The 65,004-nt window shown below is 33.3% G+C and overlaps 2 protein-coding genes across 4 annotated transcripts; one reads left to right on the plus strand and one right to left on the minus strand.

Annotated features, from left to right (window-relative positions):
• The first annotated feature begins 5,266 nt into the window (after positions 1-5,266).
• On the plus strand, positions 5,267-8,881 carry LOC132718114 (uncharacterized). The gene has a single exon (XM_060701743.1). It carries the CDS (start codon positions 5,267-5,269, stop codon positions 6,605-6,607), a length of 1,341 nt encoding a protein of 446 aa, XP_060557726.1. The 3' UTR covers positions 6,608-8,881.
• Positions 8,882-9,923: 1,042 nt separating this feature from the next.
• Positions 9,924-48,261, minus strand: LOC132718113 (crossover junction endonuclease MUS81-like). 3 transcript variants are annotated; one of them, XM_060701741.1, is made up of 20 exons: positions 48,103-48,261; positions 47,386-47,458; positions 46,909-47,082; positions 46,045-46,136; positions 45,690-45,791; positions 45,138-45,218; positions 42,296-42,384; positions 36,504-36,662; positions 36,381-36,467; positions 35,246-35,319; positions 34,499-34,583; positions 33,109-33,215; positions 19,504-20,062; positions 18,247-18,371; positions 17,642-17,754; positions 16,666-16,782; positions 15,982-16,077; positions 11,454-11,579; positions 10,800-10,903; positions 9,924-10,399 (listed from the first exon to the last, which is right to left on the minus strand). In XM_060701741.1, the coding sequence occupies exons 1-20, from the start codon at positions 48,238-48,240 to the stop codon at positions 10,249-10,251; spliced, it is 2,652 nt and encodes an 883-aa protein (XP_060557724.1). In that variant the 5' UTR covers positions 48,241-48,261; the 3' UTR covers positions 9,924-10,248. The 3 variants fall into 3 exon arrangements, with proteins under 3 accessions (XP_060557724.1, XP_060557723.1, XP_060557725.1); XM_060701740.1 differs by having other exon boundaries at positions 36,381-36,662; XM_060701742.1 differs by having other exon boundaries at positions 36,381-36,662; positions 48,096-48,218.
• Positions 48,262-65,004: the final 16,743 nt, after the last annotated feature.

A 65,004-nucleotide genomic window follows, 5' to 3' on the forward strand; every position in this document is an offset into this window, starting at 1 on the left:
CATCAAAAAGTGCGGCGAAAAGGCGAATCATCAGTGGGCAAATCATTATCAATTCAGCATTTTTCAGGTTTTCAATAAAACACAACGTCAAATACGGATCAATATCAATTTGTATATGTAAATTATTCAATTAAAATAATCCGCTAAGCATTGCAAGTTGTAGCTAATCCGCAATTTTCAGTGATAATCTCGAGTCATTAATTAGTGATTCTCGCGAAAACCAGTGACATTCCAAATAAACACTCGTAAGCGTTTAGCGGTTATGTTTTTCACTAAGAACAACACACAAACCTACATTTTACATTTTTCTGTGCACAAATATTTTCTTTACAAGTACTTACCAGCAAGAAACTGATGATCATTCTCCAGTTTGTGAAATGAGCGTCTCCTTTGCGTCTTCAGTTTTGCCGATTTAACTCCCTTGTTTTACTCACATTTATCGTGTGTATAAATTTCTTTGAACGAAATTATTATTGCTGTAATTATTGGCGTTGATTACCTCATGAAATATAATACCAGTTAAAAACGCAAGTTTTCAATCGAATCGACGATTTACCGTCCGCCATTTTTAAGATGATTTACTGCCAAGTTAAGAAATTTCTTAACTTTAAGATAGGGTAGTAGCTGACTTATATTTAAGACAAAAATTGTCCATCTTAAGACAAAACTTAAGATAAAAAACAGTTGTGAATACCACTTAAGTAAATTGCAGATTCTTATCTTAAATTTAAGATAATTTCTCAAAATATAAGAAAAATCTTATATTTAAGTCAAAAAATTAACTTAAGATCAGTTGTGAATACGGCCCCTGGGCTGCGTTTCATGGAGAGTCCTAAGTTAATCCTAAATCCTAGGACTTATGACCAACTTTAGGAGAAAAAGTTTTTGCACTTAAGACCGTTTCAAGTAACTGTCCTATCTTTTGTCTTAAACTTAATACTTATGACCAATTCGCTCTCCTAAAAAAAATTACAAAATAAAATGGCACGCGCATAATCCCGGATTGGATTTACTATGTAATTGATTATAGCAAGTGTGGTTTTGACTTAGGAAAATCTTAAGATACCTTTAAAACACTCCTAGACTTAGGACTGTTTTTGGTCATAAATATAGGAGTCATAAGTTAGGACCTTTTTTAAGACTTTCTTTGAAACGCAAAATTATCACAATTTTTGTCTTAAGACAAACTTAAGACTTAGGACTCTCCATGAAACGCAGCCCTGAACTATAACTATTACATAACATCACTGTTTGGCGTTCTATATTTAGACATGTGACGTAATCATATACACGTGACGTAACAACTAAAATGTGACGCGCTGACAATATGTGGCGCAATTAAGCTAATTATAATGTACGGCAGCATTTATTTGTTGATGTCGTGTTAGAATCGAAATAATATATCCAAATCGGTGATTTTATTGCTTGATAACATCACTGTTTGTCGTTCGGATACGCATCATTATATCACTCGGGCTACGCCCTCGTGATATAATTCCCGCATCCGAACTCCAACAGTGATGTTATTGAGCAATAAAATCACAGTTTGGGATATATTTAGGAAATAGATATCAATTCTGAGTGCATTGTTGTAAAATAATACACGGTTTGAGTTCAAATGCGTAGTAATATAATCACGAAGGCCGATAGGCCTGAGTGATTAATTACAACGCATTTCAAGAACGAAAAACGTGCATTATTATACATTCTAACACTCACGTGATTTTGTCAATATATATAGACAAAGAAGGAAAAAAACTGGTGTTAAATTGCCAATAAACACCGGTTAGGGACTACTTGTATATGCGCTGTTATGTTTTCACCCTCGATTGTATAGTTTACAAAGCATTTTAAGGCAACAATAAAAAGCATTTTTATTTATATTTTCAGTTCGTATATAATGCTTTCTTTTCATACAATACCGAAATAATATCTCACATACACTAACGCCACATATTAGATCCATATCAGTTAATAAATATTTTTACAAAACGGCGCCAATCTGTATAAGCAGCGTAATGACGTCATCCTAAGTAAACAACTCATTCATAAACAAGCTGACGTTATTTCATACATACAAGAATGATAAATGGGGCACTGACGTTTACACAATACAACGTAAGTTTTTATTGTTGAAAACTTGATAACATAGCGTTTTTTTCTTATTATTTCTTTTGTTTAACAATTTCTATATCTTCGCAACAGTAGGGTGCGAAAATCGAACAGCGTTATACGAAAATCGGCACCGGAAGTTATTTCCGCTTGAAAAATAACATTAGCGATTTTCCTTATTTTATATCGTGTTAGAATCGAAATAACATCGGCCTGAGAGGTGTATATCGGCTATTTAACACCGGTTTTGTCGTTTCGATGCGAGAAAATTAACCACTCAGGCCTACGGCCTTCGTGGTCAATTCCTACGCATCAAAACTCCAAACCGGTGTTAAATAGCCGATATACAGTGCACCTCTCAGGCCGATGTTATTTCTTAAATAATGCACGAAGAATTAATATCTATTTCCATTCTAACACGTCAAGAAAAAGTATAATTATTATTATAAAGTTGGACTTTATGTTTGGTGGTTAAATTTGTTTTCACCTCAGAGTTTCCAATAGAAACGTTCTTTAAAGGCTGTTCCAGTGGGTTGAAAAAAACTGTCGTTAAATCTACTGTGTGTAGAAACATTTTGAGAATAACGAATTTTGAAAACGTTGATAAAACTTTGTTTGTTCATTTTATTTCACTCTATAATTTTTCAAGCGAAATACAAATTATTAAAAGTGAAATAAATGTTAAACCCAACTCGTCTGCGATATTAAAATAACGTACTTGATTTGATTGTTTTGCACGTGCTGTTTGGCTCTACATTGTGACGTCACGTAAACAACACTTTAAACGTCTGTACAGCGTTAACGACTGAATTAAAGATATTGGTGTTCGGATTCATTTTCTTAGTTAGACCATTTTTTATAATTCTAGATAGTTTTTCAACAAAATTCGACAAAAAATTGTTTTTATTTATCAGATTTTTAAACAAAATGGCGCCCTCAATGTGAAAATATACAGGGAGATAATAAGAACGGCGAATGCATTGTTGTAGAATAATGCACGCTTCCGGCCTTCTTTGTCTATATAGGAAAATTTCCGAAAGTGTTAGAATATTTCTTAAATAACGTTAATAAAAAGGCGTATTAACGCGAATCAAAAGGCGTTATAACGCGAACCAAAACACGTGATAACGCAAACCAAACGGCATAAAAACGTAAAACAAAAGGTGTGCTAACGCCAATTTAGTACCCTATTAATGCTGATTAAGTGACCTAGACACGAAAGAAAGTAAGAACGATATTGATTTGAATTATTTCTCAGACATGTGCACGTTTTATTTTCAATAATCTAAGGATATGTTCCTATTCCACAGTATGACTTTTTCCTACTTTTTTCAAGATCTTTTCATCTTTAGCCTAATTAGGAGACACAATCGCGTAATAATAAGATACTATCAGGTTATTAGGTAAATATACAGGAAATATGTGTAGATAATTGAAAATATGACGCTCGTATAAGATAAGATTACAAGTTCATTTACTATAGTGACATCTGTACAATGAATGATATGATGCATGTGAGTTAAGAATAACTCTATTTGTAACCGGCCAATGGACCTATAAGGCACTTTATATTGATAAATACCAGAGTCATCATTAGTGAATGACAATATTATCCTTTGTTTTGCTTACTACGCCATTTGATTAACATAAATATACGGTGTTCCGTAAGGGCCAACGCGTTTTCTCTAAGAACGAAAAGCGCGAAGCATGACAGTACGATGGTGACAAAACGACAGTACGATGGCGAAAAACGACAGTACGATGGTGACAATCAATCGTAATGTCGAATTGTCACCATCGTACTGTTGTGCTGTCACCATCGTACTATCGTACTGACACCATCGTACTGTAGTATTATCACCATCATACTGTCGTACTGTTACCATCACATTGAAATCTTTATTTAGAATCTGTATTGCCGTCATAGTAATATTTAAAGAGTCAAATACTTTATGCATAAAGTTTACTTACGTTACACGTTTATGAGCAGTTTGAATATCAATTGAATTGTTTTAGCTTTAGGTTAGAGTGTGTATCGGATGTTTTTAAGCTAAAAGAGGCTTTGCGAAACTTAGAACTAATATCGGCGTTTAAAAAAAAACAACAAAAAAAACAACAAACAAACAACAACAACAACACCAAAACAACTTTTTGACACGGTCAATGTATTCCTCCATGTTTATATTTAATTATGCGCATGCCTAACAGGAAGGCGACAGTACGTTGACAGTACTATGGTGACAGTGCGACGTTACGATGGTGACAGTACGACAGTGACAGTACGATGGTGGCAGTACGATGGTAACAATACGAAAGTACGATGGACCGTCACCATCGTGCCGCCATCGTACTATCGCATTGTCACCACCGAACTGTCACAATGGAAAAGAGTCAACTCGGCCCTATACCAACTCGGCACGGGTCAACTCGGCACGGGTCAGCTCGGCCCACTTTACAAAAATATATAGGCCTATAACGTATTTACTTTGCTTTGCATGTTGTTAAGGTAAATGAATAATAAGAAAATAAAATTAATATAGACACAGGCACGATTATCGAACCTGGGAAGAGAAAACATGAACAGATTGATAAAATAACTTCATATTTTTTCTTCCCAGGTACGATACTTGTGCCTGTGAAAATAGATATAATAAAAATGTGTTTCCTTAGATGCATTTTGTTTGTAAAGTAATTTTAAAAAAAAAAAAAAAAAAAAAAAAAAAAAAAAAATGAAACAAAAACGTGTTTACTTAATAGCATAAGCTTCTAATTAATTGCACGTGGTCACTAATCAAATTTGAATGAATAAGTCAATCATAATTATCACCTAATTACTCGGTATCTTTAACATACACATTGATTGATAATAATAGCCCGTGACAATAGGAGTCCTTAATTTGATGTCCTTTACCCTTTTTTAAAAGTGGGCCGAGTTGACCCGTGCCGAGTTGGAATAGGGCCGAGCTGACTCGGGGGCCGAGTATGTTTTAGGGCCGAGCTGACCCGGATTCGTCACAATTGTACTGTCATCTTTCGCGCTTTTCGTTCAGGGAAAACAAACTGGCCTTAATGAAACACCTTATTGATATCAAAACAATAAATGAAATACAATAAAGTACAATATCCCGGTTCTGTAACCGTTACCTATATTTAGATGGAAAATTATCTTGTTTTTAGATCATGTCCGGCTATACATTCGATTCCTGAAGAAGTTGATACCCTGTACAAGCAGCCACTTTCAAATAAAATAATATCAGGACTTGTTGAAGAAAAGCAACAATTTACAGATATTAAACAAAGGAAACAGCATCTAATTACTGAGATTAAGAAAGAAAAGAAAATCGCTATTGATTCTATATTAGACTATAAGAAAGAACTTGAGGATGAATTGAAAAGACTCGAGCGTGAATCAGTCAAGTTAGTTGAAAAAGAATATGGAAGCATTGAACAAGAATTACAGAATGCCATCAAAGAATCAGATAAATGTATTGATGAATTTCAACAATCAGAAGACAAGTTACAAAAGTCTCAAGGGAATAAAGCTCAAGAGTTCGTGAGCATAAAAACTGCTCAGAGAATTATTCGCACGGCCAGTGAATCTAAAAAAATGCTGAATAAATCAGTTGTTGCTCATATAACATTTACCATGAACGCAAATATTAAACAGTTTTTGAAACAAACTGGTGTATTAGGGCATGTACCAAGGACAACAGTTTATAATGTGAAACAACATAGCAGTTTTAGCGCAAAGATGAAGTCAGATGGTTCATGTCGACTATATCATTCATGCCTTCTTGAGGATGGTTCTCTACTTGTCACAGATGTTAAAAATAAGAAACTGAAGCGTGTTGATACTACCAACTATACCATCACAGATCACCTTGACATGGAGGCTGGACCTATAGCTGTATGTCAAACAGATAAACAAGAAGTTGCAGTAAGTCTTCAGAAAAAAAGTATTGTGTTTGTTACAATTGATAACAAGATGGTAGTTACTAGAAAGCTAGATATGGATCACCACTGTTGCAGCATTGCTTACAATAAAAACAAATTGGTCATATCTGATGAAAAGAATGCAGTTTACATATATAATATGAACGGTAGTATGATACGTAAAATTACTTCCGACAATTCAGGCAAGTCAATTTTCTCAGATACTCGACATATATCCTTAAGCACAAACCGAGAATATGTATATGTGTGTGATAGTAAAAATGGTTTAATAACTCTAGATACGCAGGGAAATCACATATCCACATTTACTGATGATGATATGAGTGGTCCACAAGGCGTTTGTACCGATGGCAGAGGGAATATATTTGTAGGTGCATATACCTCATCAAATATTATACAGATTAGAGAGGATTCAATGACAAAAATTGGTGTCATCAAAACAGATACAAATCCACTTTCTGTTTGTTTTGATACAAATAAAAACATCATATTTGTTACTCATCATGACCAGAATTCGATAAAAATCTACACACTTGAATAACGCATACACATGCAAAAATGTGAAGTTAAACATCAGTGTATGGTATTTGTATTATTATATACAGAACATTTTATTAACATGGGCAGGTATCAAAAGGTTTCTCAATACCATAAGATTCAGTATCAACATTTTATTACCTGTAAATCATTATTAAAGTGACATGAACCATTCATTATTATATAATGTCTACTTTTAAGAGTTTCAGTTTATCAATAAGTATACAGATATGAAAATACTTACTTAAAACTACGATTTGAAATATTGTTTAATGAAGAGTTGATAGTACTACATACATGTATATGTTGGAATGAAACTACATATCAACCATTTCTGTTTCACTTGCTAGCAGTGCTTAATTTCAAAATGACAATGTACTGAGAATAAAAAATGTTCAAAATGAAAATTCTCAAAATTGCAATGTTACAAAACAAAAGTCAATGTTTTATACTGGTTATAGTAAATACACATTAGTACTGATTATATCATCATGTATACACAGGATCGTGTACGAGTTGTCATTTTCAACTTACAGGGCAATTAAACATGGAGAGGTTAACGTGTCAGACTAATGTCAGACTAGTAATCTAAAGGCAAGCCGGTGTTTCCTTAAGCAAGAAGTTTTACACACATTGCTTGGTACTGGTTGGTCCCAGGAACAGATGCGAGAGTGTTTCAACAAGCTTCCAACACAATTAAACTAAAATAAATTTGTATAAACTAAACAAGTTCAGCCTGTTGCAAGCTTTATAATATTTCGGACTTGTTGACTGTTTTTTAAGTGAGTATGTTAACTGACAAACGGAAAAAAATCAACAAACTCAAGCCTTTCCTAAAATAATGCCAAGAATTGACTGAAAACAGGGTTAACCTGGGATATAAAATAACTTGGACATAATTACACTATTTATTATAAATATATCATTATTATATAATGTTATAATATTTATTATACATATTATTTATTTGCCTGGTGAGGTTTGACGTTTTATATTAAACTCGTTTTTGCTTAGAATTCCGGTGAACTTGCTATACATAGTACCAAGGACAAGAGACAAACACTTATTAATTCATCTTTAGCTTGCTTGTGGCAACTCAATCTACAACCAGTACATACCTAGACCAGCCAGCACATTCTTGCCATTTGATCATGGTCTACACTGTTCCCTTTTCAGTCAGTTTATATTTAGAAAGTTACCCCAAAAATGAAGAACTGTCTAATCTAGTTTAAAGCTGGGCAAGTCCATTTAAAATATTTAAATCTGGAATGGAAATGGTGAAAAAAGATAACTTAATTTTATTTAATGAATACAATAATGGCCACCTATTTTAGTAGGAGAGTTATTTTTTCAAGTCCGAAATAATATCAAAAAGTCCCAAAAAAACATATACAGATGATTATTTTATGTAAATACAAATAAAATACTTGAAAAAGTTTTGTTTGTATTCATCTGATGGTGTTGTTAAAAACTTGTTTTATTTTCTTGTTTCCTGGCATTGAGATTGTTTCACACATATTTCTTTTGGAATATTTTTGCTGATATACATGTAAAAAGAAAAATTGAAATAAAACAATTATCACTTGATACTTATGTTTTAAGACATTTTTTAACATAAAAATAACAAATAACAGTAACATACATACCAATGAAATAATATCTGATGGTGACATTAACTAAACACAAAATAAACAGAGTGTACGTAAAGTTAAACATTAATAATTATATGTTTGAATAGGACAGCAAATTTAATTGGCTATAATATGTGCTCTGTATTCAAAATCATGATTGCATGTCATTAATATCTAAAAGGGTCCATGAAAAGGGTTCACTTATGCCAAGTATTGTAATGTAATATCAAAACAAAGCTATAGAATAGTATTTTAATGTAAAGTATATATGTGAAGTATTTAACATTAATAACCAATATTATAAATGTTACAAAAAATGATAAAAACAATCTCAAAAGGTAGTCGCATTAGCAGTGAACCATTTGTCTGAGTGACTTGCAATTTAAGGTTTTGGCACATTTAAATGTTCATACATCTTATATCATTGATAAATCACAAAGGTTAACAACAATTATACAAAACAATAACATATCAAACAAGAGGGCCATGATGGCCCTGAGGTCGCTCACCTGTATATAGACCCCCCAACCCCCCCCCCAACGTTGCAGGGCCAATTCAACCCAAGGGCTTTTATTTGCACAAACTTGGTAGACACCCATAAGAAGATGTTTCATGCTAAACATCTAAGCTCTAGCTCATTGGGCTTTTTAAAAGAAGATTTTTTTAAAGTTTTTACTATACACATATAGTTAAAAACAATGACACCCCTGGGGCCGGGCCAGTTTTGACCCCAGGGCTTTTATTTGAACAAACTTTGTAGACACTTACTAGAAGATGTTTCATGCTTAATATCTAAACTCTAGCTATTTGGGTTTTTTCAAAGAAGATTTTAAGTTTTTGCTAAACACATATAAAGAAAATCAATGACCCCCGGGGCGGGGCCAATTTTGACCCCAGGTCTTTTATTTGAACAAACTTTGTAGACACTCACTAAAAGATGTTTCATGCTTAATATCTTAACTCTAGCTATTTGGGTTTTTTCACAGAAGATTTTTTAAGTTTTTGCTATACACATATAAGGAAAATCAATGACCCCCGGGGCGGTGCCAATTTTGACCCCAGGGCTTTTATTTGAACAAACTTGGTAGACACCTATTAGAACATGTTTCATGCTAAATATCTTAGCCATAGCTCTTTGAGTTCTTTAAAAGAAGATTTTTCAAGTTTTTACTATATGCATATAGGGAAAATCAATGACCCCCCGGGGCGGGGCCAATTTTGACCCCAGGGCTTTTATTTGAACAAACTTGGTAGTCACTCATTAGAAGATGTTTCATGCTAAATATCTTAGCTCTAACTCTTTTGGTTCTTTAAAAGAAGATTTTTTAAGTTTTTACTATATGCATATAGGGAAAATCAATGACCCCCTGGGGCGGGGCCAATTTTGATCCCAGGGCTTTTATTTGAACAAACTTGGTAGACACCCATTAGAACATGTTTCATGCTAAATATCTTAGCTCTAGCTCTTTGGGTTCTTTAAAAGAAGATTTTTTAAGTTTTTACTATATGCATATAGGGAAAATCAATGACCCCCCGGGGCGGGGCCAATTTTGACCCCAGGGCTTTTATTTGAACAAACTTGGTAGACACTCACTAGAAGATGTTTCATGCCAAATATCTAAGCTCTAGCTCTTATGGTTTTTTTAAAAGAAGATATTTAAAGTATTTTCTTTCAGTTGCCATGGCAACCAGAGTTCTGCATGGAATTAAATTCTTTGAACAATTTTTAAAGGTGACCACCAAAGGAACATTCCTGTGAAGTTTAGATGAAATTGGCTTAGTGGTTTATGAGAAGATGTCATTTAAAGTAAAAGTTTACGGACGGACGCCGGACGGATGGACGCCGGACGAAAAGCGATCACAAAAGCTCACCCTGTCACTTTGTGACAGGTGAGCTAAAAACAGGCTACTATTCCAAAAGGGAGACTATCTGCACAATATCTGTCTGTTTTTACACTCAAGCTGATAAGGTTATCTTCCTGTGGTCCCATTTGTGAATCAGGTATTTGATTAGTTAAGATAAAGGTGTACTAGTGTTGTATAAATGATACAGTTGTTTACTCTGTGCCTGACCAAGACTTCGAGACGTCTTCCCACACTTTATAGATGACAGGAGATTTTCCTTCTCTTTCTCACTTGAACAGTTCTCATATGCTTGATATAAACTGAAACAAATAACATTAATAATTTACTATATTCATAGAAAATATGACTGCTAGCAATAAAACAGAACTTAGGCGACATGTTTGAAAATAATGTGCATTAAATAAACATAAAACATTATTTTCATCCCAGGCATTTAATTAGAACTCAAGCACAAATGACACTTTTCATGTTTGTTTTTGCCAAATCTCAAATAGATAAAGTCATAACGCTATTTGCATTGGTACATTCTAAATGAAACTAACCTATGAAACATACACCAAGTTGATTTTAAGAAAATGGGTCTTTTAAGTATTACTATAATTTGTCTAATTGTAAAATGTACTTTTTCCCTATTACTCTGGCTTCGTAAATTACTTAAGACAACATAAAGATTGAGTGAAACCAATGATGGCAACTTACTGTGAAGGAGTTGGATATTTGTCTATAATAGCTCGAGCTTTGACAGCAGACATACCATGTAGCTGTATCAACTGTTTTCCAAACATCTCATGTACAGTCAGTGCCTGTTAATATACACATTGAGTAAACGATGCAAAAAATATTCATTTCCTCAAAATGCCTGACACTTTATTGTACAACAGATCAAAGAAATTATTAGTTAAGAGTAATGGTTGTTTTTATTTATTGTGTTTTTTTTTTCATTTTTATATTTTTTGGGGGAGGGGGTGGGAGCCGTTTTTGCCATTTAATTCTGACCTCATTATGCCGTTACAAGGAATTTATTTGACATTTTGCTTTACAGAGAATTCCTGGGAAAATAAGATTGACCTTGATTTGGCTTAAAATCAAATATAAGTTTTGTAACCCCTAAAGCTCTTGCAGAAGTATTCATTTATAAATGGCTTATGACTGTGAAATATTAAAGAAAGATTCAGTTAAGAAGCAAACAAAATGCCTTCAGGTACTGATTCCTGTACACTTATAATGACAGTAGTACATGTGATTTTATTCCTGAATTATCTTTAGTTTAGGATTTTCAATATTATTACATAGAGTATAAGTGAACAGAGCACAATCAATATTAAATTAAAAATAATGCTGATTCTAACTCACCTTTGACTTTACTGATCCTTGATTGAATTCTTCAAATGTAGCAAGTTTCTGCCATTTATCAGTAACATGAGTTACCACCTTTGATTCCTTAATGTCATCTAGACCACAAGCATACAGTGTCTTATCCTGAAATAGAATATCTTTATATAATTATATCTGCTTAATTTAAGCTCATTTGTACAAGAGCCATGTCAACATGGCCATCCCCCGCCGAATATGTTTGCTCACTGGAAGAATGTATATGTAGTAGAGCAGAATAATTCCATTTTAAGAGGTCTTTTAGTAATGAAAACTGTTGGCTGAAGTGATTACAGATTTGAAACTTATGTGAATACTGATGGCTGAAAATAACAAAGGGCAATAACTGAAAAATAATGCAGGGTAGGTTATCATTCTTGTGTGCCAAATCCTCCTCAGTCAAATCTTTCCACCTATGAAGTTTCAAGTTGATACCTCAAATACTTTTTGAGATAAGCTCCGACAAAATAGTATGAAAAAGAACAAAGGGCAATAACTCAAAAATTATATAGGGAAGAGTTATCATTCTTGTGCACAGCATTCTTCCTGAATGAGATCTATCCATCTACGACATTTCATGTTGACATCTCAAATGCTTTTGAGTTATGCTCAGGTGGAAAATTAAGTATGAAAAATAACAAAGGGCAATAACTCAAAAATTATAACAAGAGCTGTCGGTAGGACAGCAACGCTCGACTATTCTTAGTGCTTGATAGTAAAAAAAATGCTTGATACAGTTACCTCCTCCTGTTTACAGGTTGGGGTCATGATGGTGAACAAGTGTGCAAAGTTTCAAAGCCATATGTCAATGGACTTTGAAAATATTTGAACTATTACAAAAACTTTAACGTAAATTCTAAGTCGAAAAAGGGGCTTAATTCTGTCAAAATGCTTGATAGAGTTACCTCCTACTGTTTACAGATTGGGGTCATGATGTTGAACAAGTGTGCAAAGTTTCAAAGCCATATGTCAATGGACTTTGAAAATATTTGAACTATTACAAAAACTTTAACGTAAATTCTAAGTCGAAAAAGGGGCATAATTCTGTCAAAATGCTTGATAGAGTTACCTCCTCCTGTCTAAAGGTTGGGGTCATGATGGTGAACAAGTGTGCAAAGTTTCAAAGCCATATGTCAATGGACTTTGAAAATATTTGAACTATTACAAAAACTTTAACATAAGTGGTTACGCCGACGCCGACGCTCGGGTGACTGCAATAGCTCTACTTATTCTTATCGAATAGTCGAGCTAAAAAGTAAAGTTATCATTCTTGTGCACTGCACACCTCCTGAGTGAGACCTATGCACCTATGAAGTTTCATGTTGATATCTCAAAGGCCTTTTGAGTTATGCTCTGGATAAAAATTAATTTTGAAAAAATAACAAATAGCAATAACTAGAATTATGCAGGGTAGAGTTATCATTCTTGTGCACTGCACTCCTCCTCAATCAGGAATATCCAGTTATGAAGTTTCAAGTTGATATCTCAAATACTTTTTGAGATAAGCTCCGACAAAATAGTATGAAAAAGAACAAAGTGCAATAACTCAAAAATTGTATAGGAAAGAGTTATCATTCTTGTGCACAGCATTCCTCCTAAATAAGATCTATCCATCTATGACATTTCATGTTGACATCTCAAACACTTTTGAGTTATGCTCCACTCAGGTGAAAAATTAGGTATGAAAAATAACAAAGGGCAATAATTCTAAAATTATGAAAGGTAGAGTTATCATTCTTAAGCACTGCACACCTCCTGAGTAAGATCTATGTACCTATGAAGTTTCATGTTGATATCTCAAAGGCTTTTTGAGTTATGCTCTGGACAAAAATTAATTTTGAAAAATAACAAAGGGAAATAACTCAAAAATTATGCAGGTTAGAGTTATCATTCTTGTGCACTGCACTCCTCCTCAATGAGATCCATCCACCTATGAAGTTTCAAGTTGATACCTCAAATACTTTTTGAGATAAGCTCCGGACAAGTAGAATGAAATAGAACAAAGGGCAATAACTCAAAAATTATATAGGGAAGAGTTATCATTCTTGTGCACAGCATTCCTCCTCAATATGATCTATCCACTTATGACATTTCATGTTGACATCTCAAATACATTTTGAGTTATGCTCAACTCAGGTGAAAAATTAGGTATGAAGTTTCATGTTGATATCTCAGAGGCTTTTTGAGTTATGCTCTGGACAAAAATTAATTTTGAAAAATAACAAAGGGAAATAACTCAAAAATTATGCAGGGTAGAGTTATCATTCTTGTGCACTGCACTCCTCCTCAATGAGGTCTATCCACCTATGAAGTTTCAAGTTGATACCTCAAATACTTTTTGAGATATGCTCCGGACAAAAATGTAGGACAGAAGGACGGAGACTATTTCTATATCCCCCCCTGCCTTTTCGGCGGGGGATAATAATGTACTAGTCATGCTTCAAATTTGAAACAGTCCAATGATACAGAAAGGGACTTTAATACATAATTTTGATATCAAGCAGCAAAGAGTATATTGTCATCTTAGTGCAATAATGGATTAACTCCAATTCAGGGTTCCCACAAAGAAAAGAAATCAAAATTCCCTGAATTTTCCATGACTTTTCCCTGACCAAGACCACTTTACCCTGACTAATAACAGCGTCAAATTTTCACAATTTTTAGAGCATAAACATACTTTTTATATGCTGGCCTCCTCTTCTCTACCCAACTCCTTTCCTCCTTTTCTTTATTTTTAATTATTTCAGATAAAGAAAACATGTATCATGTATATGAATATAAGCAACAATTGCCTTTAGCTTTTGTATAATTTCTGCTATATACTAGTATTATAAGCTTTGCATACACTTTGCTTTTCATGAAGCCACTTCATTACCTGTCTCCTTATTGTTTCTTGTTAAAACAAAAGTTTTTAATTGATTACTAACATTAATTCAAGTAAAATGCATGCCTATTTTAGTCAATCCTCCATTGATTACACTGCTTTGTAAGGGGAGGGGCCAAAATATTAAAGATTGCATTTGTGAAAAAATGCTAAATCACTGCATCAATATAACAGGAGTAGATTTTTTGTTTTATACAAATAAACTTTGCCATAATGCAGTTGTGTCTAGTGAATTTGGGGTCAAGGTCATATTTCAGCATAACATATGAAAATAAATTTGCAGATGTGTATAATGTTAAGATACAAAGGCCATATAGTGCAATAATTGAAAGCTGTTTACTGTATTACATTGCAGATTTAAACTTAGAAATACAGTTACATTTTTTTTCTTAAATGCTATTTTTTCAATTAAGCATTACCTATTTCTTACACAGTTAAAATTTAAAAGAAGATTTTTAAAAATTTTTACTATATGTAAATAATGAAAATCAAAGAATCAGTCAATTTAATCTGTGGGCTATAATTTTAACAATCTTGGTATAGGTCTATTACACAAATTTTCATGCTAGATATCTAACCTAGCATTTGTCAATTCAGAGAATTTTATTAAATTTTTACTAAATGTATAAACATATAAGGAAAACCTATTTCCCTTGGGCGGGCCAATTTTGACGCTCTGGGCAAAATTTGAGCAACTTTGGTAGAGGACCTATAGATGATATTATATACAAAGTACCAAAGCTCTAAGCCTTGTACCTTCAGACAATGATTTTAAGTTTTTACTATATGTACAAAATGAAAATATCTAAGCTCTAGGCCTTGTGGGTCTTTTAGGACAAGACTTTTTTAATCTTCTTTTTTTCTTATAATTTCTTTTGGTTGACATGACAACCAGATTCTTGCATGGAATCAAATTGGAAGCCCTTTACCAAAGGAACAATCCTGCCAAGTTTGAATAAATTTAGACTAAAACGTTTTTTAGAAGATATCTTACTTCACTATTAAGTTAAAGTTACTTTAAATGACAAAATATTTCATAAATTTTCAGACATAAGCATATTTTTTAGAGTAAGATATTTACAAGAAAAAATGCTCCTAATGATAAATAAATATAAAGAGTCAAATATACCTAAAATAATCAAAGAAACTGCCTTAGCCTTGACTGATTTTGCTTCCTACACTTTGACCAACATTCTTCTCTTACAAAATTCCCTTACTTTTCCCTGACTTTTGCTTATTTTTCATATTTCCCTGACCAATTTCAAAATTCCCTGACTTTTCCCTGACCTTGAAAAAAAATCATTTTTCCCTGACTTTTCCCTGACCGTGGGAACCCTGCAATTAAATTCTTAATATGGGTTAACCTGTCACTGCATTTAAGTGGAGGATTTTTTATTATTATTATTCATGTAGCTGTCAGCCTTTTAACATAGTTTATTCAATAAAACCATCGATTTCCAGAAGACTAATTGGCATGTCCGTTAGAAAAGCTTATCTTTTTTACACACTTTCAATATCAAGTATTTCTAAAATTCGACTTTATTCTATTGCATAATGACAGGTGGTATAAACCTATTTAATCAAGACAATTATGACATAGTACAGAAGGAATACTAGTAGTCTTACTTTAAAGAAACTCTGAAGGTAGCGAGTAAAAACTGTAAGAAATGCAACTGATTCTTTGGTTCCTTTTGTTCTTTTTACTTGAAAACCATCTATAACCTGCAATAAAAAATCTTTTTTAGAGATAAAGAGGTCGTAATAAAGCTCACATACAAATTTATGTTTTGTCAAAGAATGATAGCCATACATGTAGCATGTGGAATGAAAATGTAATAGCCAAGATTCAAAAAACAAAACACAGTATAAAATCTCGATAAGTTGATTGATACATTGGCATACAATGGAGCCTCTGTACAATACTGTACAATCTTGCAAATACAACTGACAGGCAACATACAAAACAATTTGTCTTATTTAGTCATCGTTTAATCTGTAATTTGTATGAATATTATCTTTAATGTAAGGGACGCAACTCAATTAAAGTTCTAGCATGAATTTATAATTCGCTTTTTTACCCTTGTCACTTTTCGTTTTCGCTTTGCCAATCATGCCAATGACAGGGAAAATAAATAGGGTTACCCCATATTGGGTGCCCTCCCCCCCCCCCTCAATTCCATGTTTAACTCGTGGCATGTTTGTGACTGTCTCGTTCAAAATGTTTATCTAAAAATGTTTATTACCCTTCCTAACTTAGCAAACAAGCAAAAATAAACCTTACAAGAAGTAAGGTAGAACCACAATTCTTACCTGTGTATTGACTATTGTTTGTTTTAGTGTAGATTCAGGTAAGCTAAAATGTTGCATTGATCCATAGTCTTCTATCAGGTACATTTTATGATTTAAACCACACTGCTTCAAACGAAACTGCAATGTAAACAAATTAGAAATATAGTATATTAATTTCATAGTCTAGTTTTTAAGTCTAGCACACACTACTTATACTTTAATAGAGAAATTCTAATTTATCTTGTGAACGTTGACACCAAACTGATATTCGGCATGGACAACTATCTAAACTGAACCCTGATCTCCTGTGTTTATGTTAATAGCACAGTTTTCAAAACCAACAAGTCTATATTGCTTTTCTTTACTATTTCATTACTTATGTGTTACATCCGAGTTAAAGACCATTTGATATCAATCACAATCTGACAGTTAAGATCTACTTATTTCTTCCTGTAGATCCGATCATGACCATATATGTTTCACCTTTGTTATAATCAGGATTTCCCCAAGAAAGCTATTTTAAGCCATGCAATCTAACTGATTTTTACAGATAGGCATTAGAAGAAGTATCAAAATACCGTTATCATCAATTTTTAATGGGAAAGATTGTTTTGCCAGTTTACCTGTCGGCTATATGTACAATGTCATGTTTGTTCTCGAAAAAGTGAAATTTACCTACTCAGTATTGGCTTTCAAAGGGTTATAATTAGAAACTGCATTGCTTTCAAAATAATGAAAGCTTGCCAATGATTGGTTTGAAAGACCACAAGAAGGTGACTGCCAATGGGTAAATGTTAGATCCTAATGCGTAGTGTAATTTAGGAGCTTATTTTAATTAGATTGATATAAATCATATTCAACATTTCATGCTAACAGCTCAAATGACATTAAATAAATCTAGGTATGTCAGATCTTGAGTATTCTCTTTTCAAAACAAACAGTTATCATAAAGTAAATATGTATAGATAAACTACACTGAAACAAGGCACAAACTAACCTTTTGTTCCCTAAATCTTCCATCAATACAGCTACTAACCAAGTCATCCATTCTCTTCCTCTCTATTATATAATCTAATACAAGTTCTCTTCCAGGTGGCCGACTTAACTGACCTAAAAATGTTCAATATACCAATAATGTAACATAAATATGCGAAAGAAAGTGAAAAGAGACAGAGAAACGTTTAACTTCTCAAACCTTTGGGGATAATTGAATGTGTTTATAAAGGCAAATGTGATAAAGTATATCAAATCAAAACTGTTGGAACCTTATCAAATGTTTAACAAAATTTCAATATTAAAACTGTGAATTATCAACAACTAAAAAAAATATATTAATGTTTTTAGTGTTTTATTTCAAGTTCTTATCAATTCTCCCCTATCAAATCATTACTATTGTCCTTGGACTTTCAGTTTCAATGTTGTCAATTCAATCACATACATACTGAGATTTCTACATGGCTACAGTCATCCAATTATATATCCCCATTTGGTATATACAATGTAGTTTGTCTCATCAATTAAACTTCTATCATTATACAGAACAACACAATAAAAGAATGTAACATTTTGTCATCAGAAAACTTCAAAGTAAATTTGCAATACCTTGGACTGCTTTACATTTCTCTTTAGCAATCCACAGTAAATCACCAACATGTAATTTTCTAAGATCACAGTCTATTCCATTCTTGATCAGATCAGGAAGTAATGTTTTACTGCCACCTTTACTCCTAAAATGCAAATAAAACAACATATTTATTCCCCATTACAAGATTTCATAGAAATTGACATTTGAAAATTTTAGCAGCAGTTACCAACATGTCAGTAAAATTACAACATATTTAGTTTTATTTGGTTCACACTGAAGCCCTATATTCTGTTTATGAAATCTGCTGAAAAAAACTCATAAATAAATACAGTATCAAGTTTAAAGCAGAAATGTTATACATAAGGTTTTCCATTCTTCACAGTATATAAGTCATACTATACAAAGCATTTAAGCCAATCAAAATTCGCGAAATTTATTTGCATTTTTATGAATTGCAATATTCCAGAGTACAAAATGGTTGTTTGCTATATAAACCCTCATCTAGTAGCTGCTATATATAAAATTATATAACCATTTATATATAGCTATAGTCTGTAACTAATAAACTAGTTATGTAAGTCTAAACAGACTGTTTAGATTTGAATTGTTAACCATAACAGCCATATTCTTAAAATTATCATTTAAATGAAATTCTCTTTGTAGTTTCTCAGTCCATAATAATGTTACTGTGTAGTGTTTCTAAACAAATTGTTAAAATCTCACTCACATTAACAGCATTTACTTCAAACATAGTTTATATATCAGTTCTTACTTTTCAGTTTTCCTTAACATGAATAAGTACTTACAAGACTGAAAAAAGTGAGGACAATAAGTGGTGGCCTATAACAGGCATATCAAATATAATGCTTTAAATAGCATCACCTTACTGCAAAATCAGTATTATTTGTGGGGCATTAATTTTTGCGGTTTTTGTGGATAGGTCAATTCACCCATTTAAGATCCACCACAATTTCATTTTGTCTGCTGTTAGAATATTTTGCTTCACATTATTTACATTTTATCTTTTGAAAATATAGACGGTCTACCAATTTAAGAACCCATGAGAATGTTCTTTGTAACAAAACCATGAAATTTCATGCCCATGAAATTATATGAATTCACAGTATTATAGATTTAAAGTACATTCATTACAAATAAGAAAATAAAGAAATATTACAGATACAAGAAAGAATTGAATTATTTCATTATCCATCTGTTCAAACAGACATTTACTAAACTACATTTTATGTCTCTATATTTCAATATATACTTACGCTCCATAGAATTCAGCATTATCAATACACAGCACTATATCAAATTCCCCAGGATGTAATACAAAATCTGGTATAGGTAATATCTGGGTCGATGATCCTGAACTAACGGAACTTACACTCTTAATGGAGCCTTGAGAACTACTCAAACTGGACACTGTACTTTGTGAAACAGCGTCTTGAGATTCTGATATTAATGACTTAGGTATGTTTCCCTTAGTTTTTAACCTATCAAACAAGCTTTGGTTTTCGTTAGTTTCAGAAAGAGACCTAGTGGATGGTATGTAACAGTTAGAGTTAGTATCTTGAGACACGGCTCTCTTAAAATTAAAACATTTCTTTGACACAGGTATTGATGGTAATGAATCTCTAGAACTATCCTCTGAGTCAATAAGTACAACATTTTCACTACCGGTGTTGCTGTTTTCATTGCCGTCTGTTTCATTTTCCAAAGATGGCTGAATAAAGGGAAGTAAATCAGGAGCGCCTTTCTTCTTCACCAGAACTGTTGTCTCCCTTGGTTTTTCAATTTTTCGTTTTCCTGTATTCAATGTTTGATTCACTATAAAACACAAAATAAAAATTCAATGAAGGCTACTTTTCATATGTATAATGTCTAGTGTAATTAAATTCTTAGTAAAACAACAATTTTTTTTATTAAATGACAAAATAAAACATACAGAATCACCGTAGGGAACGTGTTACAGTATCGCGTTTTTCGGTTACAGTATAGAATTTTCAAGATGGAGGATTATTTATGGGAAGAGAGGTAGGTGATTTTTATTCAGGTCTATACTACTAGTAGTTTCGTTTCTAAAAGATGTTTTTGTGCTTTGCTTGTAAGGAACAGAATCCGGTGACTAGTCGTGTATTTCTTCAGACCCTGCACCGCAGATTTATCTCTATATTGTCTCATAAATATGCAGATTTGACGGTTTAAAAATTTGAATCGAGAGACCAACGCATTTTTCTGCCATTCCGACATTATTTATGCATGCCTATATAAAGTAAATCTACAAAACGTTAGTCCTTTGTGTTTAGAAACGTTTTTAAAAGTAAATGCCCAGTTAAACCTATTTTCCTGTTGGTAAAATGCGTTTGAAAAAATAAACAATGTTACAGTATAGAGCGAGGTTAATTTTGAAGGGTTACAGCATAGACCTAGCGACTTTGATCCAATTATGTTACAGTTTATACCCAGATTTCGGTTACAGTTTCGTGTATCCATTATTTTTATAAAATAACTCATACCTTTCTATTTAATACATTCTTGAAAGGTTGTATTAATTTTTTTCTTCAGCAGAAAAGTTATAGTTTGCTATTTTTCTTACTTTAAGTTTCAGATTGAGACTTTTTTGCAGAATAAGTAATGTCCTAAGTAACCTTGGACTGTTTTCACGACAACAACAGTAACTTTTATCGAATTGTATTGAGAGAAGAAAGATTATTGCTTGATTTCATTATACATTATAATAATGCTTATTGGTAATAAAATAGAGAAAAAAGAATCCTTGACAGAAGTCCAACACGGAAAAAATGAAAATGTTGCAGGCTCAGTTTGATTAAACCTGTTCATGGACGGTAGTGGTAATTGCAAGCTACTGTCCACGCCTCCTATAACACCGGCTTCAGTAGAATTCACATTAAACATGAACTGGTACACTTTAGATTTTTTAACATCTGTGGATGTGTTTATATGGCGGTTATCATGGAACCTTCAATGTGACACGTTATTGCCATTCTATATGAAAAGCGGCATATTACCCCTAGGTTAAAAATTGCGTGTGCCCTAAACGAGAATACAATGAATGAAACTAAATAAAATGAAATTTTAGAGAGGATCGGAGGTTATGAAGCCTGCATACCATAGATAAGCTGTCAAAAGACACAATTAACAAGCAGGCAATACCCTAAGAATGGTTAAACAGTATTTAAGTAAGCAATACTGCAACCTTAAATCTTATTTTAAGTTGGAATTTCTATGTACCATAATGTATTTTGTAAGTATTTAAAAGGGTTTGTTACGTTTGGCTTTCTTGGATTTTAAGTTTCAACGGCACTGAGGTCATGTGAAAACATTAGGCCTGCTTTAGTGTAAAGAAAGACCCCAGATACCCTTTGTGAAACATTTCAGACACGAGCGGGCACCTGACTAGAACCACCAACCTTCCGTAAATTAGCTTGATAGATTCCTCACATACAAAGAATCCAAAGTCATGATTGGATTTCAACTACAGCAGTAAATGAAAGATGATTTGAAGTCGACGGCCTTATCCCGACTCTGCCACTATTATGTACCTCCATCAGGCTCACTAGAGAAGATATTGTAATTGTCTGACCTTAATTTATACTCTATAACTTTCAATATTATTTTCTTTTTCAGAAACATGAAAACTGCTATACCAGGATGTCTGAAATAAAAATAAAACGACTTTTAATTTTATAATGACAAAATAATCGTAACTTCAACAAAGAAGCATTCGAAATGACGCCATGATCATAATTTGATTTGAATGCTTTTGGTTCGAGATGAGAAGGGTCTTTAAACATTGCCATTTTTTAAAATCTATGTTTTGGGTTTTCGTATCCCCGATCTATGTTTTGGGTTTTCGTATTCCCGATTGCAACCGAAACCATTTGAACAACTTAATTGGTAGAAAGTCATGTAAATTTCATCACATTTAGTCAAGTATATTTACTGAGCGGATGAGATTGCACACACATGAGTACGACAGACGGACGAATAGCCATCGGGCCAATAAGCTCACAGAGATTTAAAAGTCTTTGTAACATTCATACATTTTACCTAGTACGAGTATATATAGAAAATATCGAAGTCTAAACTGTAACCAAAATCTGGGTATAAACTGTAACAAAATCGGATAAAAATCGCTTGGTCTATGCTGTAACCCTGCACAAATCACCTCGCTCTATACTGTAACATTGTTTATTTTTTAAACGCATTTAACGAACAGGAAAATAGGTTTAACTGGTCATTTACTTTTATAAACGTTTCCTAACATAAAGGACTAACGTTTTGCAGATTTACTTTTTTCTAGGCATGCATAAATAATGTCGAAATTGGAGAAAAATGCGTTGGTCTCTCGATTCAAATTTTCAAACTGTCAAATCTGCATATTTATGAGACAATATAGCGATAAATCTGCGGTGCAGAGTCTAAAGAAATATATGACTAGATACCGGATTCTGTTCCTTACAAGCAAAGGACAAAAACATCTTTTAGAAACTAAACTACTTGTAGTATGGACCGGAATAAAAATCTCCTACCTGTCCTCCCAACAAATAATCCTCCATCTTGAAAATTCTATACTGTAACCGGAAAACGCGATACTGTAACACGTTCCCTACGGTGAGAATGTTCAGTATGAAATGTTGTATTTAAGGTATAAATTAACATTTGTATCAAAGGTATAAAAATATGATAGTTATTTCTTTTGTAATTTTTAATTCAAACTGATACTTTCAAGAACATAATGTTATTCCTACCATTTACTGGCAGAGGAAAACCGTTTATTCTGCTCCATGCCATATAAAAAGGCAGGGGAAGGCACTATTCTAAGCCCGGGAACACAAAGAACAAGAGCCACCGCCGGGCGGGGGCAACGCTCGACTTTTTACTTTTTCTAAACGCAAACATAGAAAGGTTTGAACATATCTTAACGTTTCCTTTTTATAAATTTAGTTGGTCTGTCTTGTCACATTAGTTTTGTTTATATATTTTGTATATATATATGAATAGAAACATTACGCAATTTCTAAAAATAGCAACATTACGCAATTTCTAAAAATAGAAACAATGACGCAATTTCTAAAAATAGAAACAATGACGCAATTTCTAAAAATAGCAACAATGACGCAATTTCTAAAAATAGAACCAATGACGCAATTTCTAACAAGAGCACCGCTAGGCGGAGCATTATATGCCCGAAAGTGTTTTTTTTCTTTTCTAAGGATGAAGCATTTGTAAGACATTACATAAATTAAATAAAGTATTACGTCCTTCAAATAGCAATCCTCCTATAAAGTTTGAATATTGTGGGCCAAATGGAACTTCAGTTATGCTCTGGAAACTGTTTTTAGTTTTGAGGTAATAGCTACCTTGAACTTTGACCGTGTGACCTCAGAATCAATAGGGGTCTTCTACCCAATATGGACAATCATCCTATGAAGTTTCAACACTATGGGCCAAATAGAAAGTAAGTTATGTTCTGGAAACTTTTTTCAGTTTTAAAGTAATAGTGACCTTGACCTTTGACATTGTGACCCCAAAATCAATAGGGGTCTTTACCCAATATGGACAATCATCCTCTGAAGTTTGAATATTGTGGGACAAATAGACCTTAAGTTATGCTCTGGAAACTGTTTTCAGTTTTAAAGTAATAGTGACCTTGACCTTTGACCTTGTGACCCCAAAATCAATAGGGGTCTCCTACCCAATATGGACAATCATCCTATGAAGTTTGAACACTGTCAGCCAAATGGAACTTAAGTTATGTTCCGGAAACTGTTTTCAGTTATAAGGTCATAGTGACCTTGACCTTTGACCTTGTGACCCCAAAATCAATAGGGGTCTTCTACCCAATATGGACAATCATCCTATGAAGTTTGAACACTGTCGGCCAAATGGAACTTAAGTTATGCTCCGGAAACTGTTTTCAGTTTTAAGGTCATGGTGACCTTGACCTTTGACCTTGTGACCCTAAAATCAATAGGGGTCTTCTACCCAAAATGGACAATCATCCTATGAAGTTTGAACACTGGCGGCCAAATGGAACTTCAGTTATGCTCCGGAAACTGTTTTCAGTTTTAAGGTCATAGTGACCTTGACCTTTGACCATGTGACCCCAAAATCAATAGGGGTCTTCTACCCAATATGGACAATCATCCTATGAAGTTTGAACACTGTGGGCCAAATGGAACTTAAGTTATGCTCCGGAAACTGTTTTCAGTTTTAGGGTCATAGTGACCTTGACCTTTGACCTTGTGACCCCAAAATCAATAGGGGTCTTCATCTCAATATGGACAATCATCCTATGAAGTTTGAATGTTGTGGGCCAAATGAAACTTAAGTTATGCTCCGGAAACCAAATTGCTAACGGACGGACGGACGGATAGACAGACGGACGGACGGATGGACGCCCGGGGGTATAACATAATATGCCCGAAATTCTTTCGGGCATATAAAAATAGAAACAATGATGCAATTTCTAAAAATAGAAACAATGACGCAATTTCTAAAAATAGAAACAATGACGCAATTTCTAAAAATAGCAACAATGACGCAATTTCTAAAAATAGCAACAGTGACGCAATTTCTATAAATAGAAACAATGATGCAATTTCTAAAAATAGCAACAATGACGCAATTTCTAAAAATAGCAACAATGACGCAATTTCTATAAATAGAAACAATGATGCAATTTCTATAAATAGAAACAATGATGCAATTTCTAAAAATAGCAACAATGACGAAATTTCTAAAAATAGCAACAATGACGCAATTTCTTAAAATAGAAACAATGACTTCTATTAATAGAAACAATGACGCAATTTCTAAAAATAGAAACAATGACGCAATTTCTAACTAGAAATGTGTCCATAGGACACGGATGCCCCCACACGCCACTGTTCTGTCAATCTTATGACTCTAGGTCAAATATTTTTTGGACTACATGTGCCACAAGTTGAAAACTAAAAATCAACAAAGGGCCATAATTCTGTTAAATTTGGTCGCAGCAAAAATTCCTTCCTTTACTACCATCTACACATTAAGGTTGTTAATCCCTGGAAGTTTAAGCAAAATCTGCCATCCGGTTTAAGAGGAGTTGCATTCACAAAATTTCAACATAGTATATAATGAAAAAATCAAAAAAGGGCCATAAATTCTGTTAAATTTTGTTGCAGCAAAAATTCCTTTCTTTATTACCATCTACACATTAAGGTTGTTCATTCCTGGAAGTTTAAGCAAAATCTGCTATTCGGTTTAAGAGGAGTTGCATTCACAAAATTTCTACATAGTATATAGTGAAAAAATCAACAAAGGGCCATAAATCTGTAAAATTTGGTCGCAGCAAAAATTCCTTCCTTTACTACCATCTACACCTGAAGGTTGTTCATCCCTGTAAGTTTAAGCAAAATCTGCCATCCGGTTTAAGAGGAGTTGCGTTCACAAAATTTCTACATAGTATATAGTGAAAAAATCAACAAAGGGCCATAATTCTCTTAAATTTGGTCGCAGCAAAAAATCCTTCCTTTACTACCATCTACACATAAAGGTTGTTCATCCCTGTAAGTTTAAGCAAATTCTGCCATCCAGTTTAAGAGGAGTTGCGTTCACAAAATTTCTACATAGTATCTAGTGAAAAAATAAACAAAGGGCCATAATTCTGTTAAATTTGGTGGCAGCAAAAATTCCTTCCTTTACTACCATCTACACATTAAGGTTGTTCATCCCTGTAAGTTTAAGCAAAATCTGCCATCCGGTTTAAGAGGAGTTGCGTTCACAAGATTTCGGGACGTACGGACGGACGGACTGACGGACGGACGCACTGACGGACTGACGGACGGACGGACAAGTGCAACGCTATATGCTCCCACATTGTGGGGGCATAAAAATAGCAACAATGACGCAATTTCTAAAAATAGAAAAAATGACGCAATTTCTAAAAATAGCAACAATGACGCAATTTCTAACAAGAGCTGTCGGTAGGACAGCAACGCTCGACTATTCTTAGTGCTTGATAGTGAAAAAAATGCTTGATACAGTTACCTCCTCCTGTTTAGAGGTTGGGGTCATGATGGTAAACACGTGTGCAAAGTTTCAAAGCCATATGTCAATGGACTTTGAAAATATTTGAACTATTACAAAAACTTTAAAGTAAATTCTAAGTCGAAAAAGGGGCATAATTCTGTCAAAATGCTTGATAGAGTTACCTCCTCTTGTCTACAGGTTGGTGTCATGATGGTGAACAAGTGTGCAAAGTTTCAAAGCCATATGTCAATGGACTTTGAAAATATTTGAACTATTACAAAACTTTAACGTAAATTCTAAGTCGAAAAAGGGGCATAATTCTATCAAAATGCTTGATAGAGTTACCTCCTCCTGTCTACAGGTTGGGGTCATGATGGTGAACAAGTGTGCAAAGTTTCAAAGCCATATGTCTATGGACTTTGAAAATATTTGAACTATTACAAAAACTTTAACATAAGTGGTTACGCCAACACCGACGCTGACGCTCGGGTGACTGCAATAGCTCTACTTATTCTTATCGAATAGTCGAGCTAAAAATAGAAACAATGACACAATTTCTAAAAATAGAAACAATGACGCAATTTCTAAAAATAGAAACAATGACACAATTTCTAAAAATAGAAACAATGACGCAATTTCTAAAAATAGAAACAATGTCGCAATTTCTAAAAATAGAAACAATGACACAATTCTATAAATAGAAACAATGACGCAATTCTATAAATAGAAACATTACGCAATTCTTGTTGTTGTTGTAAATATATATATACACACACACACACACACACACACACCAATAAATATATAATTATGGTCATTTAATGCACAAATCTGAGAAACTTCAGTAATTTAACCTTCAAGGTCAAGGTCATTAAAGAGCCCAAGCAAATTTGGGTTTGATAAACAACAAGGTCTGGTCCTTAAGAATGTTCTGTTATAATATGAAGTTTATCCCTTCAATAATAGCAAAGTTACAGTTAGTTACCGCCAAAACAATGAAAATTTCAATAATTTGACCTTCAAAGACAATGTCATTAATGAGTGAAGGTCAAGGTCTTTTGGTATATCTTTAACAGTTATCTTTGAAGATTATTATGTTCAAGTTTCAAGACAATCCATTCAAAAATAACAAAGTTACAGCCAATAATAGCCAAAACAAGATTGCATTTGAGAAAAATGCTTTGCCACCGCATGGTTCAAATTTCATAGCTGTACATCAAAGGACAAGAAAGTAGGTCACATCATCAAAATCTAGGTCAAAGTTCAATTTAACAACTAAAACTGTGCACATGGTCAAAATGTCATTGCTGTACATCAAAGGACAAGAAAGTAGGTCACTGTCCCCTTGGGCAAGGCATAATTTTGACCCAAGGGTTTAATAACGATCTTGATACAGGTCCACCAAACAACATTTCAAATCAAATATCAAAGCTATAGCTTTCTCCCATTCAGAAAACATTTGTTTTATTTTCTGGTTTTACTACGTGTACACAATGAGAATCACTGCCCCCGGGCAGGGCCAATTTTTGACATTTAAACAACTTTGGTAGAGGACCTATAGATGATATTATATATCAAACATTTAAGCTCTATGCCTTGAACCTTCAGACAAAAATTTTTTTTTTCACTATATGTACATAATGAAAATCAATGACCCCGGGGCTGAATCAATTTTGACCCCAGGGCTATAATTTGGACAATCTTGCTAGAGGTTCACTACACAATGTTTCATGCAAAATATCTTATCTCTATCCTTTGTAAATTTAGAGAAGATGATTTTTTAAGTTTTAACTACATACATATAAGATAAACCTATGGCTCCCAGGGGCGGGGCTAATTTTGACACAAGAGGCAAAATTTGAACAACTTTGGTAGAGTACCTTTAGATGATGTTATTTAACAAATATTAAAGCTCTAAGCCTTGTACCTTCAGACAATAAGATTTTTTTATTTTTTACTATATGTATATATTGAAATCAATGACCCCCAGGGCGGGGGCAATTTTGACCCCAGGGCTATAATTTGAACAATCTTGCTAGAGGTTTACAACACAATGTTTCATGCAAAATATCTAACCTCTAGCATTTGTCAATTGCTAGAAGAATTTTTTTTAAGTTTTTACTATATACATATAAGGAAAACCAATGACCCCTGGGGCGGGGCCGATTTTGACCCCAGGGCTATAATTTGAACAATCTGGGTAGAGGTCTACCAAACAATGCCTTATGCAAAATATCTAAGCTCTAGGCCTTTTGGGTCTTTACAAGAAGGTGTTTTAAGTTTTTACTATATGTACATATAGCGAAAATCAATGACCCCGGGGCGGGGCCGATTTTGACCCAAGGGCTATAATTTGAACAATCTTGGTAAGGGTCTACCAGATGATGCCTTATGCAAAATATCTAAGCTCTAGGCCTTTTGGGTTTTTACAAGAAGGTATTTTAAGTTTTTACAATATGTACATAGTGAAAATCAATGACCCCCGGGGCGGGGCCAATTTTGACCCCAGGGCTATAATTTGAACAATCTTGTTAGAGGTCTACCAGACAATGCCTTATGCAAAATATCTAAGCTCTAGGCCTTTTGGGTCTTTACAAGAAGATTTTTTAAATTTATTCTTATAATTCCTTTTGGTTGCCATGGCAACCAGATTTCTGCATGGAATGAAATTCTTTGAACAACTTTGGAAGCCCTTCACCCAAGGAACAATCCTGCCAAGTTTGGTTGAAATTGGACTAGTGGTTTTTCACAAGAAGATTTTTTAAGTTCACTATATAATCTATATAACACACACACAAACACACACACAAACACACACACACACAGGTGAATCGCTATATGCCACCGCATCGCAGATGCTGCGGTGGCATAAAAATGAAAATTTCAATAATTTGACCTTCAAAGTCAAGGTCTTTTATGAGTGAAGGTCAAGGTCTGTCTAGTTATTTTTAAGGAATATCCCTGAAGATAATTATGTTCAAGTTTGAAGACAATCCATTCAAAAATAACAAAGTTACAGCCAATAATAGCTAATACAAGAGCTGTCGGTAGGACAGCAACGCTCGACTATTCTTAGTGCTTGATAGTAAAAAAAATGCTTGATACAGTTACCTCCTCCTGTTTACAGGTTGGGGTCAAGATGGTGCACAAGTGTGCAAAGTTTCAAAGCCATATGTCAATGGACTTTGAAAATATTTGGACTATTACAAAAACTTAAACATAAATTCTAAGTTGAACAAGAGCTGTCGGTAGGACAGCAACGCTCGACTATTCTTAGTGCTTGATAGTAAAAAAAAATGCTTGATACAATTACCTCCTCCTGTTTACAGGTTGGGGTAATGATGGTGAACAAGTGTGCAAAGTTTCAAAGCCATATGTCAATGGACTTTGAAAATATTTGAACTATTACAAAAACTTTAAAGTAAATTCTAAATCAAAAAAGGGGCATAATTCTGTCAAAATGCTTGATAGAGTTACCTCCTCCTGTTTACAGGTTGGGGTCATGATGGTGAACAAGTGTGCAAAGTTTCAAAGCCATATGTCTATGGACTTTGAAAATATTTGAACTATTACAAAAACTTTAACATAAATTCTAAGTCGAAAAAGGGGCATAATTCTGTCAAAATGCTTGATAGAGTTACCTCCTCCTTTCTACAGGTTGGGGTCATGATGGTGAACAAGTGTGCAAAAATTCAAAGCCATATGTCAATGGACTTTGAAAATATTTGGACTATTACAAAAACTTTAACATAAATTCTAAGTTGAAAAAGGGGCATAATTCTGTCAAAATGCTTGATAGAGTTACCTCCTCCTGTCTACAGGTTGGGGTCAAGATGGTGCACAAGTGTGCAAAGTTTCAAAGCCATATGTCAATGGACTTTGAAAATATTTGGACTATTACAAAAACTTAAACATAAATTCTAAGTTGAACAAGAGCTGTCGGTAGGACAGCAACGCTCGACTATTCTTAGTGCTTGATAGTAAAAAAAAATGCTTGATACAATTACCTCCTCCTGTTTACAGGTTGGGGTAATGATGGTGAACAAGTGTGCAAAGTTTCAAAGCCATATGTCAATGGACTTTGAAAATATTTGAACTATTACAAAACTTTAACGTAAATTCTAAGTCCAAAAAGGGGCATAATTCTGTCAAAATGCTTGATACAGTTACCTCCTCCTGTATACAGGTTGGGGTAATGATGGTGAACAAGTGTGCAAAGTTTCAAAGCCATATGTCAATGGACTTTGAAAATATTTGAACTATTACAAAAACTTTAACGTAAATTCTAAGTCGAAAAAGGGGCATAATTCTGTCAAAATGCTTGATACAGTTACCTCCTCCTGTCTACAGGTTGGGGTCATGATGGTGAACAAGTGTGCAAAGTTTCAAAGCCATATGTCAATGGACTTTGAAAATATTTGAACTATTACAAAAACTTTAACGTAAATTCTAAGTCGAAAAAGGGGCATAATTCTGTCAAAATGCTTGATACAGTTACCTCCTCCTGTCTACAGGTTGGGGTCATGATGGTGAACAAGTGTGCAAAGTTTCAAAGCCATATGTCAATGGACTTTGAAAATATTTGAACTATTACAAAAACTTTAACATAAGTGGTTACGCCGACGCGGACACCAACGCCGACGCCGACGCTCGGGTGACTATAATAGCTCTACTTATTCTTATCGAATAGTCGAGCTAAAAAGGGGCATAATTCTGTCAAAATGCTTGATAGAGTTACCTCCTCCTGTCTACCGGTTGGGGTCATGATGGTGCACAAGTGTGCAAAGTTTCAAAGCCATATGTCAATGGACTTTGAAAATATTTGAACTATTACAAAAACTTTAACATAAGTGGTTACAACGACGCCGACGCCGACGCTCGGGTGACTACAATAGCTCTACTTATTCTTATCGATTAGTCGAGCTAAAAATGAAAATTTCAATAATTTGACCTTCAAAGTCAAGGCCATTTATGAGTGAAGGTTAAGGTCTGGCGGGTTATTTTTAAGGGATATCCTTGAAGATTATTATGTTCAAGTTTGAAGACAATCCATTTAAAAATAACAAAGTTACAGCCAGTAACAGCATGAACAAGCAAAAATTGGACTTTTAACCTTGAAGGTCAAGGTCATTTATGGATGAAGGACAAGGTTAGTGTGGTCTACTGAAAGGTCTTGTCCCAAGGGTTGTTGTGGCCAAGTATGAAGACAATACACCAAGAAACAAAAAAGTTATGATCCAGGTACAAGTTTGCGGACGGCAACGGCAACGGCAACGCCGACCCGACTATAACAATACCGCTACTTTTTTTTTCAAAAGCTAAAAATCATATTGTGATAAAAGATATTTTGCAATATTTACAAACATATTGCAAAATATTGCAATATATATTAAAAACTATCTAAAATACTTTAAAAGTAAGGCTACGATCTACAGAAACTTTATTTAAGAGTTTATCCTTAATATTATGTCCTGACAAAGTATACATGAGAGTGTCTTTTATAAAAGATTTCATATTGTGTAAAAATGGCATTTTGTAAATTAAGGATTTTAAACATTTTGAGGCAACAACCATTTGAAATCAAGCTCTACATGTTAAGAAATTCGCAAAGAAAATGAGAAATCTTAGGTTTTTTATTAAAAATTCAAAGCTTTGATATACATGTACAGTGAAAGTTGAGAAAACCGGACGGCTTTCGGACTGAGGGTTTTGTCCGGTTTTCTCAGCGGTCCGGTATTCTCAATGTCCCCTTCAGCTGTTCAGGATCTTATAATTATTATAACCGAGCAATGACTTACTAAGGATGCTGTATATTTGCATTTCAAGATAATGTGTACGTATATTGCTAAATAAAGAAATGATAAGAATACAAAAAAAAAATATAAAATATGTTTTAATTGTTTTGTCCCATTATTGCATATAAAGACATAAAAGTTTGGATAAAAATGAACAGCAGTTACCTCATAACGATCAAGTCTGAGTACATCCGCATATGTTTACATTTGGGTAATGGGTAATGATTTAACGAATTTAGTTTACTTTGTTTGTTTATAATAATAACATATTGGTCAGATTTTTAAAGTAGGTTTCGGCAAAGTTTCACTGTCTTTAATTAATTTAACTTTGTCACATGTAGACAACTATTGTCGAATAATTTTCGGCCATGGAATAGAACTAAGCGCCGATAAATATCGTTTCCGTTGCGAAACACAATAGAAAAATACTCTACTTTTTATTCATACTGATTTTAACTGATCAATATCTCGTGCATTTTGGCATTTATATAAAACGGTAACATCTATACCTTACAATAAATCAAACTGTGAAAAGAGACAGTATAAACAAATCAGACAATTATTGTTCCGTTACCGCTCAGTTAGCGTATTAGACACAACCAATTGATAAGTACACAAGGTTTTTCACACATTCGGCGTCCGGTATTGTCAGGGTAATTGTCTATATAATTGACTTTGTAGTCCCCAATTAACCGTCCGGTATTCGGTTTTTACAGATTCCGGTATTGTCAATGTTTAATACAATAGTTTAAAGAAGGGAAAATTTGGGACTGAATTATTCGTCCGGTTTTTAGAGAGTTCCGATTTTCTCAGCGTCCGGTTTTCTCAAATTTCACTGTATTATGTTATTTGAAAACATATTGTGATATAATATTGCCAGATATAATAATGCAATTATATCCAATATATTGAATTATATAGTGTACAACCTTACAGGCTTTACTGAACTTATCTTTCAGAAACTGGCTGAATACAGTGGCTAGCATTCTTACAATCCCTGTATTAGTATTGACTAGAATAATCTTGTACAAAATTATTTACCTGACAAATTACTAGTATCTGTGTTTTGTTTTCTGTAAGGTGGGATAGCAGTGTCGTCAGTGCTGTCATTGCCCAGGTACACATATACAAAGTCGTCTCCTATAGGCCTGAAAATACTTAACTAATTAAAGCAGCATGCCTGCAGATAACTAATTAAAACATACATGTATAGGCATAAAGTGTTTTAAACAATAAAAATATCTCCAAGTGAAGAAATCAAATGAATACAGTAAGTATAACACATGCATCATTTTAAATTTGTTAAAAGATTAAAAAGTAACCTGTATTTTGTGATAAAGAAATAAAATCAATAAAATTTCAGTCTTGCAGGCAAACTTTATTTGCTCACCTTGATGTGTGCATTTTTTTTTTAAAAATCACTAAATACCATTTGTTATAATGAATTAAATAACTCTGCCATGAAATCAATATATCACTAACTAACAAACAACTTCCAAAAATCATGGCGGCATGGCCGAGTGATTAACGAGTTGGACTAGTAATATTATCTTAGGATTGCTGACCATCTTGGTTCAAACCCTGTTAGGGGCAAGCCGTTGTTTCTTTGACCAAGAAACTTTAAATTCATTGCTTAGTACTGGTTGGTTCCAGGAACCGATTCGAGAGTGATTCAATAAGCTTATAGCTTCCAACACAATCGAACTAAAAAAAATTGTATAAACTAAACTTACAAAAATACAATAAATCAATTATCAGTCCTTCATTGTTTGGGTATCTCAAGTGATACAAATTGCTTACCTTTACAAAAGGTATATTTTTAAATGGCTTTTGAGAAAAGGATGAAAACATTCAGTAAGAGAATGAGTGCTTAAAATAGAACGAACCATGAACAAAGGTGTACACTGACCATATGAAGAGCATACAAGAGGGCCATGATGGCCATATATCACTCACCTGATTATAAGTGCTCTTAATGACAAGGAACAAGTAATATTGTAAACTTTCAGATGATGTACGCAGGACAATTTGTTATTACAAAAGCTCATCTTAAGCACTTTGTGCTGAAGTGAACTAAAAGCTCATTCTTTTGCAAATAACTCCTTTGTCCGCTGTTTTTTACATATCAGAAAAAGACAATCAATTAAATGTAGATAAAACCATTCTTGATACAAATGAATAGTTGGTTTTGCATGATACTGATTGTGTTTTCAGGTTAGGTGACACCAATACAGCATTTCTTGACTTGTGCTGGTAAATGAAGAATTCATTCTAGATAGTTGGTAGAACCTGCAGCCTTCTGCCATCTGGTCACAACATAAAACTTTCTCACATTAAAGCAATGACATTGTTTTGTTTGACCAATTGGCAAGAAAGCAAGACATTCAAGGTTAGCTTCTTTAATCATTCTATAAACAGGAATCAGACTTACTTTGTTGTATCCAGCTTGTATTTCACCCCTGACTTCAATAACTCAGTATAATTACATTTGACTAGAAATCCTACACCAATCTCATCTGAAAATATATAAGCTTTACATGTAATTAAACAAATGTCTTTATAGGTGAATAAATAGTGTAATTTAATAGATGTATTCTTGCGGTGATAAAATTGTGTTTTGGGCACTTTCATTCCTGCAGTGGTCATAAATGTTTGTAGGCACTTTACAAAAACGATGATCATGATATTGGTATATGCAAATAATATAGGCAGACAATTTTATTGATGAATATAACATAACTGGCTAACTATCACTTAAAAATATTAGTCATTGATTCACAATAATTAAGATCCTTTCCTGACTATAGAGCTACTTTGACCCAAATAATGGTCAATGCCACATTGTGATAAGATAAAGAAAATACAAAAACTAACTCTATTTTATGTATCATTATCAGCTGTGATTAAGATTTAATTAGACATAAGATTCATCTTGGTTTTTTAGTATTTATAGATAAAATCACATGAGCAAGTGTTACTTAGGACGCCATGCTCTGACTGCCATATTAGTTTCATAATCAAAACATAGATCAGGTTTTTGCTACATCATTAAAACAGCACCCAACAAACAAACTTTTAAACTGTCCTTTACATAAAGACTTTCTTAAAATTCATATTTTAAGTTTATACATAACAACTTTTACACTGAAGTGTTTGCCAAAGACTATTTAATACTGACCATCTATGGAAACAACAGCTTTATCTTTGACTAGAGTCTCGTCCCCCTCTTCATTTATATACCAATACTTCAAACTGAAATAAAATACCATGTATGATCATATACTTTCATCAAGTCAAGAAAATGTTCATTCCCAAGACATAAATTACCTTCCCTGACCTGGTAGAAATTTCTTACTAAATATTTTTAGTCTTTTTGCTTTATTTTGGTTCTTGTTTACACCATCACAGTAAATGTCATATGAGGACTTGGGCATGGCCAAGCACCAAAAAAGTACCACCAACCTACTGTAAGCAAGCTGGATGCAACCCCACACATGAATGAAGTCAAAAGCCTTTTGTTGGCCTTGCATTCATAACAGTAAAATGGCAAGTGCTTCAAAGTTAGTTAAACACTCAGAGCTCTTTTTATTTAATAGATAGCCATGATACTAGTAAAATCTTTTATTTAATAGATAGCCATGATATAAGTAAATAATATGTATCATATTTTAAGAAATGCTGATATAATTCTATTGTTATAACTTCGGGTAAGTAAAATATTTATGAGGGTTCCAAAACTACAACCACATACTTAAAATTAGTAGCCACTTACTGGCTGGTATGTATTTATTCCAACTTTCCTTACTTCAAAGCCTTATTAGGGGAGCAGTGGCCTAGTGGTTAAAGTGTCTGTCTCCAAACCCAGGGGTCATAGGTTTGAGCCCAGTTGAGTAAATGGTTAGTTCCAGTGAGCAGACCAACTGTGGTTCAAATATCAAAGCAACAAGCTTCCATTACAATTAAGCTAAAAATAATCCCATCACAATTAAGCTAAAAATAATCCCATCACAATTAAGCTAAAAATAATTCCATCACAATTAAGCTAAAAATAATTCTATCACAATTAAGCTAAAAATAATTCCATCACAATTAAGCTAAAAATAATTCCATAACAATTAAGCTAAAAATAATTCCATAACAATTAGGTTAAAAATAATCCCATCACAATTAAGCTAAAAATAATTCTATCACAATTAAGCTAAAAATAATTATGTTAAATCTAAAGTAATGCCAAGGGTAATGTCATGACACACATATGATCTTAAACTGCTTATTCCGACATAAGATCATAACGTATGAAAAGTTAAAAATACCAAGAGTTCCGTTGGACAACATCATGTCCTGGCCAGCTATACTCCTCTACACTGCTATTATCATACTCCTGTGGCATGCTGGGTAACCTATCCTGTGAGTTATCATGAGGCATTCTGGGTAACCTATCCTGTAAGGAATCATGTGGCATGCTGGGTAATTCAGGAGCTGTATCAGGTTCATGTATCCTAAATGGAATATCAGCATCACGTGACACACTGGTTTCTTCCTTAAAAGCCTCCATTCTATTGGCCAGCTCACAGCCTGCATCTGTTATACTGTACCTACACAAAATTACAACAAACTAATGGTCAACACCACGCATGTATTTGTTGAACTAGAAATGAAATACATAGAACCTTGAAATTTATGTTTTAGTTCGAATAAATTCCGATGAAGAATATTTTGGCTTGGTAACACTTAACTCTATGAAGTTTGTTTTATTTGTGTATATAATTCATCACATTTTGTTAATAAAATGTTAAAGGCACTATCTAATTACTGTTTCATTTATTTGTTCACACTATTCTAAAAATGTTCAAAGAATGATTTTCCAATCTGAGAGTTATCTTATATTACATGTTTTTTATTAATATTTATCAAGTACAGAATTACATGTGTGTACTGAATTTACAAGATGTTACCCAAAGAGTAGTGCAACTGGACAGCTTTGAGTATGCATGTTATGCTAAACATAACTCTGTACTTGATTATGTGATATTACTCAATATAAATACCCTCAGGTAAAAAAAATCATCTTTGGTTAGATGGCAGTAGTGAATCAAGTTAAATTTATTGTTTTTGTACTGAATTCATTATAAATACAGTCGAACTTCGTTCGCTCGAACTCGGAGGGCCTGTGCAAATTTGTTCGAGAGATCGGTAGTTCGAGCCAACCGAGGTTGAATTATTATTACATATAGAACATAGGCCTAAAGGTTGTCCAGCTTACATCGATCAAGTGATAAATACGTCAATATAATTGTTTGTTAGTACATCCGTTTGTCGAATACGTCATATTCAGAATGATTATCCTATTAAAAACAGTATTAACGGTACACTGTGTTAATCTATATTCATGCATATTGAGTTTGATCGGGCGATCATTATCCAAACTGTGAATTTTACTTTAAACAATGAATTAATGAAATATTTAAAAAAAAAAACATTTAACAGCAGCATCTATTAGTAGCCATTTACTAAACAAGAGGGCCATGATGGCCCTGAGGTCACTCTCCTGTATATAGGCCCCCCCAACCCCCAACAAGTTTTTACTATATGCATATAGGGAAAATCAATGACCCCCCCGGGGCGGGGCCAATTTTGACCCCAGGGCTTTTATTTGAACAAACTTGGTAGACACCTATTAGAACATATTTGATGCTAAATATCTTAGCCATAGCTCTTTAAGTTCTTTAAAAGAATATTTTTTAAGTTTTTACTTTATGCATATAGGGAAAATCAATGACCCCCCGGGGCAGGGCCAATTTTGACCCCAGGGCTTTTATTTGAACAAACTTGGTAGACACTTATTAGAACATGTTTCATGCTAAATATCTTAGCCATAGCTCTTTGAGTTCTTTAAAAGAAGATTTTTTAAGTTTTTACTACATGCATGTAGGGAAAATCAATGACCCCCTGGGGCGGGGCCAATTTTGACCCCAGGGCTTTTATTTGAACAAACTTGGTAGACACCTATTAGAACATGTTTGATGCTCAATATCTTAGCCATAGCTCTTTGAGTTCTTTAAAAGAAGATTTTTTAAGTTTTTACTATATGCATATAGGGAAAATCAATGACCCCCCGGGGCGGGACCAATTTTGACCCCAGGGCTTTTATTTGAACAAACTTGGTAGACAACCATTAGAACATGTTTCATGCTAAATATCTTAGCTCTAGCTCTTTGGGTTCTTTAAAAGAAGATTTTTTAAGTTTTTACTATATGCATATAGGGAAAATCAATGACCCCCCGGGGCGGGACCAATTTTGACCCCAGGGCTTTTATTTGAACAAACTTGGTAGACAACCATTAGAACATGTTTCATGCTAAATATCTTAGCTCTAGCTCTTTGGGTTCTTTAAAAGAAGATTTTTTAAGTTTTTACTATATGCATATAGGGAAAATCAATGACCCCCCGATCGGGGCCAATTTTGACCCCAGGGCTTTTATTTGAACAAACTTGGTAGACGCTTATTAGAACATGTTTCATGCTAAATATCTTAGCTCTAACTCTTTTGGTTCTTTAAAAGAAGATTTTTTAAGTTTTTACTATATGCATATAGGGAAAATCAATGACCCCCTGGGGCAGGGCCAAATTTAACTAGGGCTTTTATTTGAACAAACTTGGTAGACGTCCATTAGAACATGTTTCATGCTAAATATCTTAGCTCTAGCTCTTTGGGTTCTTTAAAAGAAGATTTTTTAAGTTTTTACTATATGCATATAGGGAAAATCAATGACCCCCTGGGGCGGGGCCAATTTTGACCCCAGGGCTTTTATTTGAACAAACTTGGTAGACACTTATTAGAACATGTTTCATGCTAAATATCTTAGCTCTAACTCTTTGGGTTCTTTAAAAGAAGATTTTTTAAGTTTTTACTATATGCATATAGGGAAAATCAATGACCCCCTGGGGCGGGGCCAATTTTGACCCCAGGGCTTTTATTTGAACAAACTTGGTAGCCGTCCATTAGAACATGTTTCATGCTAAATATCTTCGCTCTAGCTCTTTGGGTTCTTTAAAAGAAGATTTTTTAAGTTTTTACTATATGCATATAGGGAAAATCAATGACCCCCCGAGGCGGGGCCAATTTTGACCCCAGGGCTTTTATTTGAACAAACTTGGTAGACATCCATTAGAACATGTTTCATGCTAAATATCTTAGCTCTAGCTCTTTGGGTTCTTTAAAGGCCGGGGAATGTGAACTCAGATATCCATACGGATGGCCATTAAGCATATTAGGTACAAGAGGCGGGGTTTTATTATCATGACCTGAGGTCAGCATGCTTGTAAATATAAACATGTGGTCTGCAATAGTATAGGAGAGTTCAGCATTCAGGAGAGATAAAGAAGTTGTGTATTTATTGGGGGGTAATGATTTTGCAATTGTGAGGGAGTGGTTCCCGAATCCAGTTGGTGAACCATACATGGGCCACTTGTGGGAATAGACAGTGCTGCACATTTGGGTGATACATAAATTTGAATGCTTCTTTTACAGAACAATCAATATATCAACAATTAAATTATAGTGATGTCATTTCAAGTTAATAAATTCATGATTGTAGGGATGGAATATAACACAATCAATAAATAAAAATCCAAGTTCATTGCTTGCATAGTATTTCTCTGGTAGTATTTATTGCCCTAGTATTTATTTCCCCGCCATCTGTCAAACTCTACTGTGAGAATGTTTATACCTAGAGAGATGTAGTTGGCTGAAAGAAAGGTCATAACCTCTGTACAACTGTCAATCAAATACACAGGGAAATTTGAATTTTTAACTGTTTTCAAAAAATGATTTTTTTAAAGTAGTACTTCTAAGTATCACAGAGATCTGTAACTTTCAAGGAATGTTGCTTACATGATAAAGAAGTGATGTGCCAATTTATAGCAAATAATATGAGGTATGTCTCTCTAAATTTTGAAATTTCATTTTTCTATCTCTCTCTGATTATGCTAGCAGACAGCATATAGAGTTCAACAGCAGTGGCCATTTTTCTGCTTGTCTGCCTTTTATACTTGTTCCCAGGCCTTTAAAAGAAGATTTTTTAAGTTTTTACTATATGCATATAGGGAAAATCAATGACCCCCGGGGCGGGGCCAATTTTGACCCCAGGGCTTTTATTTGAACAAACTTGGTAGACACTCACTAGAAGATGTTTCATGCCAAATATCTAAGCTCTAGCTCTTATGGTTTTTTAAAAGAAGATATTTAAAGTTTTTTCTTTCGGTTGCCATGGCAACCAGAGTTCTGCATGGAATTAAATTCTTTGAACAATTTTTAAAGGTGACCACCAAAGGAACATTCCTGTGAAGTTTGGATGAAATTGGCTTAGTGGTTTATGAGGAGATGTCATTTAAAGTAAAAGTTTACGGACGGACGCCGGACGGACGGACGACGGACGGACGGACGACGGACGAAAAGCGATCACAAAAGCTCACCCTGTCACTTTGTGACAGGTGAGCTTAAAAAACACACGTACAAGTATCATTCGATTACACTGTTACAAATCACGTTACATGAACCATTTATTTATGGGTTGTAATAGAATGCGAAATGGACTCCATTTCGCGAAATGAACTTACCGCCTACGAAATGGACATTTGTTTGTTTGACAGCGATGAGTAATATTATTTTTATTAATTTATGTTTAACCTTTGACATAAAACTACAGATTGAACAAATTAATATTACTATTTTCCTATTTTATAGTCATATCTATGAAAATAATCTGGCCTCTACGAAAAGGAGTTTTCGGCCACGAAATGGAGGTATCGCTTACCGAATGGACATTTGCTTTACAAATTATGGTGTAACTGACATGTCACAAACTTCAAAGGGTATCTTTTCTATTCACTTAAATTTAATCTGGGACGACAAAAATATTTTTGTCCCAGGTTAAACATATGATATATTACAGAATTTTTCTATTTGAAAGACCATGTATAAAACACTTAACTATGTGACATTATTATACGATTATTTTCAAATGTAGATCTACAAGCATAAATAATGAAAAAATATTACAAAAATTGTTTAAATAGTAATCTTATGTCATATATCACTTGTTCGTTATTAAAAAAGATATTAAATAGTACACTTAAACCAAAATTTAAGAAACAAATGTCCATTTCGTAGTCGAAAAGTTCATTTTGCGAAATGGAGTCCATTTCGCATTCTATTACTACCGTTTATTTATTGACTTTTGCGCATTTTAGGAGTCATTTTCCTTTTATCGTTTCTAAAGACGGCAAATAAACAATTGTATCATAACAAACAAATCGGTTACAACACTTTTTATTTGGTTTCATTTAACCTTAATTGCCTTTGTCACGATCACGAGGTGTTAAAACATGTGTCACCGACTGTCAATTATTTAGAACATGTCAACCGCAACTTCTGTTGTCTGTTTGTGTTCGACCGAAAAGGTGTGATTTACACTATATTTCTGCCGACGGGACCAGAGATCAGGTTCGAGAGATGGGTGTTCGAGCGATCCGAGGTAGAACAATATATATTATATAGGAATTTTGCCGGGACTGGGCAATGAGTTCGAGCGAACGAAGTTAAACTGTAGGTTACATTTCAAAATTTCAAGTCAAAAATAAGTTATAAATAACTTGCTCTTCAGAAATGCATTTATAATTTAAAAAGTATGTAAAGTTTGAAGTGATTATTAATTATAAAATTAAGTCAACAAAGGGACATTACTTGCAAAAATGAATTTAATGATTCTTTGCTCAACTAAAATGGTGTCATATTTTAATAGTGATCATAATATCAAGTTCGAAGTGAATAACTTTCATAGTTTCAAAGAAAATGGACCTTAATGGACCTTAATTAAAAGGTTAACCAGGGCAAAAAATTGAAAAAGGGGCATTACTTTGCATAAAATAATTTTAAATGAAATGGCATCTTTTTATGATAAGAAACATGTAAACAAAATATAAAATGGATAGCTTTTATAGTTTCTGAGAAAATGAACATTAACGAACAGGTTAATCAATGCTGACATCAACAAGAGGATCATGAAAACAGCTTGTTTTTTTCTTCTTCGAAAAGTGGAGCTAAAAATATAAAAATGCTATGAGAATCAATGTGAAGGAAAGAATAAATGACAAAGAAGCTATAATAAGCTACTATGAACAATTTAGGAAAGCATGAAATTAACAAAAAAATCATCATTCCTGTTACCTGGCTGGGCTACTATCTTTGATAACTAAACCTTTCTTTATCAATGTACCCATAGAAGACCATGCAGTATAGCGACATCCTGGGTCTGCCTACAACACAGGTAAATCATAACATACGAGTGAGATAAATACTAGAAACATCATCTATGTACAGGAATAATGAGAAAAGAGGGCCATGATGGCCCTGAAATCGCTCACCTGTATATAGTCCCCCGGGGCGGGGCCAATTTTAACCCAGGGGCTTTTATTCAAACAAATTTGGTAGACACCCATTTGAAGTTGTTTCATGATTTATATCTAAGCTCTAGCTCTAAGAAGATTTTTTAAGTTTTTACTATACACATATAGGGAAAAACAATGACCCCCCCTCTGGGCAGACCAATTTTGTCCCCAGGGCTTTTATTTGAACAAACTTGGTAGACACTCACTAGAAGATAATTCATGCTTAATATCTAAACTCTAGCTCTTTGGGTTTTTTAACAGAAGATTTTTAAGTTTTTACTATATACATATAAGGAAAATCAATGATCCCGGGGCGGGGCCAATTTTACTACCAGGGCCATTTTTTGAACAAAAAAGGTAGACACCCATTAGAAGATGTTTCATGCTAAATATCTTAGCTCTAGCTCTTAATGTTTATTAAAAGAAGATTTTTTAAGTTTTAACAATATACATAAAGTTTTTTCTTTCGGCTCATGGCAACCAGAGTTCTGCATGGAATGGAATTCTTTGAACAACTTTGTTAAGGCTTCACACAAGGAACATGCCTGTGAAGTTTCATTATGATCTGCCCTATGGTTTCAGAGGTGATGTCGTTTTAAAAGTGTGAACGGACAACGGACGACGGACGAAGAGTGATCCTAATAGCTCACCCTGAGCATATGCTCAGGTGAGCTAATAAACATGGCTGCTTAAAACAACAAGGCACTGCTGGCTGGTTTGAATACAGTGATTGTATAATGAGGGTGCATTTTTATAACAAGAACTGTCGGAGGACGGTATTGGCTCGACTATTTAAAAAGTTGTCACAAGGGTGTTTTATTGAGTATAGTAATGCTAATTACCTACGAATACATAAAATTGAACGAAAAGGTACAAAGGCTTGTTATTAAGCCATAATAAGTTGTTTTAATAAGTAAATCACTGCTTTATTATTATGAATGCATAAAATTGTCCCAAAAAAGGCACAAACCATTCAGTAGTTATGGAGATAACAGCTTACAAGCAAAACTTTACAATGAATTTCTAAGTTGAACAAGAGCCCGGTTTGAGCCGGGTGATGCTCCCCGAATAGGTTTTGGACACAGGAAAGTACACACCTTGTAGTTTCAGAGTTATGTCCCTGGAAAAAGTTCAACGGGCAATAATTCCAAAATTAGGCAAGGCAGAGTTACTGTTCTTTGCACTGCACTTCTAATCAATGCGATCTATCAACCTACAAAGTTTCTTGTTGATATCTCTTATGGTTTCCGAGTTATGTCCCGGACAACTTCAAAAAGTAAAAATAAACAAAGGGCAATAACTCCAGACAACAAAAACTAGAAATGTTTTTGAGTAACATGCGACACAAGTTAAAAATTGCAAATTTTTACTAAGTCAAGGGCAATAACTCTAAAAATACTTGATAAATCCACACAAAAATACACAGGTGCACAACTTCACATGCTGGTCAACATTCCAGTAAAGTTTCATGACTCTAGGTCAAATACTTTTTGAGTTGTGTGCGACAAGTTGAAAATTGCAAATTTTTACTAAGTCAAGGGCAATAACTCTAAAAATACTGAATAAATCCACACGAAAATACCCAGGTGCACAACTGCACATGCTGATAAACATTCCTATTAAGTTTCATGACTCTAGGTCAAATACTTTTGAGTAACGTGCGACACAAAAGAGAACGGATGGACGGACGGACAGAAGAACAGATGCACAAGGGTAAATCTAAATGCTCCCCCCTGAAGTGGGGGCACAAAATCAAATATAAGATAATGTTTTGTTAAATCCGTAAAGAAATACTAAAAGCTTATCATGGCTGTATTTATAGATTTGCAATGAAATTAGGAATTTTTCGTTCCCGGTGTCAAGGTAAAAATCTGCTGCTCATATGTGAAAATAGGTTTGATTTCATAAGCTTTTTTTATTTATGCATTGTTTTGCATAAAGGTTGTTTTTTTTTTTCAAAGTAAATAACAATAAAAAACTAGAAATGTGTCCATAGGACATGGGTGCCCCCACCGCGCCACTGTTCTGTCAATCTTTTTACTAAGTCAAGGGAAATAACTCTACAAATACTGGATAAATCCATAAGCAAAACCCCAGGTGCAAATCTAAATATGCTGAGCAACCTGCCCATAAGGTTTAATGACTTTGTCAAATCCTTTTTGAGTAACTTGCGACACAAGTTGAAAATTGCAAAAATTTTCTATGTGAAGGGCAATAACTCTAAAAATACTATATAAATCCAGACGAAAATACCTGGTGCACAACTGCACATGCTGATCAATATTCCTGTAAAGTTACATGACTCTAGGTCAAATACTTTTTGAGTTACATACGACACAAGTTGAAAATTGCAAAATTTTACTAAGTCAAGGGTAATAACTCTGAAAATACTAAAAATATCCAGACGAAAATACCCAGGTGCACAACTACACATGCTGATCAACATTCCTGTAAAGTTTCATGACTCTAGATCAAATACTTTTTGAGTTACTTTTGACACAAAAGTGAACAGACGGACGAACCAACGGAAGGACGGACGGATGGACGGACAAGGGTAAATCTAAATGACCGCCACTAACGTGGTAGCACAAAAAACCTTTGCCTGCAAAACTGCTACCTACCATAGTAAAAGATTTGTCAGCTAATGGTTGAGCTTTCCTAATCAAATCTGCTTTATTCATAAATCCTTGAGATTCTGGTGACTGTAAATATATAAATACATAATTATATTATAAATATCTGATGACAACATATTTTGTTAACCAAAAGCATCTTAAACCCTTACCATTCTAAACATCTTAAATTGACGTGTCCATATTTTAATGTGGACATAATCATTCATCATTTTTAAAAAAAGAGCAGGCCTTTTTTTTTTTTAAATATGAAATTGGGCTGAAACAAGTGTTATCTAAAACAGTGAAACCTCAAGACTTCTGTGTTATATTGGTTCTACACATGATGTTGTTAAGTTTACATAGACACTTTTTTTATATATTTACAAAGATGCTGTATAATAACAAATTTCAATCAAACTTTAGCATAAGAAGATCAAGTGTATTTTAAAATCCAGCGCAGATGTAATTGTCACAAAATAAGCCTGTCACAAAAGCTTTTGGTAAAAATATACAATAATACAAGTAGGAATTATGGATAAAAAGAGACAAATTGATTACCTGTGTATCTTTATATAAAGTCAATAGTAATGCATATGGTCCTGATCTGTAAACAGGTATATATGCCCTGTCACCACTTTTACGTCCTGATCTTTGTCTTTTCTATAAATATAAAAATACACTCATTTTGATCATATAACTTGGAGAACTAAAATTGCCTGTATCACCAAAATACCAGTATTGCACTTCCCTGCAGCTTGAACAGACTTTATAGTGTTCAAATGATGCATAATTTCAGAATTTTGAAATTGAAATTTCTTAAATAAACAATGCCTCAGCAAAATCTAACAATTCAAGTAGGACAAGTAAAGACAACTTATCAATGTAAAAATAACAAGGGCAAACTTTAACTTACTCTAGCTGGTTGTTCATGAACTTCTTCATCACTGCTATCAGATATATCATGTACACGCATTGTAGATACTGTTCCATTGTTTGCTGATTTATCTGTAACAAATATATAAAAGTGAACTCTGGTGGGATTCAAATTCCAAACCTCCAGATAAGAAGTACATGCCCTACATGACAATCCCTGACTACAGAAGTGGTAATTGCAGGCTACACTCCAAGACCCCTAGCATGAACTGATGCAGAAATTTGATGCAGAAACTTTGCAGATATATTAAAGCAAATGTTGTATTGATAATAGGGATTCCCCTTTTTACCTCTGAAAGCTTATCTGGAGCTTTGCATTAAAGGTCCATTTTGCCCCAGAAACACTTTTATTTTTTCCCTTAATTTTTTATTTTCATTTTTGGTGTTCTGTAGTTTCCAAATCAATAGTAACTCATTGGCCAATAACCTGAACCATCTCTTGCTTCTGTTGCTTTTAAGCAATTAGTACAGATATAATAATTTTTTATTCTCTGTGGAAGTCAAAGTACTACTTTGTATAAATTTTGCTACTTTATGATAAATAATTTTACATTCAGAGCTACTTTTCTTAAACATACTCTAAAAACCATTATATAAATGTTATAAAACTCATAAAACTCATGTTTGTCCTTTCTAAAGGAGGAAAATAGTATTCAATTCATAATGTGCCTTTAAATTTACGCTTGGTAAAGCATAAAAACTGAGGAACAACCTGACAATCAAGCACTTGGCAAAAACTTGACTGTTTTAAGTTCAGCTAATTGTTTTGGAGTTATAATGTCAATATGCTGTAAATAAGTTATTTTAAATATTTGTGATTCATGACAAAACAAAGTTAGCTTACTCTTTTCCATCTTTGCCTGACATCCATAGCCTGATGACATTGTAACCTTACATTTAGTTTGCTGGTGAACTTGGACATGTGACGCTGTGTCTGATATGTTGACAGGAGCTGTGGTGCCATACACAGACACATGTTCTGACAATCTATCATCCAACATTTTACAAATCTTGTCACCTGAAAATATTTAATAACCATTCTACAATAATGTCAATGTTAACACATTTAATATTATATACGTATTAACATAATTTTATCTTAAACAAAATTTTAATAGTACATACAAAAGTTAAAAGTTATACCAATATTATCTAGGGTTCTTCCCAATGATCATGAATGAAGTTGTTCTTAATTTGTTGTGGTACTATATTGTATTTCAAAAAGTTCTAGAACCTCAAAAAAGATACCATTTATGATTTTTTTTCAAACTAAAAAATAAATGAAGAGCAGTGAATAAAACCTTAAGGAATACATAATTACCAAAATTTTCTAGGATTTTACATTCTTTTCCAGTTTCAAATCTCAAAGGGAACTTCTGTAAGGTCTTTAATGCCTGAAATGAGAAAGAATAATGCATGAATATATCAAAATTTGAAATATTTATAGCACAATATCTTTTTTTATTTAATAAAATATAATCAGACATAATAATGATATAATGAAACAAATTTAACATCGATATCAGCCTTTTCATATAATTTCAGTTAGTGTCATCAAGCAATTACAAAACAAGAGATTCTAGTGAAGTTATCATAGTAACTTTAGTACACGAATCACTTACACTGTGAATGATAAATGACTGTCACAGTTGAAATATTATTTGTCAGCTGCATGTTTAATTATTTATAATACATGTTATAGAAAATATGGTACAGCCTACATGTTCACAGAATCATTATAAGTACATGTAACAAAGGTCCTTGGACAAAAAAATCTCTTTAGAAGTATTTAACAGATATGTATGTTTGGTTTTGATAACCAAAATGTTCACTAAAAATACCTGCCCCATTTTTGTATACATGTATTTATACATGTACTAGGATTCGTAGAAATATTAACATTTCAGCACAATTTTTGTTTTGATGTTCTAGTATTTAATGTATCAATTAAAATGTAAAAAGTCATTTGGTGACTTTTTAGCATTTACCAGTGGAGGAAGAGTAATAGATAGGTACAAAAACTTTGATTACATTTTACCTTTCCATAGGTATACTGACTCTTGATCCCTTTCTCAGCAGCATCATCTCTCCATTCTGTTAGCCATTGTACAAACAATGGATTCGGACATGAAACTTTCTTTTTCTTCTTCTTACCATACAGGGGATGCTTTTCCATTTTATATTTATAATTTACAGATTAACTCAATAACTGTGTACCTACAAGCATTTATGAAATACAACTTCAAAAACAAATTTTATTATGAACAGTAAACTTTTCAATCTTAACCATCTTATTTCATGGCATTTTTCATTACTTATCTGAACTCTGTGCATGGAATAGAATAAGTATTCTCAAGGTTTGTAAGATATTAATCAATTAATATTTAATCAGTTAATAATGATTACTCACTAGGTAGGACACTTTAAATTATCATTTCTTTTTGCTGACACTTTGTGTTTAAAACTTTTTTCTACTAAATACACTAAACTCAATTTAGTTCAACCACAGATCTCTCTAGGTGTAGTATATATCCTCACTGGTGTTTCATACACCATTAGTGTATCAGTGAATCTACCATGCAATATATTGAAGATTTTAGAAAAAAGTGAAGTCCAGCACCTGCACTATTTATTTTAGATGTCTTCTGTTTAAGATATGTTAAATTAAAAAAAAAAAAAACTAGAAAAAACTTTTTTTGAGTGGATTATTTTTTTTTTTTAAAAAGGTAATTAGCTGGGAAGGGCAATGGGCCTGAATTTCGGCCCCATAAATTGTGAAATGGGTGAATTTAGTGTACTAAATACATCAAATGCTGTAGCATACAATCAGACCTTTTCCTAGCTCAGATTGGGAAATTGTGACCTAGTTTTTTAACGGAGATGACCCATGTTTTAACTTGACCTAGAAATCATCAAAACAACCTTCCAGAAAAATTTCCAGAATATTTGAGTCAAAACTACAGTCACTAAAGTGTAAGCAAGTTTTTTCTATTTTTAGCTCCTGTGAACTAGTTTTTGATCGGAGATGACCCATATTCAAATATGACCTAGAAATCATTAAAACAATCTTCCTGACAAATTTATATTTAAATATTTTCCAATAAACAGTTAGTACAGTGATATCATAGAACCCCGGGTTATATAATGTCATTAATGACATTTATTGGATCTTTTGAAATAGGTAGAATCTATGTTTTTTTTGATAAACAGTTTTGGAAAAATTTCACTTATTAAATAGAAGAAAAATCTTATTCGTGTTGGATATTTATATTTGAATAGTTTCTGATAAACGGTTAAGTACCGTGATATCGTAGAACCCTGGCTATCTCTCAACTTTGTCGCGAAATCTAATGACACTGGATTGATACTTATATTTTATTTTTATAGTGCACACCATTGGGATTAACATTTCAGATTTACATATTGAAAAGGTAAAATAAATAAAAAAATACATTGAAAAAAAATAATATTCACGAATTACTGGTAATAACTAATGAAGACGATTGATATTCACGGGAAATTAAAAATACCGCCATTCGATACTTACCTCCCTTTTTGTTTATATTTGAAGGAACCCAACGAAAGTAATTTGTACCAACCGCTTCTTTCTACATTTTTCACGTGCGCGCCGGTTTAATTACGAAATATTTAACAAATTGAAAGTAGATCTAGGAATGAACTGAAGAAATAATCATGTGTTAGGACACTGAAACAAATTTAATAGTGTTAATAAAAAGATGAAAACTGTAGGATGCTCTGTTATAGCAGGTACGTATATTAACCCTCTTCGAACAAATATAAGATTTTTTCGTCATATATGGTCCGAATTTCGCAAAATACCTATCAAAAGAAAGCTGAGAATTTGATCTTTTTAACCGTGTAATTATCATTTACAAAGCTAAATTATTTCCGGAATTGTAACGAGTAAAAAACGCAACTTTTACTACCAGCCAAATCGCGACTGCACACGAAAGAAATTTTACATACAAGTTATTATTGTTTCGTCATTTTTGACCGAAATTTGTGAAAAAATATTTATAAAAAGCTTATAAACTGTAGTTTTAAATTTTTTATTTTTCAATTTCTATTGCGTATCTTAAATAAATGCGGATAAGATATCGTGAAGAATCACATGGCCAGAATCATCTTGCATATTTCGAACGCAAATTTTTACCATATATTTAACTTATTAAGCCCTTTATATTTTTCTATTTGAACATTGTTTTAAAGAATGAAGTTATCTATCTATCTTTTTTTAAAATTGAATAAAAGTATGATTATATAATTTTCAAACTGCACCAGAAAAGAGCTCTTATAAAAATGTTCGTTTTCTGAAAAACGGCCTAAACATTTTTTGTTATGAAAGTATTGTGATTGTACCGTCATAATTGATGTTTGCTGGAGATTCAGTAATTGATTTAATCACGGTTATTAATGTGCATCTGTTTAATTGTTCAATATTGTGATAGTTTTCACACTTTTTCTATCAGTCGGTCTTGTTTGAAACTGCTTTTTAGTGGGTAGGCTAGATTGTAATTAATTACTATATCCAGTTGTTTTTATTTAAAACATATTCTCTGTGTTGCTTTTTATACAATTATATTGCATAAACTGTTTCACCACTACATATGTCAGTATCTTTTCAGGTTCTCTTGAATGAACGTACATGTTTTCGAGAGAAAAGACATAAAGGTATTGGAAATGGTAGTAACAGGTACCTGGTAGTAAAAAAAAGAAAGAAAAATGAAGACACATAAGTTTTGCCTTTTATTTTATAACTTGATTTAAATAAAACTTCAATAGCATCGCACTGGCTATAAAATGACTGTTTATAGTGTTTTCATTTAGTTTCACTTTATTCCCGAAATTTATTTGACACTTCTGGGACTCTCCTGGCACAAGCTGCAAATCTGAACTTTTGGGCTGAATCAGCATTCAGTGAAATTGTCGTGCTGATCTACCACTTGAAACCCTTTGAAACACATTTGTTACGACCTGAAATAGATGAAATGACATTTAATATAAATATTTTGTTTTATCAACACAGAATAACCATGTACTAATGTTAATATACGTACCTGGAATAACTAACAAAAAAGAAGTTGAATATAACTTCTGAGTAAATGAAAAAAAAATGGTGGAAAAAGTCATCCATTTTCAAAAAGACATAGCATCAAAATTACTCGGCTGAAAATTATAAATAATATCATAAACCATTTACTATGATATAGTGACTAACTTTTCAGCATTCATTTATATTTTAAAGGTCTTTAAATACCCCTGATGCTTCGGCTAAAATAGGTCGTGAATTTAATTTTGCACCACAAAAATTTAACATTTTCCTTCCACAAAAACAATAGAACAGATGATAAGGGAGTGTTAAAAGTACCTTCACGACATACTTTAATTTATTTTAAACCGATTTGTGCAAGTTTAGTCAGTTTTCTTCGAGTGGTTTAAGCCTGATGACTCTGCAGATGTTATACGTGTTCACTCGTTTCAAACAAACTTTTCGCCATTTTGTAAATCTCATTCATCCAGAGTGGAATATTTCCAACCCGATTTACGCCATTGAAAGCGTGATCTAGTAAAAATTTACATACATAACAAAGAAATAAGACTAACCTGTCATTATTTCTTGAGTATTTTGTGCAGATGCCCATAAAATAGCGCTTAATTAACATATTTTTTCATGAACTGAAATTGTTGCCTTCCGCTATCGATTAATGTTTTTCGTAGCATGTGCGCATGCGCGTAAATGGCACGACACCAATCACGGTCTAAAATCTAGTTGCGGATACCGTTAATATACGTACCTGGTTATAGCGAATTTCTATATTCTGGGCACAGATGTTTGGCGGTCAGATCCTGCCCCCAACGTGATACGCCCCGGTAAACCGTAAACACTCTATCAAAATATTTTTTATATTTAAACACGAATGGGATATCTGCTACAATCAAACAATTTAAACATATTTGAAACAATACCTTTTACCGCTTGAAAATATTTAGGCTGTGACTAGATTCAATTTGTCATGGGAGGTTATTTGTGCGACACTACTTTTAAAGTCATAATTACCTCAAACATATCTAACTGCAGATGTTTGTCCATTTTCCACTTTGTATACGTAGGTAAGATGTTTCTGCAAGGATGCCATTTATAATTGAGGAATAGTCTAGCTGTGGTCTTAATAATTTTAATATAAGGTCGTTTTTTTGTAGTGTGGCTCTTTCCCCCTGCTTTAACTTTGTCATTTCTGGCATGTCATACTATATGCCAGAAACAGGAAGAGCATAAAAAAAATAAAATAAAAAAAAAAAAAATTTGCAGAGGGACACCGGCTAACACTGACAATTTATCAGAGGTATGTTTGACATTTTACGCAACCCTCTTAGAGTTTCTCAGAAATGTCCTAGTCAAGGATGAAACTTGATGGTCACATGGTCGTATTTTTTAGTTTGTTAACTTTTGGTGGACAAACTTGTCGAAGACCTTGACGACGTCCATCACGATGTCGTACATCCGTTGTCTTTTGTTAAGGTTATCAAAGACTTCCTGGGAGAAATTCAACGGCTTTCGCAACTACCTCATAGGGTGACATGTCAATCAAAGCGACAAATTTAACATTGTAGAGTAAAAATTGTAGTGCAATACAAAACGGTTTTCATTGTTTTCTCGTTAAGGGCACACGCTTTTTATTACCTGGGGACCATACGCCGCTTTTCATGGAATGGCACGGAAGTGTCACATTGAAGGTTCCATGGTAACCGCCGTATGAACATATCTGCGGATGTTCCTAAATTCAAAATTTTACTATTTCATGTTTAAATGTTGAATTCTGCTTAAGCCGGTGCTAGGGGGCGTGGACGGTAACTTGCACCTTCCAGTACCGTCCATGAACAGGCTCAATCAAACCGAGCCTGCAACATTTTCAATTTTGCCGTGTTGGGCTTTCTTTAGGGATTCTGTATTTATCTATTTTATGATCACATCCGTGTTATTTGTGCCGTGTGGCGGCTGTAAAAAGTCTCCCCGTACATTTAATCAATGATGTTATATTTTCGATCCTTGAAGATCGTTCAGCACGGCATTATTGTTGTGCTTGTGGTATTTTTAGTTTCAACTTTTCGGCATTTTCTAGTTGGGTGGTTCCAATATTCCTACTTGAATAATGTTGAATCACCCTTAGGATATGTTGCCTGCTTTTTAAATTTGTCTTTTGACGTCTTATCTGTGATATGCAGGCTTCATAACCTCTGATCCCCTTTCAAAATTCCATTTTAATTAGTTCCGCCCATTGTTTTCTCGTTTAGGGCACACGCTTTTATTACCTGGGGACCATACGCCGCTTTTCATGGAATGGCACGGAAGTGTCACATTGAAGGTTCCATGATAACCGCCGTATGAACATATCTGCGGATGTTTCTAAATTCAAAATTTTACTATTTCATGTTTAAATGTTGAATTCTGCTTAAGCCGGTGCTAGGGGGCGTGGACGGTAACTTGCACCTTCCAGTACCGTCCATGAACAGGCTCAATCAAACCGAGCCTGCAACATTTTCAATTTTGCCGTGTTGGGCTTTCTTTAGGGATTCTGTATTTATCTATTTTAGTACAAATTCCATATACAGTGTATATCATCATCATCTTCTTTTAATCGCCTCACTCTTCATAGAGCATAATCGCGATGAAACTAAAACTATATACATGCGCAGCAACTGGGCTCCTCTTTACAGTTAAAAGTAGTCTATTCACATCCTCTTAAAAACTGGTAAAACTGGCAATGTGTCTAGTTGGTGGTAGTACGTGTACTTCATCAGCGCCGACTTGAACCTCTCCAAGGATCAACAATTTGTATGGGTAGGCGATTCGAGAGGATGATGGTGGCCGGGAAGAAGCTGTCCTGATACACATATTTCCTACATGTGGTTTTGAGTTGCCTCTTGATGTTCTCGCACTACGTAGTGAGGGATCTGGTGTGACATCTACATGGTCATGCTTGATCTCGTAGAGCATGTTGACTCTTGCCATGTCCCGTCTCTTCTGTAGATTGGTCCAGTTCAGTGAGCTTACCATCTGTGTGACGCTGCTCTGGCGTGAGTAGTCGTTCTTAACAAACCGTGCTGCTCTTCTTTGGACCATCGTTAGTTGGTTGATGTGGCTGTCAGCAGCAGGTGACCACAAAGAGGAGGCATAATCGACGCTTGGCCGTACGTAGGTGTTGTAGGCTCTGACTTTGGCATCTGGTGGGCTTGACCGGATGTTTCGGCGCAGGAATGCTAGGGTTGAGTTGGCATTTTTGGTTATGTTGTCGATATGGCATTTCCAAGATAGGTCTGGTGTTATGGTTACTCCAAGATACTTGGCCTGGTTGGTTACGTTGAGGGTTGTCTGGTGTATTTCATATGGGAAGATGATGGGGTTCCTCTTGGTGGTTATCCGGATGACCTCACATTTGGCTTGCTACGTACATGTATCTAGGAAACAAGTAAATAAGTACAAAAAATATTATCTTTTGGACTATAGTAATGCAAGTATGGTCTTTAAAACATGTCGTGTAATGGGAAGAAGATATTACTTTATCTTGACCTTTGTAATACTAACTTTGGTTGGATGAGTTTGTTAATGAAGCTGATTATTCAAAACGGACTACTTTTCTTTGCTGGATATAAATCCTTTATTGTCATTTATATGAATAGAATCCCAAACTGAGGACTATGGTAAAATAAACCTGTCTAAATTGGCAAAAAGACAAATAATCCAAGGAAAAATAAATAAATGATGATTGTGCAAAGTGTAGTTAGATTTAATTGTATATCTTGATTTAGAGTTATGCATTAAATGGCACCATTTCCACCTCTCCTCTCACGTCACAGTTCCCCACAAGTCTTCCTGAATGCTTCTTGCTATTTGCTGGACGTATGTATATACTAGTATATAATACAATCATCGCCAAAATGCCTGATAGAAGTCACTTGCATTTTTTTGCGAAAATGCATCAAGAACTGGTAAACTGCTTGAAAACTTGCAATGATGCTGTGGCTAAACTTTGGTATGGTTAATTTAAAGTGGCTTTCTGTCATTATCCGGAGGTATAACTACAAAATCGCACCATGCCTAACATTAGAACGGACATATGAATGCGTTATATCCATTAAAATTGATGGAAAAAAACAACACCAAACAAACATTTATACATACATGTATATAATAATTAGTCGTCTCTTTTGAACTTGGTGAGAATATAGCTCAGGGTATCTTAAAACGTTACCTATCAGAGTAGCAATTAACGTCGTGCATATTTGTATATTTCAATATACATGTATCATATATAAAATTACACTAACAATTGCAATGTTGATTTGGCTTTATTATATACTGTAACCCAACGAATATTCGCGACCAATTAATATTCGCTTTATTCGCGGATGGCCACGAAGCGCGAATATTTGTTTGCGCGAATAAGTCCGCACGATTTCGCGAATAAATTGGAGAGAAATTTTTATTTTAGACGTTGTTTATGCAAAGCTACTTGACCGGATATATTCGAATTTTACGGGCACCTGTTAGGAAGTAATGAATTGTTATGAATATTGCCATAAAGCAATAAAAACACAAACTGAGTAAACTACTACTATTTTATAAATATCAAAAGAACTCTGTCAATATAGCAATCAAATCAAACATCCACATTTTAATACAGTTTATGAAATACTAGTAGACCTATTGTCAATCACGTTCCGTATAGGATACTGTTTGAATAAATCGTTTGACAAAAGTGGGAAAACTATCGAGCATCACAAAAGGCTATTGTTTTTTGGATCCTATAAAATAATTGTTTGAGTGAATTGTTAAGACAAAGGTGGTATAGACCTATCGAGCATCACAAAAGGGTATTGGGTGTACATAATTACAAACAGTGAAATACAAGATGGCTTCATACTAGTATCGATTTTACCCGTCGAACCTAACAGCCTGTATAGCTCAATTGGTTAGATTGCGGACTCATATAACATAATTTTCTCGGCGTGGGTACGATCCCTGATTGGAGAAGGTATTTTTTTATGAAACGCTTAAACTGAATTTCTTAAGGACTTTTCTAGATGAACTGTGGTTACAAAATATAAATATGTTTTGAAAATAAGATGTTGAAATTAAGTTACCTTATTGAAGATTATTAGTCGGCTAATGGATTTTACGGCTCCATCGGACTTTCCAATCCGCGAATATATTTTTTTCGGAAATCAAGAAAACGCGGAAATTAATATTCACAAATATGTCCGACCTCGGCAAAACGCGAACATTTATATTCGCGAATATAAATTGGGTTACAGTATTCAATGTCTATCGCCAAAACATGTGTGTAGTATTATGGTGAAGCAAGACAAAACAATGCATAATTTTAACATGAGAAAAGCATGATAATAGCAATTATGAATACAGTTACTGTCTATGGTGTACATATGGAAGGACGAAAAATAAAACGGGTACATGTACAGTTACTGTCTTTGGTGTACAAACGAAAAGTACAGGAAAAGTTGCATTTAAAAAGTATATTAAACATTCACAAATAGCCTCTTATTCGTATTACATGACTAATTATTTCACCGTTTCTTTCAATTGTTAGTAAAATGATAACAATCCGTTTTATTTCAAGAAGGTGCAAGATAAATAATAATAAAAAAACAGCAGGTATTCCCTCACAATTAAGGGATTGAATAACTTGTATACTAAACATTGTTACATACAAAATTTTGGAAAATGGGTAATCCCTCAGAAGCTGCGAACCCACAACTAATTAATACATGACAGTAATTCTCTTTTTTGACAATTGTTGGTGTTTCATTGTTATAAATTACATATAAACAATTATTAATTTTTAACGTTTTTTATAATAATTTTTAATATAATTCAATTAAACCAGTAACTAGTAAATCTTTCGGTTTCTAAACTTTAAGAAAAAAGATAATATTCATTTGTAAAATAGTACTGATTCCCATTTGGTCCTAGCGTTCGTTCATGTTAACATAAAGATGCTTCTAAAATGTCTTCTAGTTTGCATGCTGTACAAATTGTTATCATTGGTTGTTTCTTGAAAACTACACGAGAGAATGAAACAGATTGATACTATTTACTAATGAAATATTTTAAGAATTTCTGTGCCAACTACGGTTTTGAAGAAGAATTGAAAAAGAATTCCGTGACAATAATGAAAATGGTAGAACTACATGTACATCATCTACCGTTCATAAAGCAGTAGAATTAAAACAAAAATATAGAGAAATAAGATTCAAATATATGTATATCTATACCGAAATAAATTAAATCTAGTTAATTTTGTTTGAGATATTGGAAATTTTAAAGAATAGATACTAAAATAGCCAAATATATTGTGATACAACAGTTCTCACGGAAGGGAAAATGTATGAATATATATATCTCATTCAATGCATATATCTTGTCAAAATAAACAATTCTTTTCAAACCATCACCAATAAATATATTTTGATACTCCAGCATAGGTTTACATAATCATCTGTTGTAAAGTATGTCAAAGTTTTGGCTTGAATTGGGGTTATAATTTTAGAATGTAAATATAGCTTTAGCCGTAAATTACAGGTTACAACTCTTCGTTTGAAGTTTGAAAATAGTAATTGCAAAGAAGAAAATTAATTCCATCTATGTGTAAACATGCAGTTTAAATAAATATTCACAAAATTACGCAATTCATCAATACGATTGCGTATGTTCGTACAAGAAATTTTCAATACGTTGCTAAGATACGTTTATAATAATGATAATAGAAAGCAGAAATGTTAAGTATTATGTACCGCGTGTTTAATGTCAACCATAAATGCAAGTTTCTTTTTTTTTAGATGCAACACGACGAGCGTCCTTAATCGTTTTCCTTAAAAAGATTTCAAATTAACTTTATTTTTGCAAATTGTTTTAAATACAACTTGTAATGAAATAAATAAAAAAAAAAAAACAAAAAAAAAACTCTGCCATTAGAAAAAAAATACATGTACTTTCTTCTTTTGTCTTGGAAGTTAAGGGCATTTAAAAAATAGATAGCACCATATTCCCTGTATCAGTTTTGTTAACATCGTCTTTCCTATCACTGTCTTTCTATATTCTTTGTTTTCAATTAATTGAGTTATAAACTTTCAGAACCAATGAACCTTGAAAACTTGTTTTTTTTCTCTCTCCAAGTAAGGAGTGGCTGATAAGATTAACTTATTCCGATCAATGTAACATTATTATACTAGAACACAAGTACACTTGCTGCTAAGAAATGTTTCAGAAATTCACGGGATAGATGTAATTGTTTTATTTTTACTTTAATTACTTTGAAGTTCATTAAGCAATTATGAGTGCACTATTGAACAAACGCAGCCAAATCGAATTTAGGTCTTTTTCTATTGTTCTAAACCGATGGACATTTCTTGGTTAGTATCAAATTGCTATATCTTTTTGACTCTTGAAGAACAGTTTCTTGTTTAATATATATCTTTTCATAATGTTCCTTTTAACCTTTGATGGATTATTTAATGATAAAATATTATATATTTTCCTATCGCTGTTTCATAGTCAGGGTTTTTCTGTTCGAAAGGCATCGTTTTAGTGCAGTTTTCTTATTATGCATTCATATTTATCTTACATTTTAACAGAAGATTTATTTGATTCTGAATCAATCATTACAGCTAGCTCTAGCTCAAACAATGAATGCAAATAACAGTACAAATGTATTATATTTTAGTAAGTTAGTGTTAAATCGTACAATGCAACACATTAATTAAAATATGTTGAAATTGTTTATTGTGCAGGTTCTATTTTTATAATATGTAACAATTATTCTGTGATCATAAAAGCCAGTCACACTGAAAAATAAAACCAACAAAAAACAAACAACAATATCATTTTTGAACATAAAATGAATAAAACCCAAACATTATTTTGCTTACCGTCAAAATTATGTACTAAATGACATCAAAATACCGCATGTGAAACGTTCTGAAATACTTGCTTCTTCTCAGAAACTACGCTCTCTTACAAATCACATGTTTATATTTGCTGATCCTACATAGTAGATGAATATTGCAAGTTGCATATGGAGCCAGTTATATCCATGATTTGTTTTGAATAGAGTATTAACCCAACATGTAATAATCAGAAAATTATTCAGAAAATATATTGTTCTAGTAAAACACAAGCCATGCGATAAGATAACCACGATAGTTCGGCTAATTGGAAGAGATTTGTATGAGAAAACACCAGTAGGCTCCAGTGGTAATTTTGTCATTGGTTAATTTGAGCAACATATGGAAATTATCAGGTCTATTTATCCGTTTAGGTGCAGATAAAATTCATAGCCTTCAAAATTTGTAAGTACTTAGAAACACGTGTGGTCTTTTTATATGGCGTCCTTTGCTCGTAATGCTTGTACAGATAAGTCATTTATTGTTGATGAAATTAGTGACTTACTTAATAAAGAAAAACAGAATCCTAAAGAACGACAAAATTAAAAATGTTGCAGGAGCCTGTTCATGGACGTTAGTGGTAATTGCAAGCTAACGTCAACGCCCCCTATCTAATGGGTTTCAACACAAATTTATTCTATGAAAAAATGTTTCCACTTTTTAGCTAGAGGAACACTTAGACGTATTTTTTTGTAATTTAAAATAGAACCATATTTATAAACAAAAATAGCAAAAATTATTATATATATTTATTTTTGTTATTTGTCATGATAATTATTTAAAAGCAATTATATCAAACATAATCATATATTGGTGACCGGGGTCTTGTAGAAATCATAGCAAAAAAACAAACTTTAAAGTAAAAAAATTCACTCTGTGTCATTAAACCATTCACATTAGACTTTTAAATTTGTTTGTTTTAACAGGTACAAGATGAAAAACTATTTTGCAGAAATATCACTTTTTAACATTTTGTTGTATAAGAACATAAATAATGCGTAATAATTGTCATACTCATATTTCAAGTGATTTATATTTGTTTTGTATGTATTGACAAATGGCAAAGGTTTCCCGAAAAAATGAAATAACATTTAAATTTTATTTGAATTGCTATTAACATTCATGTCAGCAAAAGAGTAATATTATTATGATAACGAGCATTCTATAAATGCATGTTTGTGCTAATTTGCAGATTTTAATTGTAAATGTTATCCAATATATTTTTTTTTTAAATAACCGTATCTTGTATTTCTTTAAACTCATGCATTCGTTCGCAAATGTCTTCAAAAGGTTCCACAAAGCAGATCGAAACATTTGTACTTTTTAATTTACAGTTTGAAATCAGTTCTTTGACAAAGAAGCAAAATGCAAAATTTGCATTTTAGATTGGAAACATTAGTGAATAACATTCTTCCAAAATATACACTGGCATCTTTTAGACATTCGTATATATAATTATGGGTATTTTAGAGTAAATAAAATGTTTTGCAAAATTATACACCTGCCTTAAGATAGTTTTTCAAAACAAACTTCTGCCTAATCACATATACATTTGTTCCGTATTTTTAACATCTTTATTTGAATATTTGAATAGTACGTCAACACATGATAACTTTGATATCTTTACAATTATAAGGAAAATTTGTTTCAAAAACTACTATTTTGCACATTCAAACAGGAATTCATAACCTATAATTTTAACGATAGCCAAATGTTTTTCAATACAAACGCATCGCAGTTGGAATTTGAAGAGAAAGAAAATGGATAACCAGGTTTTTAAATAAACATATCTTATACGTCAATTGAGTCAGTCTATTTTTTACTTAAAATAGGTACATTCTAAAGCGATTTTTTGATTCAAGAATATATGTTTTCAAAAGCCCTTTTTGCAATATTTCACAATAAAGTGAACAAATTAACAATAAACTTCAAAAGTTTCATAATCATAAGTCTGAAATTATTTTTGTTTGCATGTCTAAATTTGAATGATGTAGTTCATAAAGATCTAGCAAGCTCATGTCATTTTTGTATCAAAATTGATATACAATGTATAAATGAGCCGCGTCACGACAAAACCAACATAATTTGCGACCAGTATGGATCCAGACCAGACCAGGTTCCATGAAGCTTTATGAAATTAAAGTCTCTGGACTGTTCAAATTGATTTAGTTGCGTTTCAAAATGAAACCAAGCAAAACGATAAAACGGAAATGTTATATTTAAACGGCAAGTCATTTTTGAAACGAAAAGTCAATCACTATAACCATGAAAAACCTTTTATTAAAATCTACAGCAACAACCAGCAAACATACTAGGATTACACAATAAGATATCATATAAACCCTATGAGGTGCAATAGAGGGGTGCGGTTGAAATCTTTGAATTGTACTTAACGGCTATTTTTTCCTGAGAAATGAATAATTGTTGACATTATTACATACAATGAAATCCAATGGTTCTTTCGTGTGTGATAATAATTTTATAACGCGATTTTGTTCTCAGAATTTAGGTATACAGCATGTTTGTCTATACATATACAACAGCATGTCGGTCTTTACATCAGACATATATCCTGCTGATTCAAAGTATTAGATAAAGATTTCAAAATTCATATGGAGCCAGTTAAATTCATAATTTGTTTTGAGAAGAATTTTGGAAACGATTCTACGGAATATATTTCTATACATAGAAACTCAAACGATACGATAAAATATTTGTGATATTGTTAATTACAGGATATGTGTATGATAAAACACAAGCAAGCTCTAATAACAATTTCTTGTTTGTTAATTTGCGCTGAATATAAAAATTTGTTTGTGATGAAAAGCATAACATTTCCTAATGTCTTAACCCCCGTATTTAGTCATTTGTTGTATATATAACGCAATAATAATAATAATAATAATAATAATAATAATAATGATAATAATAATAATAATAATACAAAGATCAACAAAGGAGAGCGACGTTCACAGAATGCAGTCCCGACAGCATCCAAGCACACATAACCATCTTGAAGTCACCCAGCAGGACACCGAACAGAAACGGTGCAAAACATGTGTATATTACAAAGACCGGTGCAGGGAAGAGGGACGGGGGTTAGCAAACGAACAACAACAACAACCAGCAAACATATTAGGACCACACAAAATATCATGATCCATATGAGGTGCAATGCAGAGATGGGGTTGAAGTCTTTAAATTGTAGTTAACGGCACATTATTCCTGAGATATGAGTACATCTCTATGTTAACAAGAATGTAGTTAAAATTTGCCGAGCACGCGTGCTGCTGGTCCTGTCTGAGCGGCATGTTTATGAACTGCAGATGTTTGACATGGACACGTTAATCAATCTTAAGAGTATGTTTATGTTATTTAATGAACAGTTTGCATTAAACAACATACCAGTAGTATTCACATGCAATGATCAATGGTTGTTACATGTAACAAATATTTAATTCACTGAAAGATTTTTTTCTCACGGGTGAAAGATGCATGTACACATATCAGTTGTCAAAATAAGTCTTGTTTTACAATTTAACGCCTGCAAATATCGCCTGACACCTTTGAATAGCTTTATATACTGTAACCCAATTTATATTCGCGAATATAAATGTTCGCGTTTTGCCGAGGTCGGACATATTTGCGAATATTAATTTCCGCGTTTTCTTGATTTCCGAAAAAAATATATTCGCGGATTGGAAAGTCCGATGGGGCCGTAAAATCCATTAGCCAACTATTAATCTTCAATAAGGTAAATTAATTTCAACATCTTATTTTCAAAACATATTTATATTTTGTACCCACAGTTTATCTAGAAAAGTCCTTAAGAAATTAAATTTAAGTGTTTCATAAAAAAATACCTTCTCCAATCAGGGATCGTACCCACGCCGAGAAAATTATGTTATATGAGTCCGCAATCTAACCAACTGAGCTATACAGGCTGTTAAGTTTGACGGGTAAAAATCGATACTAGTATGAAACCATCTTGTATTTCACTGTTTGTAATTATGTACACACAATACCCTTTTGTGATGCTCGATAGGTTTATACCACCTTTGTCTTAACAATTCACTCAAAGAATTATTTTATAGGATCCAAAAAACAATAGCCTTTTGTGATGCTCGATAGTTTTCCCACTTTAGTCAAACGATTTATTCAAACAGTATCCTATACGGAACGTGATTGACAATAGGTCTACTAGTATTTCATAAACTGTATTAAAATGTGGATGTTTGATTTGATTGCTATATTGACAGAGTTCTTTTGATATTTATAAAATAGTAGTAGTTTACTCAGTTTGGTTTTTATTGCTTTATGGCAATATTCATTACAATTCATTACTTCCTAACAGGTGGCATAAAAATTCGAATATATCCGGTCAAGTAGCTTTGTATGACCAGCGTCTAAAATAAAAATTTCTCTCCAATTTATTCGCGAAATCGTGCGGACTTATTCGCGCAAAGAAATATTCGCGCTTCGTGGCCATCCGCGAATAAAGCGAATATTAATTGGTCGCGAATATTCGTTGGGTTACAGTAATAGTATGTTGGTAAAGAAGTCGAAGTTTTAACTTGAATAAAGTTTTTCATTTAACAAAAATAAATATAGCTATTACCATAAATTACAGGTTACACATGAACATTTCAATTTAAAGAAACACTATTTGCAGCCTAAAGAATATACATTGTATCTGATTGTTCAAATATTATTTCTATCTACCTGTAAACATGAAAAAATTATGTAAATAGACCATAAAAGACAAATTCAGGCCCCGTGTTCACAAAGAAAAGATCAGGATCAGGATAATAAAAGGAGAAATTTTGAAACATTAATTTTGATCTTAATAATGATCCTTAAATCTGTGTAAGCGTATACCCAGATCACCACGTTTTTATAGCAATGTTGATGGATTGTATACATAGTTATTCATATGATACAGATACGGTCATATAGCGACTTTCCAGGTTTACCTCATGTGCCCCTCCGTGCATTACTTTAGACAGGAAACACCTGAGTAGAACCGCAAACCGTCCTGGAGCTAGCAGAATTGCTTTCTCGCGTGAAAGAATCCGAATGTTGTTAAAAAGTTGTTGAAGCCAGCGACCTTTTTACCTCTCGGCCACTGAGTAATAAGGTAACAAAGTGATATCTTGACTTTTGAGACCAAGATCTGACAATTACCAAACAACAAAATGAAAACACAATACTGAAAATAACTTGCTATAAAAAGAAATGCTATGAGTACTGCCCATAAAGTTTTACCCCATTTGTAATATGTATCATTTTAGCAAAAAAACTGCTGCTACGTCTCAGGATTACTACTCCTGACAATTCCTATCTATACTTTTTAAAGTGATTACTTTCAACTTGAGAATCTGGCTATGGTCATAAATCATTAGCCATTCAAACGGAGTGTTTCTATCACTTCTATGCCGTTGACACTGACCCGTATCTCTGCTTTATAATCTGTCAAATACCTGTGTCCTTTTCATTCTTAAATCAGTTTTTTTTTATAAATTTACGCTTACTTACCGTTCTGCTTCATCCAGTATCCCGGTTTTCTTTTACTTTATTTTAATTTGCTTCACATACAGGGTGTTTCATAAAATCTGTCCTTAACCTTAGTTTTAATATATCTTATAATACCATTTTATTTGATATATAACTCATAGACAATTGCTGTACTGAAGTATTTTTACGAGCAAGCGCTCAACGTGACGTCCATTCTGAGCACTTATGACGTCAAGTCTATGACTGAAGATATTGATGACATATCTGCATGTTTCCGAGTTAATCGCGCGTACTTCTCTCGTGATTGCAGACTTCAACTGATGTGTACTTTCTAGCATTGGGCTGTACACCTTTCCTTAAGTGAGCCGCCCAGAAAATGGTTTAGAGTGCTCAGATACGGGGAGTGGGCGGCCATTCCTAGTTTGTTCCGTAGAAAATGAATGAA

Source organism: Ruditapes philippinarum, unplaced genomic scaffold (assembly GCF_026571515.1).
Source record: "Ruditapes philippinarum isolate M1 unplaced genomic scaffold, ASM2657151v2 ctg4636_1_1_1_1, whole genome shotgun sequence".
In the NCBI taxonomy this organism is placed as follows: domain Eukaryota; kingdom Metazoa; phylum Mollusca; class Bivalvia; order Venerida; family Veneridae; genus Ruditapes; species Ruditapes philippinarum.

Coding starts and splice junctions, on each gene's coding strand:
- LOC132718114 (XM_060701743.1), top strand. CDS start 5,267: ATGGAAAATTATCTTGTTTTTAGATCATGTCCGGCTATACATTCGATT.
- LOC132718113 (XM_060701740.1), bottom strand. CDS start 48,240: ATGGAAAAGCATCCCCTGTATGGTAAGAAGAAGAAAAAGAAAGTTTCA. Junction 46,137..46,908: donor TCAGGCAAAGATGGAAAAGA/GTAAGCTAACTT, acceptor TATTTGTTACAG/ATAAATCAGCAAACAATGGA. Junction 42,385..45,137: donor CTGACAAATCTTTTACTATG/GTAGGTAGCAGT, acceptor CCTGTGTTGTAG/GCAGACCCAGGATGTCGCTA.